General features: G+C 43.1%; 2 protein-coding genes and 1 long non-coding RNA gene across 3 annotated transcripts; 2 read left to right on the forward strand and 1 right to left on the reverse strand.

Annotated features, from left to right (window-relative positions):
* Positions 1 to 11,948: 11,948 nt before the first annotated feature.
* On the forward strand, positions 11,949 to 13,651 carry RRS1 (ribosome biogenesis regulator 1 homolog). The gene has a single exon (XM_043484020.1). It carries the CDS (start codon positions 12,051 to 12,053, stop codon positions 13,146 to 13,148), a length of 1,098 nt encoding a protein of 365 aa, XP_043339955.1. The 5' UTR covers positions 11,949 to 12,050; the 3' UTR covers positions 13,149 to 13,651.
* A 1,569-nt stretch (positions 13,652 to 15,220) lies between these two features.
* Positions 15,221 to 47,696, forward strand: ADHFE1 (alcohol dehydrogenase iron containing 1). Its single transcript, XM_043483989.1, has 14 exons — positions 15,221 to 15,321; positions 18,121 to 18,158; positions 20,127 to 20,173; positions 21,926 to 21,979; positions 22,233 to 22,387; positions 22,700 to 22,896; positions 24,947 to 25,024; positions 26,292 to 26,397; positions 30,261 to 30,413; positions 32,552 to 32,650; positions 35,652 to 35,730; positions 35,903 to 35,999; positions 38,429 to 38,586; positions 47,163 to 47,696. The coding sequence occupies exons 1-14, from the start codon at positions 15,266 to 15,268 to the stop codon at positions 47,244 to 47,246; spliced, it is 1,401 nt and encodes a 466-aa protein (XP_043339924.1). The 5' UTR covers positions 15,221 to 15,265; the 3' UTR covers positions 47,247 to 47,696.
* Positions 45,069 to 54,493, reverse strand: LOC122451282. Its single transcript, XR_006272360.1, has 3 exons — positions 54,321 to 54,493; positions 52,528 to 52,532; positions 45,069 to 45,079 (listed from the first exon to the last, which is right to left on the reverse strand). It is a non-coding gene; the product is annotated as an uncharacterized LOC122451282 (long non-coding RNA).
* Positions 54,494 to 60,050: the final 5,557 nt, after the last annotated feature.

Below are 60,050 nucleotides of genomic sequence, written 5' to 3' on the forward strand. Positions count from 1 at the left end.
GAAAATTAGAAACTTAAGTTGAACTAGGGGCATCCCTTGTGGCTCAGTTGGTACAGAATCTGCCTGCAATGAGGGAAACCTGGGTTCAATCCCTGGGTTGGGAAGATCCCTTGGAGAAGGGAAAGGCTACCCACTCCAGTATTCTCTACACATGGACATCACCAGATGGTCAATACTGAAATCAGATTGATTATATTCTTTGCAGCCAAAGATGGAGAAACTCTATACAGCCAGCAAAAACAAGACTGGGAGCTGACTGTGGCTCAGATCATGAACTCCTTGTTGCCAAATTCAGACTTAAACTGAAGAAAGTAGGGAAAACCACTAGACCCTTCAGATATGACCTAAATCAAATCCCTTACAACTATACACTGGAAGTGACAAATAGATTCAAGGGATTAGATCTGATAGACAGAGTGCCTGAAGAACTATGCATGGAGGTTCATGACATTGCACAGGAGGCAGTGATCAAGACCATCCCCAAGAAAGAGAAATGCAAAAAGGCAAAACGGTTGTCTGAGGAGGACTTAACAAACAGCTATGAAAAGAAGAGAAGCAAAAGGCAAAGGAGAAAAGGAAAGATATACCCATTTGAATGCAGAGTTCCAAAGAATAGCAAAGAAAGATAAGAAAGCTTTCCTCAGTGATCGATGCAAAGAAATAGAGGAAAACAATAGAATGGGAAAGACTAGAAAACTCTTCAAGATAATTAGAGATACCAAGGGAACATTTCATGCAAAGATGGGCATAATAAAGGACAGAAATGGTATAGACCTAACAGAAGCAGAAGATATTAAGAAGAGGTGGCAAGAATACACAGAAGAACTATACAAAAAAGATCTTCATGACCCAGATAATCATGATGGTGTGATCACTCACCTAGAGCCAGACATCCTGGAATGCAAAGTCAAGTGGGTCTTAGGAAGCATCATTACAAACAAAGCTAGTGGAGGTGATGGAATTCCAGTTGAGCTATTTCAAATCCTAAAAGATGATGCTGTTAAAGTGGGGCACTCAATATGCCAGCAAATTTGGAAAACTCAGCGGTGGCCACAGGACTGGAAAAGGTCAGTTTTCATTCCAATCCCAAAGAAAGGCAATGCCAAAGAATGCTCAAACTACCATACAATTGCACTCATCTCACACACTAGCAAAGTAATGTTCAAAATTCTCCAAGCCAGGCTTCAACAGTACATGAACTGTAAACTTCCAAATATTCAAGCTGGATTTAGAAAAGACAGAGGAACCAGAGATCAAATTGCCAACATCCACTGGATCACTGAAACAACAAGAGAGTTCCAAAAAAAATCTACTTCTGCTTTACTGATTATGCCAAAGCTTTTGAATGTGTGGATCACAACAAACTGTGGAAAATTCTTAAAGAGAGGGGAATACCAGACCACCTGACCTGCCTCTTGAGAAATCTGTATGCAGGTCAAGAAGCAACAGTTAGAACTGGATATGGAACAACAGACTGGTTCCAAATCAGGAAAGGAGTATGTCAAGGCTGTATATTGTTGCCCTGATTATTTAACTTATGTGCAGAGCACATCATGAGAAATGCTGGGCTGGATGAAGCACAAGCTAGAATCAAGACTGCTGGGAAAAATATCAATAACCTCAGATATGCAGATGATATCACTCTTATGGCAGAAAGCAAAGAAGCCTCTTGATGAAACTGAAAGAGGAGAGAGAAAAAGTTGACTTAAAACTCAACACCCAGAAAACTAAGATCATGGCATCTGGTGCCATCACTTCACTTCATGGCAAATTGATGGGGAAACAGTGGAAAGAGTGACAGACTTTATTTTTGGGGGCTCCAAAATCACTGCAGATGGTGACTGCAGACATGAAATTAAAAGACACTTGCTCCTTGGAAGAAAAGCTATGACCAACCTAGACAGCTTATTAAAAAGCAGAGACATTACTTTGCCAACAAAGGTCCATCTAGTCAAAGCTATAGTTTTTCCAGCAGTCATACATGGATGTGAGAGTTGGACTATATAGAAAGCAGAGTGCTGAAAAATTGATGCTTTTGAACTGTGGTGTTGGAGAAGACTCTTGAGAGTCCCTTGGACAGCAAGGAGATTCAACCAGTCCATCCTAAAGGAAATCAGTCCTGAATATTCATTGGAAGGGCTGATGCTGAAGCTGAAACTCCAATACTTTGGTGATCTGATGCGAAGAACTGACTCATCAGAAAAGATCCTGATGCTGGGAAAGATTGCAGGCGGGAAAGAAGGGGATGACAGAGAATGAGATGGTTGGATAGCATCACTGACTCAGTGGACATGAGCTTGAGTAGGCTCCAGGAGTTGGTGATGGACAGGGAGGCCTGGTGTGCTACAGTCCATGGGGTCACAAAGAGTCAGACATGACTGAGCAACTGAACTGAACCGAACTGAAGTTGAACTAAAGACATTTTCTTAAAAAAAGAATAGCACTATCTAAGTTGAAGAAAGATGAATAAAAGAGCAAAAATTAATAGGATGAAAGATAAAGATACACTGGAGAGTATCAATCAAGTCAAAAACTAGATGTGTGCAAAAACTAAATAGAAAATCCTTTGGTAAGACTGATTAAGAATAAAGAGAGAATACGACAAAAAATATTAGGAGTGAGGCAACAGACATAACTTTAGATAAAGAGAATATTTGAGAGGATCTTATGAAAATTTTATGCCAATAGATAGGAAAAACTAAAAGAAATAGACAAATTCCAGAAATATGTATCTTACCAAAAATGTTTTGAGAAGAAAAATGACTCCACTCATAGAAAAGAATCAGAACTTTAAAATCTCCTCACCGAGAAAACACCAAGCCTACATAATTTTATATGTGAATCCTACCAAGCTTTCAAGTAGGCAGATGTACCAGTCTTATACAAACTCTACTGGAGATGAGAAAAACAGCAATGCTCCCCAGTGTAGCCAATAATACCAATGAAACTAAAAATAGAAGTACCATATGACCCAGCCATTCCACTTCTGAATATCCAAAGGAAACAAAACCCTGACTTAGAAAGATTCTCTGTACCCCCATGTTCACTGCATCATTATTTACATTAAGCCATAATAAGGAAACAATCTAAGTGTCCATCAATGGATCAATGGATTTTTTAAATGTGCTATATATAGATACAATGGAATATTATTCAGCAAAAAAAAAAAAAAAGAATGAAATTTCACCATTTGCAACTACACAGATGGAGCTTTAAGGCATCATGCTAAGTAAAATAAGTCAGACATAGGAAGACAAATACCATATGACCCACATATTTTAAATCTAAAAAAAAATAAAATTAACAAAAAATCCAAAACTCATAGACACAGAGAACAAACTAGTAGTGAAGTGGTGAGGCAGGGGGCAGCATAAAATGAGTATACTAGTAATATCTACCTCCTAGGCCCACTGTGAAGACTTATAATCATTGCTTGAAACATTGTACTTGCTCTGTAAAATATTGGCTATGTGTCTTTACTCACATCACTACCATCTACTGGATGGTACTATCTTTCTCCTCCCATTTACTTAAGCTCTACCCTGGCTCAAAGGCCAACTCAAGTTATTCTTACATAAAAATTTTCACCAATTACTCCCTTCATTATCTCCCTCTTCTACAGTACATAGTTCTCAACCATGCAGGTGAGAGGTAGAGAGTCACAGAGGTTTTAGAGAATCTGATGGGGATAAAAAAAGTTTCTATTCATTGAGGTGCAGATACATACACACACGTGTTTGCACAAAACACCAAGGGATTCATGTCCCCCTGAAGTTCATTCAATTAAGAATCTCTGTCTTCAACTCTATGTTTCCCAGTCACCCACACTTCTCTCTTGAGGCCGTATTAACAAAAGCACAATGCTACACGAAGCTAGAATGGGCATGGAGAGAAGCTAGCGAAGCTCGAGTCATAGATAGAGAAACTGACAAAGAGAGGTGAAGTGACTTACCAAGCCACCCACAACTAAGAAGTAGGGAAATGGGGTCAGAACCTGTCTCCTGACACCTCACAAGGGTTCTTTGCAAAAGTGTGTTTGAATAACTTATCTCCCACTCACAGAACTCTAAAACCAAGAAATAATGTTAGCTCATTTTTCAGAAGGGATGATGAACCCTTGGGGAATTTGTCCCCAGGTAATCAGACCAGGAATCACCAAGACACATTCTTCGAATAATTACTAAACATACCAGAAATATTATTATATTTTATTCTACAGGGATACTTTATTTTATTGTGTTTTGCAGATAACACTGTTTGTTTGTTTTTTACCACTTGAAAGGTTTGTGGCAACGCTGAATTACCAGATGATGGTTAGCATTTTTTAGCAATAAATTATATTTAATTTAGGTATGCACATTTTTTTTTTTTTTTTGGCTCAGTGGTGAAGAATCTGCCTGCCAGTGCAAGAGATGCAGGAGACATGGGTTCTATCCCAGGTTCTGGAAGATCCCCTGGAGGAGGAAATGGCAACCCACTCCAGTATCTTGCCTGGAAAATCCCACAGATAAAGGAGCCTGGCAGGCTACAGTTCATGAGGTTGCAAAGAGTTGGACAAAACTTTGAGACTGAACACACACACACACTGTTTTTTTTTAAACATAATGCTACTGCACGCTTAACACTAAAGAATTATGTAAACATATTTTATATGCACTGGGAAACATAAAAAAATCAGATGATTTGCTTTATTGCAATATTCACTTTCTTTGCAGTGGGTTAGAAGGAAAACTACAGTCTCTCCGCATGGGGTATGCCTCTGCTTTCCCTTCCTTGTGTTGAAATTCTCTGACTAGCTTTCTCTGCAGCAACACAAAACACAAAACTGCCCCGACTTTATTATTTGAGGGAGTTAACTTTGAAGCTTTCTCTAAAACTTTTCTATAATTGTAATAATCAAAGAATAGCATCACTTCTAGATCTTGGGCCAGAAAAGATACAAATAAAGCCAATCTACCATAATCTTTCATTCCCAGACCTGATCTCAATATATAAATATCTTTAAAATATTTTAAAATATATCTTTTATCTTCTTCCCTATAAGACATTTTTCCAGAACAGAGAACAAATAGTAAAACAGTGTATACTCTGCTCATTCTCTACCCTGCCTTAGAGTTCTTAGAGAAGTTTAATGGTAAGCGAAAGGAAAAAAAAAAAAAGGCAAAGCATCATGAAAAACCTACAAAACACAATAACCAACCTCCACATTATTAAAAACTGATTAGCACTTGTATAGTCACAGTCTCCTTGTGCGCACAGGAAGCTGTTTCACTATGTGGAGTCATACAACCAGCCTAGGAAATGAAATAAATGACTCAGGAAGAGGGGGAGGTTGGTAAACGGATATCTCTGTCAAAAAATTCAATCAATAACCAGAAGAGAAAGTGCTTTATAAGAGAGTAATACTGGAGCATCGGAAGAGTATAGCTTTTCTTTTATAGTTGTTTTTTTTTTTTAACTTCTTCTCACTTTAATTTTTTTTAAGAATGGCTTTCTTTTGTTCTTTTTTTTTTTTTTTTTTTTTTTTTGGCCTAGCTACATAGTATCTTAGTTTCCTGAGCAGGGATTGAATTCAGCCTCCCTGCATTGACAGCGTGAAGTTTTAACCCCTGGACCACCAAGGAGGTCCCCCCAAACATAGCTTTTTAACAAAAGAAAAGGCTCATAGAGATGAATCGTAAAGGCCACCTGGTCAAAACCCTTCATTTTCCAGATGAATAAACTGAAGTCTGAGACTTAAAGCCTAATCCACAGGCTTTCTAGAGAACAAAACCCAGGACCCACCATAGGAAGGCGATTCCACAGCTGAAATCCACACTGTCTTGGATAATAAGGCAGTTGAAATGCCTGGAAAATGTCAGGAACATTATCTATACATTCTCAATAATGACTCCTAATTGGGCCTTTGGAAAAGTACACACAGCATAAGCAACTGGATCTTCTGTGTCACCAGGCACCCCGGGAGCTGACTGAGACTGCCATGCACTCTTGGGATGCTGACAAGGACACAATCATACACCTATTTGCCACTAAGAGATCCTTTGCTTTGCTGTCTTCCTCTGGGAAGTAAAAACACTTAGAGAAAGAAAAGTGCGGGCTATAGAACTTACCATATGTAGGGTCATAGTTTTAGTTTTCTTTTTGTTGTTTTCATTTTTCACAGACATGTTGTACAAATAATGTTTAGAAACAGTTTTTGGCTAAGAGGGCCAAGAATTAATGTTTGTTTGGTATAGGACTAACTTTCCTGTGCATTCTTGATATTGCTCTTGTGGGAAATTTAGAAGAAAATTTTGATGGGCAGATCAATATATGTTCACACATGGTCTATGACTGCAAAGACAAGTTGAAGACTGGGTGGCAATGCAGTTGCTTTTATTAGGGGGAAGGAATTCAGGACTTAGTTACCTGATGTGGAGTAAATCCACTCTCAAGTTATTTACAAAAATTATTCAGATTTCATTGAAAAAAAACAAAAAGATTTCTCACTCATTGCAATTTTACTTTTGTAAGTTAAAGTATAACAGAGAATGATAGTTTAATAAATGGATCTAAATTTTCCATTACTGAATTCTTAAAGTGCATATATCCGTAAAATTCTGGAACTTCAGTTTTCCTTTTTATCTCACTCTTTCATTCTATATTGAACTCTATATCTCAAACCAATTTTATTCCCTTGGGATTTAATGATGCAGTCGTGAATGAAAACTATCGGCCAGAGGTGCTTTCTTATCTTACAGGTCATAATAAGATTTTGGCAAATGCAGTTTTATGAAATGGAACCTTTGTGTATTTTACAGAGAACAAAACAACTTAAGTCAGTTCTAAAACACTACCATCATTTTTTACTATCCTGAAATCCACAGTTCCTTCTAGGCAATAGCATAATGTTCAGTCTGCTTCACACTAACCACACAAAACCTTAATTATATATCTTCTTCCCTTTTAAACAAGATGATAGATTTTTTTTGTGTCAGTTTCTGATTAAACCAAACTACATGAATACACAGATTTTTATGTATGATTAAGAAAATTTCAAAATTAAATTTTCCCTTCAAGTACTTCCAAATTAAATTATAAATCCGTTAAAAAAGAAAGAAAGAAAGAAAATGAACCTTGTGGAAATAATGTAAGTGTTTCAAGAGTCTTTTCCTGCTATTGTATCTAATTACTGGAACATTGAATTTCCTTGACAAAAGTACTCAAAATAACTGTGCTCACAGCAGGACTAGAGAATGGTTGGATCATTCCCCATGATTTCTGCTACCAAAAGGGGCAACTGAGAAATGTTTAGAAAGGAAATCTGAGTTAATCAAAAGAATTAAGAAATAGCTTACAAAAATGTTTTAATGACCATCTAGTTATGTTTTGAGTGAACAAGAAAGGTACTACTTTCCCATCTTTAATCCTCCTGTCCATGGCTGGGGGGAGGGGGATCTCCCTAATAGGTTCACTTTTGTTATTGTTTCTCAACATTGCTACAAAAATAAAATCACTGTTTTTTCTGTCCTGTCCCTCATCTTTGCCTTTCTTGAGAGAAGTAAGTAAGGCTCTAAAAAATAGCTAAGATGGAAACTAGGATGGGGAAGAAGTATCTGGAAAGCAAGTAAAAGGAGCAGTATCAGGCCATGTAAGTAAAAGGAGTAGTTTGGGGTCAGATCATTGACATCCAAGACCAAGAACAAGATAGAGGAGTTTTTAAGGAGAAGAGTGATTTGGCTAAATCTGTGAAAGATAAGTCCTCCAGATGAGCTCTAAGAGAGCACAGAGGCAGGAAACTGCTAGGATGCTCCGGGATGGGTCTCTGGGTACAGTCAAGGTCCTGGTAGGAAACAGGTAGCAGTTGGGCCAGGAAATTTCAGATTAACAAAGGGAATATTACAACAATGTGGACATGGCTTAAGGAAATTCACAAAGAATAGGACCACAATGGTAAAAGCCTTAACCACTCCTAGCCCTGCAAAGCAACTAAAGGAGCTGGGAGAGGTGGCTACATGTGGAGCGATGCCTGATTGGAGCTATGGCCTTTTAGTTAGTGATCAGCCGACCCACACCAGTCTGCAGAGGGCTAGAGACAAGCAGTGTAGCGTGGTTGACCGGCCTAAGGTACTGGGTTAAGGCTCCAGTATCTTTGGGGGCGTGGGTTCAAATCCCATTGCTGCCAGCTTGCCTGGGAAATTCCATGGACAGAGGAGCCTGGCGGGCTATATAGCCCATGGGGTCTCAAAGATTCGGACAAGACTGAACATGCAAGGGACAAACACAACTTCATCCTTCTATCTTCACTTTTGATCTGTCACTGCCTCCTGCTGGTTATGTTCGAAAGCCAGTGCAGAGAGCAAAGAGGAGAAAGTATCTGGAGAAACAGAATTCCAGTCTAGGGTAAGGTCATGATCGTGAGGATGAGAAAGGAATAATACAGAGACAAATTTTAATAGACTGACTGGATTTATTTATTTATTTATTTTTATTTTTTGGCTGTGGTGGGTCTTCATTGCTGTGCTTGGGCTTCTCCCACTGCAGAGTGAGGGCTGCTTTTCTTTGTGGTCCTCGAGTTTCTCATTAGAGTGGTTTCTCTTGTTGCAGAGATGGAAAGGTAGGTGGATGGATGATGGAAGCAAATTTTCAGGAAGATGCTGGGTTATGTAGTCTTAGACATACTGAATTTAGAGTATGGTGGAAGAGCCCAGCCGTGATCAGAGATTAGAGTCTAGAGCTCTGAGAAGGAAAGGGGAAAAGATGTGCCTCTAAGAATCATCTGCACAGCAGTAGCGGCTGAGACAATGAGTGGATGGAATGTCATTGAGGGTGGGTATATAGAGAAAAGAAGAGGGGTCTGATGACCGAACTTGGGATCTAGCTGCATTATGGGAGAAAGGAGCAAGGACAAAGGGGAAAACCAGTAAGAGGAAAAGACAGTATGTACAACCCTTTGCCATACTATTATAGCATATTCACATATATCTGCACACCCCTGGTAGGCTCTCTCTTTCTTAACACTGCACAGTCTTGCCCAACATAAACATGATCCAAATGCAAGCTGCCTCAATAAGATTAATATTTCTTAAAGCTCCAAATCCTGGTCTTACTATTATTGCTTACCTTGACTAGAACAGCCAACATTAATCCCTTTTTAATTTAGAAATTAGGCTTATTCTTTCAAACAAGTGTGCACTGAACACCTGTTATGTATCCAGTGCTAGGCTCAGCAAAGTGAAAGTAAAAATCAGTTTCCTGTCATCAAGGAAATTAAAATTGACTTGGATTATAAAGAAACATAAAACAATTCAAGTTCAATGAAGAGTTGACCTATCTGATTCGAACCAAACAGCATTTCTCCAGTGAGAATTCATACCATTCAATGTCTACACCTGCTCTTTTTTCCCCTAACTCAGAAGACTGACAAAAGAGCTCAATTCTACATAGCTGTACTTCCTATTAAAGGCTTAATCATGCCATATTGTAAATTTCTCTTAACCTTTCTTTCTTCTCCACTGTTCCATAAGGTCTCAGTAATCTTTGCATCTAGTGTCTCAAACATGGTAGTCATTCAAATGTTTGTTAAATGAATGAATGAATCTAAGCCAAGCCCAGAATAGTTATTTCAGTGTCCTCAACACTTTCCTATGGCAAACCCCAAGAGCTTTAGGGTCCAAGGAGGTTACCTAATACGACCTATGACCTGGCCTCAGCCCCATGGGATGATTGGTATTAAGGACTTGGTGTTGAATGATAAGGCAAACACTCAGAAAATCCCCAGCAAATCCTAAAATGCTTTTAGAAAAGAGGAAGAAACAATATTAAAGGCAAATTCCTGAGGCATAAATTGCAGTCACAAAATGTTTGCTGAGTGAATGAAGAGAGCAGAGCTGAGAAAAGTCAATTAGCTCACAAAGAGCCCAAACTTAGGGAGCAAGTGTGACAGGTGTGTGTCTAAAGCCCTCTTTAGCAGACACTCGAGTCTATTTCCTAATGGCTATAATGTCCATTTCTATGGGTTAATTCTTCAGCTAACCCCTTCTTCACTACTCTCAGTGAAGTGAAAGTCACTCAGTCCTGTCCAACTCTTTGCAACCCCATGGACTATACAGTCCATGGAATTTTTTAAGCCAGAATACTGGAGTGGGTAGCCTTTCCCTTCTCCAGGGGATCTGCCCAACCTAACCTACTCCCAACTTCCCATTAAAGGAAAACAAAGCCTGTCAACCACACAGTCAGCAGTGCCTCCCACAGCTGACTACACCTACGGCTTCCCTGGTGGCTCAGATGGTAAAGAAGGTGCCTGTAATACAGGGCACCTGGGTTCAATCCCTAGGTCGAGAAGTTCCCCTGGAGAAGGAAATGGCGACCCACTCCAGTATTCTTCCCTGGAGAATTCTATGAACAGAGAAGCCTGGCGGGCTACAGTCCATGGGGTCTCAAAGAACTGGTTTCAACAGAGTGACTAACACTTTCACTTTCATGGCTTCCTCGGAGGCTCAGATGGTAAAGAAGCTGCCTGCTGTGCGAACCCAGACCCTGGTTCGATCCCCGGGTTGGGAAGATCACCTGGAGAAGGGCATGGCAACCCACTCCAGTATTCTGGCCTGGAGAATCCCATGGACAGAGGTCCATGGAGTAGCAAAGAGGTGGAGACCACTGAGTAACTAACTCTTTTCATTTCCATTCATCACTAAGATATTTTGTTAAAATGAAGGTTCTGAGTCACAACATCTGGGCTAAAGCCAGAGATTCTGCATTTCTAACAAGCTCCCAGATGATGCTGTACTGCTGGTCAAGAGAACACACTTTTCGAGTATCAAGAGTCTGGAAGACATTGCAGAGAATATGTATGCAGTCTTAGAGCCAGAGTTTAGATCCCTCCTGCTCCCACACTTCCTGGCTGTATAACCTTAGACAAGTCATTTTACTTCTCTGGGCCTGCTTCGGTCATCAGTGGAATATAGTGAATAACAATAGCCAACACTTATTGAATGTTTACACTGTACCAGGAACTAATGCTTCATATTCATCAACTTATGAACAGGACTTAAGTTAAACAACCTGACCAATGTGGGTACAAGAAACCCAGATCTTATTTTAGGTAGCTTGATTCAAGAACCTAGTGTTTAATCACTGTATAAGACTGCCTTTTCAGCAGAGTTCCCAGAGCCATGATGAGGATTAAATAATAATTGGTCTTTAGCTCACATTTATTGAGCACTCATATGCTCAAAACCCCAGTGTAAGCTCCCTTGGGAGCATATTAACTCATTTATCTTCACAGCAGACCTGGGAGGTAATATTTGCAATCCCATCTTACAGGTTTAAAAACAGGCGCAAACAAGTTACACAGCCGAAGGTCAAACACAGAGCGGTCAAGGTCGGAACCCAGGCGGTCTCACAGCAGAGCCCCGCGCTCTTCTGCCATCAGCCAGGAGAGGAGGTGGCCCCTGGCTCCGGGGACCAGACTTGAGGTCGGCGGGATGGGGGCACAGCCACGCCACCTTCAGGGCAGTCTAACCGCCAGGCCCGCTCGCTCCCAAAATAAACCCAAGTCTCCGTTTCCACTTAGCTTTCTGTACATCCCCGGGTGAAGTGCCCACACCCGGGGGCACACCATGAACAGGTGTCAGGGCTCTGGTGAGAATGACTGGCTAAACATCTTGAGAACTGACTTTCTACACGCACTAAATAACACCGTCGCTCCGGGGCCCCCTTAGTCCGCGGCCCCCAAACTTGCCCCACTCGAACAGGACCACTCCCTCCGGCAGCTTCATCCTAGCCAAGGTCCCAATCAGGCCTCGGAATTCGCAGACTCGGCTCCGCCTACCTCCGGCTCCACCCCAAGGGCCGCCTCTAATCTCATCTGTTCTCCAACACTGCCCTCTGCCGGCCATTCCTCGGGTAGCCCACTCCATGAGCCCCTTCCGGGTGCCCCGGAAACGGAACTTTCTCTTCCGGGTCGAGCGTCCGGGAGGCCGCACGTGTCTGTGGTGCCGCGGTTTTAACTCCTGTGGAGTAGAAGTGACTGGAACCGTCTCCCAGAGGCAGCGAGCGGATTCGGAGCCATGGAGGGCCAGAGCGTGGAGGAGCTGCTGGCAAAGGCGGAGCGGGACGAGGCAGAGAAGCTGCAGCGCATCACGGTGCACAAGGAATTGGAGCTGGAGTTCGACCTGGGTAATTTGCTGGCCTCTGACCGGAACCCCCCGACCGGGCTGCGGCACGCGGGACCCACACGGGAGGCCGAGCTGAAGGCCCTGGCGCGGGACAACACGCAGCTGCTCATCAACCAGCTGTGGCAGCTGCCTACCGAGCGCGTGGAGGAGGCGCTGGTGGCACGGCTGCCGGAACCCAGCACTCGTCTGCCGCGCGAGAAGCCGGTGCCCCGGCCGCGGCCGCTTACTCGCTGGCAGCAGTTTGCGCGCCTCAAGGGTATCCGTCCCAAGAAGAAGACCAATTTGGCGTGGGACGAGGTGAGCGGCCAGTGGCGCCGCCGCTGGGGCTACCAGCGCGCCCGCGACGACACCAAGGAGTGGCTGATCGAGGTGCCGGGCAGTGCCGACCCCATGGAGGACCAGTTCGCCAAGCGGATTCAGGCTAAGAAGGAACGGGTGGCCAAGAACGAGCTGAACCGGCTGCGTAACCTGGCCCGCGCGCACAAAATGCAGCTGCCCAGCGCGGCCGGCATGCACCCTACCGGACACCAGAGTAAGGAGGAGCTGGGCCGCGCCATGCAGGTGGCCAAGGTCTCCACTGCCTCTGTGGGGCGCTTCCAGGAGCGCCTGCCCAAGGAGAAGGCGCCCAGGGGCTCCGGCAAGAAGAGGAAGTTTCAGCCTCTTTTCGGGGACTTTGCGGCCGAGAGAAAGAGCCAGTTGGAGATGCTGCGAGTGATGAACAGCAAAAAGCCTCAGTTGGACATTACGAGGGCCACCAATAAGCAGATGAGAGAGGAGGACCAGGAGGAGGCGGCTAAGCGGAGGAAAATGAGTCAGAAGGGCAAGAGAAAGGGGGGCCGACAGGGTCCTGGGGGTAAGGGGAAAGGGGGCACGCCCAGCCACGGAGGGAAGAGGAGAGGGGGTGTGGGAGGCAAGATGAATTCCGGGCCTCCCGGCCTGAGTGGCAAGAGAAAAGGGGGGCAACACCAAGGAGGAAAGAGGAGGAAGTAAATTTCATCCTTGGACCTTCTCCTAAACCAAGAACTGTACTTAATGCTAAGCTCTAGATACAGTACCCAGATGCACAAGATTTGGCCACTGCCTTCATTGAGCTTGAAGTTAAAGGGCCAGGTCTGCCCTCCTCTGAAGATGATATGTAAATATTGGACTGGACAAATTAATGTATTTCCCACAACCAAAACTCTGGCTGGAGATTAAAGGTTGTATTTAAGGATATCTGATTTAGGGAAAGAATCTGTGAAAACTAGGAATGAGTTTTAAACAGACTTTTTTTTCTTTCTAAACCTTGGATGGGGTTTAAGGGAGAGACTTAATAGCTGGTTTCTGCATTATTTTGATGACAAGTTTGTGTATTTATCAAAGCAGGTGGGAACAAAAAGGTTATATCTTCAAGACTGTTGTAAAGGTTTTATATTAAAAATGTGTCTGTGTCTAATGTTGCTTCTAACTTTTTGGCTATTGGTACAAATCTTAAGTAAAGCCAATAACCTGGATACCTGGTACAGATTATTTTCATTTGCTTTCTAGAAAACGTAGCAGCTAAATTATGATTTCAGCAAGGCCACTTTATTAGAAAAACTCATCCTGCTTTTGGTGTCAGATATAATACTGAAAGTATGTCTCTTTCACGAACAAAATTTGATGCTTTTCAACACTGAAAACATTAATTTGCTGTAAATGATAAATTTGGGCTTCACTAAATAATGGTAATAATCCTCAATTAATGTTTATTTATTTGGCTGTGCTGTGTCTTAGTTGCAGGATGTGGGATCTAGTTCCCAGACTAGGGATCGAACCCAGGCCCCCTGTATTGGGAGTGTGGAGTCCTGATCACTGGACCACCAGGGAAGTCCTAATCCTAATTTTATACTTAAATCTTTATCAGTATTTATATCGCAGATTTTTTTTTAAAGCTTCAGGTGGGATCTGTTTGGGGAAAAGAGAAAGAAACCTACAAAATCCTTACTTGCAATATTACTACTATCTTTTGACTGATTTGTCAAATTGACCTGAGCTGATCTAATTAGGAGGTGAAACATTTACAGTTATCCTGGGTGTCCTTCCCTAACAGATTTGAGTAACTCATCTTTGTAAAACTAAATACCTCCTGAAAAGGATTTACAGTATACAGATCTAGAATGGGGGGCTTTTCTGCTATTATAGCTCTGGTGAGCCACCCTACTCTTGCTTTTTGGTCTGACACCTGATAGGATAATTGAGAGTTTGTCTCATCTTTCCATTGTTGTCCACTTTTTATAAGTTACTTCTAGAAATTGCTATGAAGACGAGATTAATTCCGATTTCATAATAGGTTACTAAAAACACAGATTTTCAACTTACTGTCTCATACCTTCTGACAAAGTTGAACTGTGCCATCATTGATCATCGTTTCCACTGGGGCCTGGAGGACTTGGTGCTATAAGCTCTCCCTTCTCATGTAACCATGGCAAGTTTTAACCATTGATTACAAAAAGAAAACATAATGGTATCCTGAACAGCTTCTTCCAAAGCCAAACCGTTAATAGAGCATTTAACACCTTTTAAATTCTTCTCAACTGTCTGGGATTTTTTTGTTCTTTGTTTTGTTTGGGAATTTTTCTGGCTTTTGTTTTGTGACTTGATCTAGCAGTTGCACACAAAACTAGTCTTGTTCAAAAAAAAAAAAAAAACGGATTTTTTGCAAGGTTCTTATTTACCGTTAAATTTAAATGCAGTTGTGTTAGTTTATTCTGAAAATAAGAAGGCAAAATAGCAATTTAAAGGATTTGGGGCTTGGGAGGAGGGGGGGTGGTTGTCCTTGTTTCTCCGTCCCCCATGTCCTTGCCTTGTGAAATAGAGCGTTTTATCTAGAGACAGGAGAGCAGGCCAAAACCCTCCGGAGCAGTTACCTGTATGGCAGTTTCAAAGGTGGACGATGAGACTTTGCAGCTGGAGCAACCGCCGTAGCTTCAACTAGTGGGAAAATGTTCCGCCGCCAAGCGCTGTGGCTGGGGCGGGGGACCGCGCGGAGACGGTGAGCTGCGCGGCGGGGTGGGCGGAGGAGAAGCGGAGGCCGGGATTGGCCGGCGGCGGAGGGGGCGTCGCCGGGAGGAAGACTCGGCTCAGCCATGGCCGCCGCTCGTGCCCGGGTAGTGCACTTGCTGAGGCTTCTGCAACGCGCAGCGTGAGTGCGGGCCGGCCGGACGGGCGGGCAGGCAGGGGACCCGAGGGTGCGGCCGAGCCCACGCAGCCCCTGGGGAGCGACCCACCCGGGCCCGCGTGTTTTTCCTCCGATCACTTTCCGGGACGCGGTACCGCAGAGCACGGCGGCCTGGACTCCGCTGCCAGTGTGCTAAGTAGCCAAGCAGCCAAACGCAGCCGCTTGTACTTCGCCTGATCTACCGTTAAGGGAACTAAGGTCGAGAGAGGAGAGCTCCAGGTCGCAGTCGAGGCAGACAGCGGACAGCTTGGCACAGTGACCAAGACAAATGCCTGTATCCAATCAGCACATGTATACTGGGTGTATGGTAATGCACCAGAAACTATTCTAGATGCTGGGGATACAAGGACGAAAGGCTTTGGATCAGTTTAAAGTTAGCAGAGAATTGCATGAGGGGATAGCAGTGAAGTTAGGCGTTGGTTCAGTGGTAGCATTCTTGCCTGCCACGTGGGAGGTCTGGGTTCTGATTCCTGGCCAATGCAATGTCCTTATTTTGGGGCTTCCCAGGTGGCACAGTGGTAAAGAAACCTCTGCCAATGCTGACACAAGAGAGGCGGGTTTGATCCCTGGGTGGGGAAGATCCCCTGGAGAAGGAAATGGCAACCTGCTTCAGTGTTTTGGCTTGGAAAATCCCAGGGACCAGTCCATGGAGTCACGGTGACATGACTTAGCCACTGAGCACGTGCACAGGAGTGAAACGGGCCTGTGCAGGACGCAGAGGACAGAGGGTGCAGGAGAGAGGGAGGGATGTGAAGACCGAGGTGAACCGCAAAGGGACTCAGCCACACATATACACATTTACATTCTCCCCCAAGCTCCCCTTCCGTCCAGGTTGCCACATAGCATTGAGCAGAGTTCTATGTACTTGCTATACATTAGGTCCTTGTTGGTTATCCTTTTTAAATACAGCAGCGTGTACATGTCAATCCCAAACTGGGTTGCGGTGGGGGGAGGGGGAGGGGTGGCTGGGGATGAGGGGGTTGATGATGCAGGAGAGCAAAGGAAGAACTGTTGGTAGTGATGTTTTGAGAAGCTGAGCAGAGCTGAGATTTAGTGTGCAGGGGAGAGGTTGGCCTTTGCTAAGATGTGGCCAGTTTATCAGTGATACCAGGAAGGAAATCAGGATAATTGTGCCAATCCCAGAAGGTGTGTAGGTGAGAGCCTGGCTGTAACTTTGCAGAGTTCAGGAGGCCAAGGAAATGGAGTCAGTAGGATGTGGGTGAGTAAGAGAGAAACCAGAGGATGAGCAAGCCAGAGGGGAGAGGAGGGTGAGAGTTTTAAGCATGAAACTCTTAACTATGATGACAAGGATCAAATAAGGGGAAGGCTGGGACATAGGGGACAGGTGGAGGTCGAAAGAAGGCAAGAGGTGGTGGGATTCAGACCACAACTGAGGAGTAGAAATGATGAACTGAGGTAGCCTGAGAGCTTGGACGCAGAGTCGGACACGACTGAGCGACTGAACTGACTGATTGACTTACTGAGAGCTTGGAAGTTATATAACAAAAAGAGAAGCGGAGTGTCCTCCCACAGTGTCGAGCTTTCCTTGCCTTTGAGTCCCTTTTCTTGTCCTGGAGGGGCATAAAGCAGAGAAGGACCTAGAAGGTAATGCCAAGTGAAGGACAACGCTGGGACCGTGCATTATTCGGTTTTCCCCGCGGGAGCCTGCAGATGGCTCAGGCCCTCTGGGATGCTCCAGGAGAAACCCTTACACGTGGAGCTTTCCACCGCGCCCACCAGATGGCAACCTCGACTCACGCTGGCGACTCACACCCGCCCACGCCCGAGTTCATTTAATTCAGTTTTTGAGATCTTGACCATCATTGAGTTTCACGCTTTTCCTTCCTTCCCCTTTCCCTTCTCCCCTTTCCCTTCTCCCCTCTCCCCTCTCAGGTGTTTTCAGTCCAAGTTTGCAGGCGGGGGTTGGGGGTGGGGCTGGGGGCTGGGGGGTCTGCAGCGCGCTTACCTGCGGGACCCACCAGGACAGGGTCCCCTGGGCAATAGAAACACAAACCCTTTTGCGAGGCTCAATTGGATGGCGGTCAACAGAACAGGAAGCCAGAGAAGGGACTGACCAAGGACTAGGAGGCGACCAGGACGTGGAAGCTAAGGGAGGGAAGCTCTAGAAAGAGGAGGACGTGGGATATCTGTGGAGGAGCAGAATGAGGTGAAGGATTGGGGAGAAGAAGGTGACAGGTGTGATCTCAGTTTAGGGGGACACGGAGGGCGGGGCTGGGGAGGCAACTTGAAATCCCTGAGCCAGAAGGGCTGGAGGCCCCACGTGGAGACCAGAGGGGGCCTGCAGGCCACAAAGGGCTGCCAGAGGAAGCAGCCCAGAGCCTGTTTGAAGACGAACCAAACACCCTGAAGATAATAGGAATATACAAGGAAAGTTCTGGAGGAGAGAGTTGGGGTCTGAGGTGCGAGTAGTTAACACTGGGTCAATTTGGCCAAAGCTCCTAACCTAGTAAGAGGTGAGACCTCATCTTAAACTTTATTGTAGCCCAGGAGCACTCATCTCAGTTCCCCATGGGCATTAACTGCTGCTTGAATAATTCGTGGAAGAATGATCCTACAACGCTGGAAAGACTCCAAGTTGGCTTTATATCAATGGTGATTTCTGGCTTTCTATTGTGTAGTGTTTGTCAATAGCCGCTACTTTGAGAGCATCTTAAAACTAGAATGCAATGTGTGTTACTTTAAAACTTCCTAGGTTCAGATTTTCTGGTTTCACTTTATTTTTTTCTTTTTCTGATTCCCTAGATGCCAGTGCCCAAGTCATTCTCATACTTATTCCCAAGGTAATAACACATTTTGCGTTTAGCCACAATTTCAGTTTCCACATTTGGCAATGCATTTGGACAAAGTCAAAGCGTGTGAGAGGAAGATTGATGGAGATGCTTTGCACTTGAAAGTGGTAACATGTAGTTCTAATTATCTGGAGAAGGATCGGCAACCCACTCCAGTATTCTTGCCTGAAGAATCCCACAGACAGAGGAGCCTGGTGGGCAACAGTCCATGGGGTCACAAAAGAGCTGGACATGATTGAGCAACTAAACAACAACAGTTCTAACTATGTCAGCTGAATGTATGCTACTCATTATGTGTTTGGCTCAAATATACATTTAATGCTATTTATAGTGCCTTTCTTTTTGAAATAGAATTATTTGCCAAAGCTAAAAATGGTAACGCAAATAGGATTTTAGGATGGTCTGAATTCATCAAACAGAATTAATCAAGATGAAATCTTTGAAAGGTTCTCATACATTCCAAAAAAGAGTCTCAAGAACAGTATGGTTCCCAGAAGGAAAAAAGTTTGTATTGATGTTTAAAATAACACTCTATTTCTTAATAATTAAAAATGACAAAAGTTTTCTGTTCCTACAGACATCTTAATCCTTACCAAATCCGTTGTCCACAGTGAGCAGCAGGAGCTCACTGTAAGTTCAGCAGGTCCCGAGAATGTCACATCTGATCATCTAAATCATCTAAAACTGATTTCACCTCTTAGGAGAAAATATCACATCCTAACAGTGGTAAGGGATGAAAAGGAGGGGTCTGCACATACAGGAGCCTACGCAGAAACTCACCAAGAAGCTGGTTGGAAGTAGAACAGATAGAGTAACTAACCAAGGCCTATTTCTTGCCATGAGAGTGACTCATTCTTTAGGACCAGCCAAAGGACCACCCCAGTCTTTAACAGCCATCCACCACGCAGAAGCATGCCATGCCTTTTCAGTCCTCATGGACACATACAGGATTTTGTCTTCAGCTGCTTTTCTGCAATTGTTAACTTATTTTCAACAACAAATCACTAATGTTTTCTATTTGGGGGCAATAAAATTAGTAATTTAGAGAAAGATAATCTCAGTGTTTTCTAAGATCCAATTTATGTCTTTTCCTAAATTTTAGTTACCAGAGTAATAGACAATTTCTTTAAAGCCTGTCAGTATCAAAAGAAATTTGAAATATGATTAAGGATACCCTTGCCCTCTAACAAAGGTAGATTGTTATCCAGTTGTGGTCTCTTTTCTTTGTCTTGTAAAAAAAAATGGTAGTGAAAATTGTTATGTAGACTTTTTTTCAATCTTATGACTGGTCAAGACTGATAACAACAAGTAGATGAAAACAAAGATGAAATCCACTAAGTAGAGACTTCTTGTTGTCCCAATAAGACAAAAAAAAATTTTTTTCACCACAACTAAACCTGGCACCTTGCAAAGAAATATCCATTTATAAAAATTTTTATTAAATTTCCCAGAGAAAACTCAATAGTTCATAGGCATAAGCTTGAAAAATATCTTAGTGTGATAAGTACCCTGCATAGAGAGAAGTTTTATTTAAATAGTCGCAGTTATTAAAGAAGTGTAAGCAGGACTCTAATGAATGAATTTACTAATAGTTGTTCTCTAATAATAATCAAACTCCATTGAGTCCAGAGGATTTTTTCTAGCAGATTTTTACTCATTATGTTTTCAAAAGTATATTTTAATTTCAATGGAGAAATGATTTTAAATAACTTTATTTTCACAGTCTGCATCAAGTTAGCATTACATTCTCTTAAAATGCAGAGTTTAATTTGAATTGAATAGGCAACAATGAAACTGAGAAATGTATTTTAAGTAAGGCTTCAAAGGAAATATTTACATTCACTGCTGAAATCCCAACTTACTATCAAATAACAATAACTTACTATCCCAACTTACTATCAAATAACATCTTTGCTCTGTTTCTGAGGCCTACTCTGATGCTAACTTTTCTACTTCTAGCTCCTGGACTTTCACCTTCTGGGAAAACAACAGATTATGCCTTCGAGGTAGATTTAATTATTCATTCTTTTTTTTTTAATATTTATTTCTGTATGTATAATATTTGGCTGCCAGATCTTCATTGCACGTGCAGGATCTTTATTGCAGCAAGTGGGATCTATTTTTTAGTTGTAGCATGCAAACTCTTAGTTTTGACATATGGGATCTAGTTTCCTGACCAGGGATTGAACCCCGGCCCACTGCATTGGGAGAGCAGAGTCTTAGACACTGGACCACCAGGGAAGTCCCCATTCATTCATTCTTTTATGAATGACCTGAAAATGTACAACCAGAGTATCTCCCTAATGCATTACTACCTCATTTGAAGTCTGTTATTAATTGATGTTCCCTAACCTTACTGTTTGATCAGCACCTATTTAGGAAAGTTATTTTGTCAGGATAATGGAATATAAATCTTCTGGTAACATGACTAATGTGTAGAATGCTGTCTTCCATACAGCCATTAAAACAGGACAGATTCCCAGTTCTACAAACTCCATCTTATATGTTGTATGATAAATCTTCTTTAGTTTTATAATTATAACAACCCCAAAAGAGGTTCAAGTAATCTTTGAAGCAGGAATAAAGGAACAATTAATTGTGATGAATTTTTTATCACACTGATTACATAATTATATGTTAAATCTCTGTCTCCTTCTAGTTCAGGGATCATAAATTAAAATGTGACCAGAGGCCTGACAGTTAATCATTCCAGGCACAGACTGGGAGGATGGGGCTGAGTTGGCTGAGAGCACTGGCCCGTCTAAAGGGTCCAGTCTGCCCTTAGCCCCGCTGGAATGCAGCCGGTACTGCCTGATTGAGGTCTTCCCAGGTGGTGCTAGTGGTAAAGAACCCACTTGACGGTGCAGGCGACATAAAAGACGTAGGTTTGATCCCTGGGTTGGGAAGATCCTCTGGAGGCAGGCATGTCAACCCACTCCAGTATTCTCGCCTAGAGAATCCCATGGTCAGAGGAGCCTGGTGCAGTACAGTCTATGGGGTTGCAAAGAGTCGAACATGACTGAAGCGCCTTAGCGTGCATACACGCTGCCTGATTATTCAAGAGAGATAGGAATCCAGATGGTCACATTGTTTTGTTTTGGTTTTTTCCTTTAATTGGATAATAAGAGTTACTATCCAAACCAAAAAGAAATAAAAGAAATCTAAACATAACATGGATCAAACAAAACATGACTTCACGCCAAAAGTAACCCATCCTCCATCAGTATAAAAGCTCTTCTCTCGGCTGTAAACTATGAAGCCATGTTTGTCTTCACGGTTGTACTACCAGAGCCTAGCACATGCCTGGAACATAGCAGACACTCAGCAGTGTTGGTTGGATGAAAGGATGGATGGATGGAGGGATGGATACATGCATGCAATGGGGGTTGGATAGATGAATGGTTGGATGAGTGAACGAAGGCATGAAAACTACACAAAGACAACAACATTAACACTGGAAACTAAAATACTGAAGAACTCATTTAGGTGTGGAGGCAAGAAGAGGCAGGCATGTCAAGCTGAGGAAACAAATGAGGATTATGAAGTGTTTGGGAAAATATACATAATTCTAGTGTGACTGGAAGGAATGTTTGCTTAAAGAAGTGTGATGTGTGTAAGGCCAGTTGGGGTGACTTAGAAGGCCATGCTGGGGCGTATATACTTTATTATCTAGACAATGAAGAACGGCTTCAGGGTTTTAGAAGTGAAATAACCAACTCTCCAAACACCTGTCACCTAAATCTTTTATTTTTCCTCAGATGGCTGTTTCAACTATTAGATACGGAGCAGGAGTTACAAAGGAAGTGGGCATGGCAAGTATTTAAGATTTCTACAGTCTTCTACTATAAATGTTATATATATAATATATATTATAGCAAGCACATATTAACAACTGTTGATACTTTGTTTTAATCTCATCTGATCTCAGAAGCTAAGCAGGGTCAGGCCTGGTTAGTCCTTGGATGGGAGTCCTTTATTTTGGACTCAATGTTAATTTTGTCAGAAGTGTCTATTACATTTTTTGTGCAATCAAACTTAACTTATAAGTTATTTTTGTTATTGTAGGACCTACAAAACATGGGTGCTAAAAATGTTTGTTTGATGACAGACAAGAACCTCTCCCAACTCCCTCCTGTACAGACAGCGATGGATTCCCTTGTGAAGAATGGCATAAACTTTAAGGTTTATGATCATGTGAGAGTGGAACCAACTGATACAAGGTATTCTTTTATTGTTGTTAAATTTACTTTAAGCAGAAGCCAATACACATCAGTGCTGATTGAAACTTGCCCCAGACCTGACTGTATAGCCCTGCAGGCTCCTCTGTCCATGGAATTCTCCAGGCAAGAATACTGGAGTGGTTTGCTATTTCCTTCCCCAGGGGATCTTCCCGACCCAGGGATCGAATCCGTGTCTCCTGCATTGCAGGTGCATTCTCTACTGTCTGAGCCATCAGAGAAGCCCTATTTAATGGCATGGCAATTTATTTCTGGAAGTCCTGACATAATGGCATTCATTTTCCCTTCTCCAAGCTTCATGGAAGCCATTGAATTTGCCAAAAAGGGAGCTTTCGATGCCTTCCTGGCCGTGGGTGGCGGTTCCACCATAGACACCTGTAAAGCCGCTAATCTGTATTCGTCCAGCCCTGACTCTGACTTCCTAGACTATGTCAATGCCCCCATTGGGAAGGGAAAGCCTGTGACTGTGCCGCTGAAACCTCTGATCGCAGGTAAACACTGTCTGTTTTATTTTGCAATTGACAAAAGGCCTTAGGAAAGACGTTGGTCATGGTGTTTAGTTGCTAAATTGTGTCCGACTCTTTTGCGACCCCATGTACCATACTCTGCCAGACACCTCTGTCCATGGGATTCTCCCAGGCAAGAATACTGGAGTGGGTTGTCATTTCCTTCTCCAGGGGATCTTCCCAATCCAGGGATCGAACTCACGTCTCGTGCATTGGCAGGCAGATTTCTTTACCATTGAGCCACCTGGGAAGCCCTGTTAGGAAAGATACAAGTCAGTGATTTGGGGGTGTATGTTTCCAAAGTTTTCTGATTTCTTCATTTTAATACAATACCTTGTTTGGAGATCAAAATAGATTCAAAATTCATTCATGTTTAAAATTCTGGTCTTCGTTACCGCACAGACAGAGGCAGTTGGGTCAGTGGTAGGGGTCTGCAGGGCTCAGTTATGAAGTCACTATGTGGAGGAGAAGGAAGGTCAGTGTTTGTAGATGCTCAGACCCTTCTCTGGGCAGGTCTGTCTTCTGAGCCCTTCTGTTTTGTCCTGCTTTGGCAGCCACTGGGGAGTTGAAGGGGAATGTTTGCTGTCATTCTTCTGGTGTTGACTCAACCCTTTCTTCCACATGATGGCTCCTCAGCTGACCTGGGGCTTTGTTTCTGCCCCAGGACATGTGGCCAGCATAGCATTGTCATGCTGGCCGACATCTGCTCGGTGGCTACACAGGACACAGACATGCAAACCCAAATCAGGCTCGCTCGTCTGGTCCATGCAGACCTGGGTATCTTTTGGTCTTTTCTTTCCTCCATTTTATGGCTGTCGGCACATCACTGTTTAAAGCCTTACAGCTCAAATGCCCTAGCTGGAAAATATCAGCTTAATGTCTTGTCCTCTATCTTCCCCACTCCTCCCCCACCCCCACTGTGACCGAGCCTTGTGTTGGGACAGGAGTGGGTTGACGGCAGATGAACGGCTTTGACGTGAATGAGGGATCAGTGGGGCGCAGCATAATTGATGTCTGGAGATTGGAACCCTGTGGTGAAACTGTGTCAGCATCACACAGAGGGGTGATTAGTAAAGTTTAGAAACTTGACTGAACTACAAAACCACGGAGCCCACCAAAGGCAGGGTGTCACTGTGCTTGCTGCCAAGGGGGAATAAAGATGTCTTTTAGAGATGGCAAATATGAGCTTTCTTCCCAGAGATGGCAAGAGGCCTGCTTTTGAATTCCAAGCTGCAGCTGCTTAAACTCTGGCCCTGGGGGAGCCCGGGACTCCCAGAGTGCTTCCCTGTTAATACACAAACAGATATCACATAACACGTTAAACACACATGTGCGTAATACAAATGTGGATGTGGTACATACATGCTGGGCATACATACATGTTAGCACCATACGGACATCAGACATGCATGCTGACACAGATACAAGCATCATGCATACATATCAAGTACACATGCATTAGGTTTACATGCATGTTAATGTAGGTGTGTACCTCATATATACTGAGTATTAATGCATGAGTAATTAATGCCAGCACACACACACGTTAAACACAGATGCCAGAAAGTTAATGCCAGCACAGGGATCAGACCTGTTCCTCACATGTTATTGCAGACACAGTCATACACATCAAGCATGTGTGTGCTAAGTTGCTTCAGTGGTGTCTGACTCTGTGACCCTATGGACCATAGCCCACTAGGCTCCTCTGTCCCTGGGAATCTCCAGGCAAGAATACTTGGGTTGCCATGGGTTGGGAATGGGTTGCCGTGTCTTCCTCCAGGGGATCTTCCCAACCCAGGGATCAAACCCAGGTCTCCTGCATTGGCAGGTGGATTCTTTACCACTAGCGCCACCTGGGAAGCCATCCACATTAAGCATGCATACATGTTAACACAGATACACACATCGAGCGAATAAACAAGAGCAACAAAGCTTTCCTCTCTGACTTTGCTCCTTATCTCCTGAGGCTGAATTAAGTATCGCCACTGACCTTTATTTAGGTGCTCTATTAAAATTAACTTTTTTGTTGTTCAAGTTCCAACTACCTCAGGCACTGGGAGCGAAACTACCGGAGTTGCCATTTTTGACTACGAACACTTGAAAGTAAAAACTGGTAAGAACATCCTCTATAAATGTTTTTTAGTTCTCTTAGCTTTCAACTCCACTCCCTTTTCTTTAATCCTAATATTTAAAAGTCAAAGAGTTACAGAATTAAGGAAAGAGTACACACATAGACACATGTTCTTTCTTTTCCCAGATACATATAAGAGTAGAAGTAGTCTAATAATCTCGTTTTTGAGAATTACCAACAAAAGCAGATTGAAATGCCATGAACCAGGGCCATTTTTCTGCCCAATTTTGTGACTGTATATCAATGACAAATGGTTATTCCCTTCCCTAGCTTTTTTACATTCTAACTCATTTTCTTTGAGATGTGATTTTTTAATAATAAAATGTATAATTTTAAGAATCTGGTTTGATGAGTTTTGACAAATATATACACATATGTACCCCCCACCCTAATAAAAATATAGATATTCCCACTGCTCCAGGAAGTTCCCTCATGCTTCTTCCCAGTTAATGTCTCCAGCCCCATTCCCAAGTACCGACTCTTCTGCCTTCTACCTTCTTTGTCATCTGTATCCTATCATCTTTTCCAACTCTCAGCTAATCTGGGAGCAATGTCCCTCTCCTTGAGATGGCTCAGCATCCTTCTTCCAGGGCTTTGTAGCAGAACACATTGGCAATGAACTGCACATTTATGGTAACTTCTCTTTTTAAATTAAATTATATTATCCTGTGACATTGTTAAAGACACTAATAATAGTAAGCAACACTTATATTCTCCCTTACATTTTTTTAAAAGACTTCCCTATTATGTTATCTAATGTGGTCCTTACGACATCTCTGGGAGGGATGGAGGCCCTGTGTCACCAGAGTCTGATCTTACAGAGAACTCAGAGAGCTCTCAGAGAGAGAACTCAGAGAGGCACAGACATGTACCAGTGTCACACAGTAAGTCACAGAGCCAGGACCCAAACCAGCAGTGTGCTGGTAAACCAGTTCTCTGGAGTTTTACGAATACATAAGCCCTGAGTTGTAGTGTTTGCATGATGTAAATACTCCACTATAGTTACAGCCTGGAACTGGGACCAGATGGGATAGTGGCTTTTGTAAACTGCAGGGAGCTTCAGCTGCCCTGAAATTCCCAGGTTTCGGACTCCAGATCTCTTTCTGCTGCTCCTTGCTGCCTCCCTAAATGAGAATGAATCTTATCTCATATTTTGATTTTTTTAGGATAATTTGTTACCCTAAAGTTATTTGATTTTTAAAAAAATTGTGTCCATACCTATGGCCTGTGTTGCAAATCCCTGTCTTAGGCATTGCTTCGCGAGCCATCAAACCCACACTGGGCCTGATTGATCCTCTGCACACTCTGCACATGCCTGGGCGGGTGGTCGCCAACAGTGGCTTCGATGTGCTCTGGTAGGTACCCAGGCCCCCTGCAGGGACTTTTGGGGACTCGGGTCAATGCACAGCACTTGACTGCTGAAAGCACTTGCTAAGCTCTCACTGATCGTGCTCCACAACCACAGCTTTGGCTGTCGTTATCCTCTTGCCTGGATGACAAAGCTGAAGCTGTAAAAAGGAGGCGAGGTCCTGGGTGAGTCACAAAGCCGCTGCACCAGCCCAGCCACAGCTGCAGCCACAGGATCAGAGAGACGGGTATGCAGCACCTCAGGCCCACAGCACTGCCTCTGCTGTACCAGCTCAGGGACCCCGGGCTGCCGCCAGAGGAAGAGAGCAGGGACAGGAGTGTCCACTTCCTGAGCTGGACAGGCTCACTGTCGGCACTTACACCTCACCACTTCCCCACAGCTCTGTGCCAGGCGGAAAAGAAAACTGGACTGGAGACGTTTAGCAACTCGCCCAGAGCCACAGCCCGTATTCTCCTGGCTTTAGCTGCCATGTGCTGGTGGCTCCCACATCCATGTTTCTGCTCAAGTTCTGGGCACTTTGTTCCAGTGGCATCACAGGCACCCACGGGCACTTCACTTTCAGCTGGCCCCAGCTGTACCATCCATTTGCGCATGTACATTTTTTCTCCATTTTAACATCTCTGAAATCAGGGCATATCTGTATATCTGTGGCATGCTGTATGGTTTTCTTCCTCAGTGGTACTTTTTTAAAATGGTGCATCTTATAATGGATGGCATCTTCGAGTTGATGAAATCTGACCATTCTCTCACCACCACCCCCTCACCCCTCACAGCTCCTCCTCCTGGGTTCCTTACCCTAGTGAGCAGCAGGACATAGTATGAGTTTATCCCTTGTCTTGTGCCTACACCTAGCCACAGAGCTCACTCTCATCTGCTTGAATCTCTCCCATCTGCTTGCTGCTCTCAAGCCTCATGGTCCCACCTCAGCTCAAGCCTGGATCGAGTGCAGCAGCCTCCTCATCAGTTTTCCTGCTCACATCCCATATTCCTTCCATCTGGCCTCAAGAAGCTTCCTGAATGCAATATGACCACTGTGCACATACACACACATGCCCCTCCACCTTATCAGTCTCATTGCATTTCCACACCTCCTGTCTAAAGGCCAAGTTTCTTTGGCCCTGGACTGTCCCAGTGCTCAGCTCTTTATCTGCTTGGGGAAGTCATCCTTCGTTTCCACTGGGGCATCCTGCCCTTGATGGAGCCTTTGCGGACTGCTCCCCGCCTCCTCAAGAATTCCGTGCTTTGCTTCTCCCCACTGGGGGGCTGTGCCTTGCTTTGGAGATGCCCTTCTCTGCATGATGTCTCTCTCACTGCACTGTGAGCTTGGCGAGGACAGGACCATCTTACGGACTTCTGCATCCCTCTCCCTTAGCAAAGGGGCTGTCACATCATAGGTACTCAGTTAATACCTGCTGAGTGAAGTTCACACGAGCAGGCAGCAGCAAAGTTAGGGTTCATGTCCAGGTCTATCCCAGTCCATGGTCTGCTTTTCTCACTGCATTACGCTGCCTGCCAAGAAACGGGAGAAAACTGTGTCCAACTTCATCCTGGTTGATGTTGTCAGTACTTTGGAGAGTTGTCCTCTAATAACTTGGAAATAAGGGAAATGAGATTACCCTCCCTAGCTGGGAACTGCATAATAAATATATTAATATAACAGACCAAAGCAGTCACATGTAAATGAATGACCCACAGACCCAAAGACTTTGCTGTCAATCAGAGGGGAGGGGAGTGAGCTCAGAACAAAAGTCAGTGATGGCAGCGGCCCTTGCAAGGACTGACCACCGGAGAGCACACGTGGTCCAAGGAGAAGTCTGCCCCCGAGGCCCAGTGGCCTGTACTGAAGATGGATACACCCATATATTCAACCTTAGGAGCAGTGACCCTGGTTAGGGCTCCATGGGCCTTGTGATCATAAATTAGCATCCACAGCTTTGACAACAGGGAGAATAGATGCCATCTAGAAGATTCAGATGTCTGCCCCCCTCAGAGGTTCTATTTTCTTTTTTTTTCTTTCAAAATACATTTTATTAGTGGCATATGGAATTTAAAGTGAAGCAATTTCTTTCCAGAGAGAAAGTAAGCCCTGACAGGTTATTAAAAACTGAGCAGATATGTCATAGCAAAAATACTGTCTCCAGTGTAAAGAGGCTAATAGGAATACTCTCCACCAAGGAAATGACTTTCTTTACCATGCTGACCACAGTGGACACCCAGTTTAGCTGGGGGAACCTAAAGGACTGGACAGTCATGGAGAGAGGTTCTATTTCTTGTTGGAAATCAGTAATCAGACTTCCAAGTTTTACACACAGTTTCCCTGGTAGCTCAGGTGGTCAAGAGTCTGCCTGCAATGTGGGAGACCTGGGTTCGATCCCTGGGTGGGGAAGATCCCCTGGAGAAGGGAGTGGCAAACCACTCTAGTATTCATGTCTGGAAAATCCCATGGACAGAGAAGCCTAGCAGGCTACAGTCCATGGGGTCACAAAGAGTTGGATACAACTGAGCGACTAACACTTCTGTGAGCCCAGTTCAGTGAATCTACCCCTGAAAGACAGATCCAGTCTTGGGCCAGAATCCAGATACTCAATTCAACTCTGCACCTTGACAGGCTTGTTACCACCCCTCCGCCCCACATGGACACCTCCTTATTGCTTTGTCCACATTTCCTATTTAGAACCACAAACCCATAGCTTTTGTCTACCAACTAATGCTTTTTGAAGTTCTAATACTTTGTTTCAAAAGATGTTATCTGCCTCTCACATGTAGATGAGAGTAAATTCTCCAGTCTAAGACTGAGAGGTGTAACTCACACACATAGCAGTTCACGTTATACTGTGCTCCCAATGAGTTACTGATCGGCATGATTATGTTTATTCCCATCTTCTGCACCTGATTAGTTAGAATTCACAGCAGGCCAGTAGGTGAAGGAAACTCTGATACTTTGTTTTTAAAATAGCCAACCCTGAATTTAGGGCCTATAGGAAAAAGAAGTAGATGTTTTTTCAGGCCAAGCATTAATAATGGTGAATGATAAATTTTACAAAGTGCTGGTACAATATGCTAAGTAATTTTTTACCTGTGTCAATTTTCACATCAGCACCGTGAAGAAAGACATACTATGAGCTCTCCTCATCCTTAGAATCACAAGTAGGATGGTGACTCTCCCGGTCCCAGGGCCTCCCAGTTCCAGGCCCACAGTGGGAAAGCCTGGTGCCAGAATTCACACCTGGGAGCTGACCCACTGCACTGCACTCTTATAGGAGGCTAGTGTAACTATTATGACCCTCCTTGGGTGAGTAATATGGTATCTGATCAAGGCAGGGTATAAAATGGTAAATATACTTTAGAAGAAAGTCATTTTTCAGGTTAGTGCTTTTTTTAACACAACTTAAATGTTTAAAAATTCAACATTATAAAGATGTATTGGTACTAGAAAGGAACCATATGTAATCTTAACACATACTGGTCAAAAACACAGTAGTGCTGTTAATGCCAACTTCACTGCGTTGTTGTTCAGTCACTCAGTTGTGTCTGACTCTTTGTTACCCCATGGACTGCAGCATGCCAGACTTCCTGTCTTTCACCATCTCCTAGAGTTTGCTCAGACCCGTGTGCATTGAGCTGAGGATGCCATCCAACCATCTCCTCTGTCACTGTGTTAATTTCTATAATAAGTGATGACTGTCATGGACAAGAGACAGATTAGTGAGAGGCCTTGTGATTATCAGCCCTACAAAGCATGTCCACGGGGGAGTGAGAACCAAGCATTCTGAGGCAGTTTGTGATCTGAATGGAGGGAAGGAAAAAGAGGATGCTTTCAACTGGGTATTTTTGACTATTCCTTGCTAGCCACGCCCTGGAGTCCTACACTGCCCTCCCGTATCACATGCGGAGCCCCTGCCCTTCAAGCCCCATCACTCGGCCAGCCTACCAAGGCAGCAACCCCATCAGCGACATCTGGGCAGTCCACGCACTGCGGATCGTTGCCAAGTATCTGAAGAGGTACGTGGCCCAGAGGCGGCAGAAGCAGGGCAGAGAAACCAGTTTCCACCTTCATGAAATGTGGCTCACCAGATCCTGAAATGTCCTGAGCAAGCCTGTTCACCCAAAAAAGCAGTCACTGTGCATACAGAAGCACCAGAGACCAGCAACCTCTGGAGGGAGCCCCAAGGGGACAGATGACAATCAGATCCCTCGATCTAGAAAGGCAAAGCCCAGGATGGGGACAACAGGGGAGCCTGATTTATAAAGGATGCAGCTAGAAGGTTTTTTAGGAGGCTTCCCAGGTGGCGCTAGTGGTAAAGAACTTGCCTGCCAATGCAGGAGACAAGCGACACAGGTTTGATTCCTGGGTTGGGAAGGTCCCCTGGAGGAGGGCATGGCTCCCCACTCCAGTATTCTTGCCTAGAGAATCCCATGGACAGAGAAGCCTGGCGGGCTACAGTCCATGGTGTCACAGAGTTGGACACAACTAAAGGATCTTAGCACGCGCACACGCAGAAGGTTTGTTCATCAAAACCTCAAAACCAAAGCTGGGGGATGTCCTTTGAGATTTGCTCACCAAGGGCAGAAATGAGAACCATGAGATAGATGTTGGTCCTGCCCCGCCAGGCCTCGTCCAGAGGCACACAAGGTCAACCCATAGCAAAGGCACATGAACCTCAATTTAAGAAATAAATGTCGGGACTTCCCTGGTGGTCCAGTGGTTAAAACTCTGCCCTTTCTCTGCAGGGGGTGCAGGTTTGATCCCTGGTCAGGGGACTAAGATTCCACATGTTGTGTGGCACACCAAAAAGAAATGTGTACCGTTGTCTGTCCTGGGAGACAGAAAAGTCTGCCTGAAAAGATTCCCACAAGATTTTGAAAGATTTATGCATGAAACAGGCTCATGAGAGAGCAAAGATACACTAGGAGATGAAAAGTGATCCCTAAGATATTGAGACTTATGCAAAGTCAAACTCATCTTTGTATGTATACACTATGGAGGGAAAGAATAGGGCAGGTTTGGTCTAGATGTGACTACAGGGTCTCCTCTGGCTGGAGGGGTGGGGTCTAGGACCACATTTTGCAACAGAGCTGGGGGAGGATCACGAACTATCTTGTACTCGCAGGGGCATCAGGGAGCATCTGTCTGCGTAGAAGCGGATACAGATTATGGCCGGCCAGCGTGTGTGGCAGGGACACAGGCTCGGCAGAGCAGCAGTGGGAGGTGAAGGGGCAAAATGGACAGAGGAGAGGCCACAACTCCACCATCCACTACTTCATCTTGCTATTCGGGAATAAGGAACTGACCCTGGGTTTTGGAAAGAGATAGTTGCCTGACTATTCCAGATAAAAGAAGGGAAAAGGCTGTGGCATTTTTATTTTAGAGCAGGAACCCTTATTCCAGGCAGAATCACAGAAAAGCAAGTGGGAAGTGGTTCCTTTGGCTGTCCCAGGCATTCCCTCCTGGGGCAGGGCTTCCAAGTCCTGGAGCAGGAAGGCTCAACTATATCTGAAAGCGGCCTTTGAGAATTGGCCTTTCCTGTATGGCACTGGGGAGGGATGGAGTGAGCGAAGGCTCGTCCTACAATAACATGCCACTTCCACAATAAAAAGTATAAAAATAACATGCAGTTTGCAGATACCAAAAGAGGTCTCCAGTGCGTCCAATTTGGGCGGTGCCACAGAAAGCATGATGTCTGGGCAGCTTGTCTGGCCTGTAGGTACCCCCAGGCGACAGGGACTCACTTCATCTAACCAGCCTGGACCCATGCATCCTGAGCATGTGTTTAGGTCCACTTGCAACCACAGTCAAGGTCATTGACAAGTGAAGAAGAAGAATGAGTCTCCAGGCACTTTTCTAGAGCAGCTTTTGCAGTTTAAGGGTCAGTGCTTTCTTCCCCTGGTAATTTTATCACATGAGCAGCCTGACGGCATAATATATGCCTTTGCTGCAACCACTGACAAGAAAATACATTTCCCTTCAGTTTTCATCTAGAAGACAAGGTGTCATTTGAATAACTTGCCTAATTTTTCTTCCTATTGAGTAGTGTTTCTTTTTTTTTTTCTCCTCCAGATCTTTCCCTAAGGCAGCTCTTTATTTCAATAGGAAATGCCAATGTTGATATATTATTGTTATGTGTTTATATCATCCACAGGGCTGTCAGAAATCCTGATGATCTTGAAGCAAGGTCTAATATGCACTTAGCAAGTGCTTTTGCTGGCATTGGCTTTGGAAATGCTGGTGTTCATCTATGGTGAGCAAATCTGAGATTTTATTTCTTCACCTAAGCTATTGCCCTTAAATTTTATTTTAGTGTCTATCATTTAGGATGTGTTGTAAGATTTTAAACGTGCTACAGAAAAAAGAAATTTAACTTAGGGTCCCATAATATTTTCTTAGTTCAAATGCAGTTTATTGGGTCATAGATTTTTTTTTCTTTGTGGTAACAGACTTATTGACATATTATTCATACCCTATAAAATCTGCCCATTAAAAATTTATAATTCAGCGGGTTTTAGTATATTCACAAGTTGTGCTACCATTACAATAATCAATTTAGAACATTTTATCACCTTTGAAAGAAATCCCATATATCTTAACTGTCACCCACCAATCCTCCTATACCCCCAGTCTTAAACAACTACTAATCTACTTTGTCTCTATAGATTTGCCTTTTCCAGACATTTCATAGAATGGAAACAAATGATATGTGGTCTTTTGTGTCTGGCTTCTTAAATTTAGCATCATGTTTCCATGGTTCATTCCATACACGTTATTAGTACTTCTTTCCTTTTTCTTGCCAAGTAATGTTCCATTGCATGGATATACCTAACATTTTATTTACTCATCAGATGATGGACATTTGTGTTGTTTCCACTTTTTTGGCTATTATGAATAGTGCTGTTATGAATAATCATGTATAAGTTTTCCTGTGGACCAATGTTTTCACATCTATGGAGTATATACCTAGGAGTGAAATTGCTTGGTCACATGGTAACTCTGTGTTTAAATTCTGAGGTACTGCCAGGCTGTTTTCCAAAGAGGCTGTACTTTTTGCATTCCCATCAACAGTGGATGGGGATTCTGATTTCTCCACATCCTTGGCACCTGTCATGGATTTTTCAAACACCAAACACAGGATTTTCTTCTCCTGATCTCTCTCAAAAAGGAAGGGATTAGAATATTTGTTGATAGCCCAGAATTAATCTGTTTGATCAGAAATTTATTGGTATGTTGCCTTAAAATCAAAAACCAGTGAACATGGAAAATTAAGAATTGGCCCTTGTTCTGTATGGGAGGGGAGTTTGGAAGAGAATGGATACATGTATATATATTGCTGCATCCCTTCCATGTTCACATGAAACTATCACAACATTGTTCATTGGCAATATCCCAATACAAAATAAAAAGTTTTTTTAAAAGAATTGGCCTTTGCTAGTGGAAGTGCAATGAAATGGTCACCCTCAAACTCTGCTGTGAGGAGCACAGATAGGCACCAACTTTCTAAGAAGCAAATGAATAAAATCTACTCAGAGCTTGGAAAATGCCTCTACCCTTTGCCCCATGAATTCTACTTTTAGGAATGTAGCTGAAAGAAATACTCATGATATGATCAAAGACTTTCCTTATGAGGATATTCATCTAAAAAGTTATTTTTAATTGAAAATTTTAAGAATAACCTAAATTCCCAACAGTTTGGGAATGGTTACTAAATTTAAGTATTCAAAGAATAAACCATCAAAAATAATGTTTTAAAAGAGTAAAAATTATATGGGAAAGTATTTTTCAAGAATATTAGTAACCATGTGCATGCATGCTAAGTTGCTTCAGTCATGTTCGACTCTTTGTGACCCCATGGACTGTAGCCCGCCAGGCTCCTCTGTCCATGGGGATTCTCCAGGCAAGAATACTGGAGTGGATTGCCATGCCCTCCTCCAGGGGATCTTCTCAACCCAGAGATCGAACCTGTGTCTCTTATATCTCCTACATTGGCAGGCAGGTTCTTTACCTCCAGCACCACCTGGGAAGCCCTAAGTCAACAGCAGTGTTTAAAATTGAATACACAATACAATCATAAATTAAAGATATGTGTAAGAAGACTAGAAGGGAATAGTCTATAATGATTATCTTGAAGAAATAGGATTATGGATCATTTTTATTTTTTACAACAAATATATATAATGGTTAAAAGAAATCAAATATTGGATACTGTTAGAAAGGTACTTTGAAAGGTACACGAATCCTTTCATATAGTGGAAGAACACCAAGCTATAATTTTCTGAATACTATGGAGCCTGAAAACAGTTAAGCACGTTCCTATCCAACAACTCAGAGAGCTTATACCTTCTGATCTGCTTTATGAGTGATGACAGGCATGGGGCACCTTTTTTTTTGGATAACCACACAATTCACCAAAACACTTCATCTTTCTATGAAATATAAATTTTTTACTGACTAATAACAAAGTCATCCAATAAAACCCACATTAACAGATGCTTTTACTATTGTAAAGCATTTCATTTTCAAAATATTAATTGTAAATATATTAACTTCTCACAGTGTGTATCTTCTGAGTCATCTTATAAACTATTATATTGACCTATTTGTTCACTAAGAATTTGAGAGAGTATAGAGTTTTCCCATTAAAACTAACAGAAAAAATCCCCACAAATGAAAACCATGGTACCTTTTCTTGATAGCCTTTCAGACTGAAATAATTATGTATGACTCAGTTCCCATTAGTACGTAGCTTTTAAAAGAACGTATTAATCACTGGCAAGACGGATCACTGGTGGAACAAGTTTGCACGTCTAGCACAGTACATCTTGGTTCATAAAACTCCCACCAACATCTTCAGTTTGTGAAGGAGCACGTTGCCAAGGCTGTGCCGAGCAAGATAGAAAATGCATACCCTGAAGACTGTTTAAAAAACTTCAAAGTGAATTCTTGATTTCTTCAAGATCATAAGGTTAACTAATGTGCTTGAGGAGCAACTTCTGCGTCAATACTTTTTAATGGCATGTAGTTTTATCAGCATTTGATTTTGAACATTTCAGTAGTTTTGTCAATGAATATACCAAATATCAATTGCATAATAATATATCCTCATAGGAATCAAAGTAAACAAAATGTCTAACCTTGTGGGTTAATAATACTGTCAAGAGACTGTGAGGGGCTCTCCTATAAGAGTATCTTTGTATTGTTAACTTGAATTTTTGTTAGATGTCAATATAAGGACTTTATTTTTTTTCTAGCCATGGAATGTCTTACCCAATTTCGGGCTTAGTGAAGACGTATAAAGCAAAGGATTACAATGTGGATCATCCCCTGGTGGTAAAATCATAATAAATGCCTTAATTTAATCTTAGATTCCTGTCAATTGCCATCAGTGTTTTCTGTCAATTCTTGATTGTTTGGAATACAGGATAAAGCACTTTAATATCTAGAGTATTCAGGTTGAAGACCAGCCTTGCCGCAGCAGTCACCATATCTCCTTTCTCCCCAGCCTCATGGCCTTTCTGTGGTGCTCACCTCCCCCGCAGTGTTCACGTTTACATCACAGATGTTTCCTGAGCGGCACTTGGAAGTGGCAGAGATATTGGGTATGAACCATTCGTCATAACTCTGTGACCCACATCTGTGGAGCATTTCCTAAGATTGCTTCTGAAGATAAGCCATAAAGACTAATACCAAAAATACTGCTTTGAGATAATCTAATAATACAATGTCAGTGACCTTCCCAGATTCCTGTCTAGCACTAAAATCCTGTAATTTTGTGTTTCTAAGAATCTATTAGCAATGAAATGGAACCAGGTATTGCTTAGTCTAAGTTTATAGTAATAATATTTCCCCTGTTTTCATCTCCAAGGGAAGTTAAATTCTGTATACTATTCATGTTACTAATGATTCTTGTTTTAATAGGAAATAAAGTGAGTCTAAATCAGGAAGTAACAGTAAATTCCCAATTATAGAGAACCTAAACAACTAGAAACTTTATAGAAAGTTCCCCAAAGAAGAATCTGTTTGCTGTTCTGTTGATAAATCATGTCTATGATAAGATACCCACAGTACCTTTCGAATCTTACAAGAAATATGTTTATGGTCACTTTGTGTGCTGTGCTTAGTCGCTTAGTCATGTCTGACTCTTTGTGACCCCCTGGACTGTAGCCCACCAGGTTCCTCTGTCCATGGGATTTCCCAGGTAAGAATACTGGAGTGGGTTGCCATTTCCTCCTCTGGGGGATCTTCCCGACCCAGAGATCAAACCATCTTCTCTTGTATTGGCAGGCGGATTCTTTACCCTGAGCCACCTGGGAAATTAGCCATTATATATTTTGATTCCCTGTAATCAAAATCAATAATGTATCTTAGATCATTTTAACTTTATACCCGTCTGTTCTCTCTCCTACCTTCTCTTTTTTTCTAAAACACTTCTTAGGAAAACCTGGAGGTTTGGATGATGTGTTTTATGGCAGCAATCTTGAGGACATAAAAACCTCATAAACCCCGTATCGTGTGTCACCCTCTACTTCATCCACATCTGAGCTACCGCTATGTAATACAGACTGGTCTTGTCAGGCAAGCTTTACTTTCTGTCCAGCTGCTCTCCCAACTAGCTCTGTATCTCGTTCTATTTATACCTTTTCCTGGATTTCTTAAACAGTTCTCTCTGTCAGAGAACAGAGAGGCTAAACCTAATTTAATAATATACTTCTATATGGAGGCAAACCATACATACTAGTCTCTTTTTGACCAATACAGAGAAAGTGGACTTGGACTATAGCATGGGGCATTCTGGATAATAAATAATGCTGCAATCTGTTCACAGATTGCTTCACTACCTGGCAGTGAATGTGTCTAGCTAGAATAGATGGGGGACAAGGGTGCTAAGGGTTTGGGATTGGTTCTCTTCATCTGAGAACTGTCACTGCCACCCTGCCTGAGGGCAGAACCCCCTGGCCCTTCCAGACTAAAATTTCTGTGATTTTGTGCATTAATTAGTAATCATGTCCAAATTGTTGTTCAGTCACTCAGTCGTGTCCAACTCTTTGCGACCCCATGAACTGCAGCACGCCAGGTTTCCCTGTCCTTCACCGTCTCCCAGATTTTGCTCAGACTCATGACCATTGAGTCAATGATACCATCCAACCATCTTCTGCCCTTGCAAATCTCCAACCCTTGGCAGCCTTCTTCTTTATTCAGTGATATGATCGAAGTTCACTGCTCAGTCATGCCTGACCCTTGGCGACCCCATGGACTGTTGCCCACCTGCCTCCGCTGTCCATGGGATTTCCCAGGCAAGAACACTGGAGTGGGTTGCCATTTCCTACATAATAAATACTGCTTTCTAAAAGACTCCTTGTTCTTAAATTTGCCCGAAAGGTTCTGTAAAGGATATTTAAAGGAACCTGCCCTTTGGCAACAGAGCCCCCCAAAATTCTCTAGCTATAGACAGGAGATATATTCCTTCTCTGGCCATACTGAATCCATTTGTCATCTCATTTTCCTCCTTTTTGGCAGAGTTTTCTGAACTTCTGTCTTGTCTCACAAGACCCAGGGCTTGTCTTCTTTTCTTCAACTGTGACTGTGAGAAGGGACAGTGAAAGCATAGACCTCTAGATGTCAGCAGATTCCAAGCCCTGAAAGTTACATAAACTGTTTTCTCCCACAGACAGATTTTCTCAATCCTCCTCAGCCAAACGCCAGCCTTCTTTCTTGGTCTCCTTCCTGTGCCTCTTTTCTTGGCTCTGTTCCTCTTCTTCCCACCACACGGCGGGCCAGCTGCCCGTTGGAAATGTGAGAGCCAAGTGAGCCCCCACCCCGCACCCCGGCTCCTCTCTGGAGGGGCTCCCAGGCTGGCCCACCTTTGGCGGGGCTGAGCGCTGGGCCGGCCTCCGCTGGGAGGCACAGCGCGCCCTTGTCCTGGGGTGAGGGAGCCGGCGGCAGGTCGTGTATTCAGCTAGCCTGTGCCTGACTCACACCCAGGGCCGGCTTCCGCCTCCCGCTACAGTCAGTGCTCTGTGTCTTCCAGGCGCTGACACCCGCACTGCCAGGAGGCCAGATGCTGGGCCTGTCTTGGCAGACACGCTGCGGAAATTCTTATTCGATCTGGATGTGGATGACGGCCTGGCTGCCATTGGCTACTCCAAGGCCGACATCCCCGCGCTGGTGAAAGGAACGCTGCCCCAGGTAAGAGACGCAGCCATCCTCACTCCAGTCTGAGAAGCATCAGGCTCCAGGAGAGACGGGGTCCACCTGGGGCATCTTAGAGGGGGAGATGGAAACCCAGGTCTACCCACACCAGGCAACAGCTCTCCGTTTCCCCACTGAAAGGGGTCAAAGCTCCCTCACCCTTGTCTTCTTCCATTAAACTGTGGCTTGTGTGAAGCTTTGATGATGTAACGAAGGGATCCTTTATAAAAATTTAAGACAAAAAAACCAAGCTTATTTTGAGTATAGCAGAATTTTCCTTTTCTCCATTTCTGCTCTTTCAATAGTCCCCTATGAAACTATGTGAAGTTAAAAGGACCACTTTGCCAGTATAAAGAGTTACAAATTCTACTACCTTGTGAAGAACAGACATGGCCTTTAAATGAAGATGATTATGAAATCACTTTTTAACTTATTTTAGATCTTGTAGATGCTATACATATACATATGTATACATATCTGTGTCACTTTGGGTCTTATTTTTATGTTCCTGAAGAATTTAAACCAAGCAGCTGTCCTTTATGTGGTAGAACCATAACAGATGTAAAGTTTCCCCTCTCAAGGCTCTTATGAAGAGAGTTTATCCCCCTTTGGATGTTTCCATTTAAGATCAGATACCCAGGTGTTATAGCACCAGAACCTAATAGCCCAAGACCCTATTTGTTGTAATGCACCATAAAATAGAGAGCTCAGAGCCATGAGATGCCACCATGCTTACCAGGTCCAGAGCACTAAGTCCTCCTATCCAAGATGGGGAAGGCAAGCATCACTTAAACACTGTTAGGATACACAGAAAAGATAAAAACTCTAATTCAAAAAGATAAATGCACCCCAATGTTCATAGCAGCACTATTCACAATAGCAAGACACGGAAAAAACCCAAGTGCCCATCAACAGATGTATTGGTTTAAGAAGATGTGGTACATATATACAATGGAATATTACTCAGTTGTAAAAGAATGAAATATTGTCATTTGCAGCAACATGGATGGACCTAGAGAATATCATACTAAGTGAAGTAAGTCAGACAGAGAAAGACAAATATATGATATCATTTATATATGGAATCTAAAAAAAAAATACAAATGAATCTAAATACAAAACAGAAATAGACTCACAGACATAGAAAACAAAGTTATCGTTACCGAAGGGGAAAGGGAAAGAGAGAGGGATAAATTAGACGTATGGGGTTAACAGATACAAACTACTATATATAAAATAGATAAGCAATAAGGATTTATTGTTTAGAATGGGAAACTATATTCATTATCTTATAATAATCTACAATGGAAAATTATCTGTGTGTATATATGTGCATGCGTGCTAAGTTGCTTCAGTCATGTCTGACTCTCGGTGACCCCATGGACTGTAGCCCACCAGGCTCCTCTGTCCATGGAATTCTCCAGGCAAGACTACTGGAGTGGGTTGCCATGATCTCTTCCAGCGGATCTTTCCAACCCAGGGATTAAATCCATGTCTCCTGCATTGGCAGGCAGATTCTTTACCTCTGAGCCACCTGGGAAGCCCCATATGTGTACATATATATATTCAGTTATATATATATGTGTGTGTGTGCGCATACATACTTTGCTATACACCTGAGACTAACACAGTATTATAAATCAAATATACTCCTATTTAAAAAAACACTGTGAGGATAAGGCAGTTCTCCCCAAAGTCATGACATTCGTGTATCTATCCCTGACATTGTTGTTTAGTCACTAAGTCATGTCCGACTCCTGCGACCCCAGGGACTGTATAGCCTTCCAGGCTCCTCTGTCCATAGGATCTGTCCAGGCAAGAATACTGGAGCGGGTTGCCATTTCCTTCTCCGTCCCTGACATTGGAACAGAGTGGACAGCTAGACTCTCCACTCACACAGCACCCTGCTGACCGCAGTGCCAGTGCTTTTCCCTCAGCCCATTTCAGTTAAGCAAAGGCCTCAGACTGGCTTCTTCTCCACTTAGCAAGTACTGGGAATGTCGAAGACCTCCCGTAATATCATAATATCATATTTGTATGGATTGGTTTCACAGACTTACCTGTCCATAGGAGCCAGGTAAATAATAGCAATGAACAAAGTAATTTTTGCTCACTAGGGAATGGTGGGGACTGTGGTGAACTGGAAAGCACACAGTCCATCTCATTGGGTGAGCAGCTTTTCAGCTACAATTTATTACCCCCAAACATAAATGCAGGTCCCAGTGATGGTAGAAATTGCAAAGCAGTTGGGATGTTTGTGTTGAATTCCCTGATTTCCCAACATACAAACAAAACATGGCCCATGGGCACCAGTTTTCCTGATTTAGGGTCAGGCTCAGAGTAGGGTCAGTTGCATCCAAAAATGTAAATGAATGAGAAAAAGAGGAATCTCTAAGAGACCCTAGTTCTAACCCATTGTCCTAACCTCTAAGTCCAAGGAACTAAATTAAAAAAAAAAATCACAATTATTTTGTCCAAACCTACTAAAGTTCCATGAAGTTAGGACCCTGTTTTGTTCATTCATCTTCTACAGCACCTGACATGAGCTCATAAACATCTTAAAGGGGCAGCCCTCTCCTCCTAAACCTTTTGTCCATATGAGCTTAATGACTGAATGGTGGACACTTTTTGAGCAATGTCCTTAGACTTAATAGGACTCAGCCAATGACAAAGATCCATGAAAGCCCATTCAGTGACATCAGAGATCAAGTGGTCACTATGATTTTGATGACTGGCTCTTATAGTTCTTATAGCATGGTCACAACAACAGTATCCACTCTTCAGGGGGTCCTCTGAAAAGCTGTGTTTATTTATCCCAGGAAAGTGTTCAGGAATATGTGTTGTTCATTAGCCTCCAAGAATAGTATCCGTTGTTTTCAGATGAAACTGGATGATGTGCTATGCTGTGCTTAGTCACTCAGTCATGTCCGACTCTTTAACCCCATGGACTGTATCCTGCCAGGCTCCTCTGTCCATGGGGATTCTCCAGGCAAGAATACTGAAGTGGGTAGCCCATCCCTTCTCCAGGGGATCTCCCCTACCCAGGAATAGAACCAGGATCTCCTACATTGCAGGCGGATTCTTTACCAGCTGAGCTACCAGGGAAGCCTGAAACTGGGTGATAGTCTCAGCCATTTAATTGCTAATGACAGTACATCTTCTAGCCATCAGCACACACCAGCAGGTGTGGACAGTTTTAATTCTACTCTATCCAGGCTTCTCTTTGCAAAAGCTGTTCCAAATGGCAACAGGTCCAGACTAACACTCAAGACCATCCACTAAAATAGCAAGTTAATTCGGTATCATTCTGAATGCCTCAGTGCACATGCCATACCGGGAAATGACAGATAGCAGACTAATTTCTTAGTTTCACAAAGGATGCGAGATAAATTGAATCTGTGGAATACAAGTCATGTCTGTAAAGTAGGAAGCCAGGATTTCCTTCAGCTGTGTTCATAAAGCAGCCCCCCCAGCCGGATGCTGCCTTTTTTCCCTTTGATCATGTTTTCACAATTAGGAGAAACAGTTCATTTGAATTCACTGGCACTAGTTCAATTTTGAAGTCAACATGAGAGATTTATATGTGTATGTAAGGGGAAGGGGGAATAGTCATAGGACTTTAAAAGGAATCTTAGGAATAAGCTTGTCTATTTTGCAGTTGAATTACTATTGGATTTTTGTTTAGTTTTTGGATTTTGCAGGGGAGGTTTGCAGTGAACATTTTGCAGGAATGCTATGGCAGTTTCAGAATGGTACACAGGCAACAGACTCATCTTCACTTGTTAGTATTTACAGGACTTAAGGTGGTGAGAGGGATACACTGCTTGCTGCAGAGAACATCACCAGAAAGGATGTTTGTGTAGTCGACATTTGATAAAGCTTCTTTTATGTTCAGCAATGGGGGATCAGTTTTCACTGGAAGCAACAACCAGGCCAGTCATTCCTGACCAATACCATAGCCCCTACTGGTGGCAGCACACAGGAGCCCGCAGGACAGAGGTGTCCAATCGCTATAGCCTGGCTGCTCGGGGGCAGGCAAGAATACATGAATCTTCTGGGCTGGATTTCTGAAACCTCTGGAAAGAAACATTTACATCTCAAATCAAAACATCTCATTACTGAGAAGAGCTGTGGACCAAAGTGAGCACTTCCCCTCCCTGGCAGACAGGCTCGTTGAAATGTTGCTTTATGAATGAGCTAAAAGTGGTAGTCTGAATTTATTTCAGTGTCTGCATTCCTCAGTTGTCCTTCGGTCTTGTGTGTCTATAAATAATAGCATGATGCGGAGCACATCTGATTCCTCAGATATTAGCTTTTACAGGGCACGGGTGATCTGTGCAAGGAAATATCACAGACTTTAAGGAAATATCACAGACCTTACCCCTGTGGAACCAGTTGTTTGTTGTTGTTGTTTAGCAGTGAAGTCATATCTGTTTTGTGACCCCTTGGACCATAGCCTGCCAGGCTTCTCTGTCCATGGGATTTCTCAGGTAAGAACAGTGGAGTGGGCTGCCATTTCCTTCTCCAGAGGTTCTTCCCAACCCAGGGATCGAACCTGTGTCTCTTATGTCTCCTGCATTGGCAGGCAGGCTCTTTACCACTGAGCCACCAAGGAAGCCTGGAACCAATTGTTGGGAGTCAGAAATGTGAAAAAGAAGCTGAGCTCAGCTTGGCCTGAGCCGAGAGTCCTGAACTACATCACCCAAGATGAACAGGTTGTTTTAAGGGCCCTTGAAGCTTCCCCTGTGGCGCAGCCTGCAATGCAGGAGATTCGGGTTTGTCCCTGGGTCAAGAAGATTCCCTGGAGCAGGACATAGCAACCCACTCCAGTATTCTTGCCTGGAGAATTCCATGGATGGAGGAGCCTGGCAGGCTACAGTTCTTACGGTTGCAAAGAGTTGGACACAACTGAAGCGACTGAGCCCTCACGCACAAGGGCCCTTGAGCTCATCAGATAAGACTCTCTGCTGTTATGAACAGAATGTGGCCATCTTCAGCCATAGCAAATACCCAACTTCAGTCCCAGACCCGCCACAAACAAGCATGGACATAAGTCACTGTGAACAAGTCTCTGCCTTGCTGTGCATTTTCAAAATTCTTTAGCATCTGTACAACATGTGTTGGGATAAGAGCTTTACCTTGGCTTCACCCATGCTCTTCAGCAATGTCCCTCAGCCTTCTTCTATCTGTCCATCCATTCCTTTTTTTCAATTGTGGTAAAACATACCTGACATAAAATTTACTATTTTAATCATTTTTAAGTGTACAACTCAATGCCATTACTTAATACCACGTAAGTGGTATGCAATCATGAGCACTATCCATTTCCAGAGCTTTTATTTTATTTTTTCATTTTCAGAACATTTTTTTTGGCTGCGTTGGACTGTCCTTGCTGCATGCAGGTTTTCTCTAGTTTCAGCAAGCAGGGCTTACTCTCTAACTGCAGTGCGCGGGTGTCTCATTGCAGTGGCTTCCCTTGTCGTGGGGCACCAGCTCTAGGGTGCACTGGCTTCAGCAGTTGTAGCACATGGACTCAGTCATTGCATGCTCGTGGGCATGCCCCAGGGCATGTGGGATCTTCCCAGATCAGGGATCAAATTGGTGTCTGCTGAACTGCAAGGCAGATTCTTAACCACTGGACCAACAGGGAAGCCCCCAGAATTTTTAAATCAACCCAGATAGCAGCTCTTCTCTATCGCTGAATGGTAAACAGGAACCCCCCACACTCAGAGGAAGAGTCCCAGCCTGGGGCAGCCTCTCTTCTTTCTGTCACTCTGAATTTGCCTATTCTAGGTACTTCATGTAAGTGGAATCATACAATATTTGTCCTCTTGTGTCTGCATAATGTCTTCACTTAGCATAATGCCTTCAATGTGTCAGAATGCCATTCCTTCTTATGGCTGAGTAACATTTCGTCATGTGGACAGGCCACATTTTGTTTATCTGTTCTACTGCAGTTGGGCACTTGGGCTGTTTTCACTGCTTGGCTACCGTGAATAGTGCAGCTATGAACATCAGTGTACAAGTATCTGTTTCAGGCCTGGCTTTCAGTTCACTGGAGTGTATATCCAAGGAATAGACTTGTTGGATCACAGGGTAAAACTGTGTTTAACTTTTTGACAAGCTGCCATAGTGGCTGCACCATTTACATTCTGCACAAGGGTTCCAGTTTCTCTGCAGCTTCACCATTATTTTCCATTTTTTGGATAGCCATCCCAATAGGTACAAATGGTAACTCACGGTTTTCACTTGTATTTTCCTAATGGCATTGAGCATCATTTCATGTGCTTGTTAGCTATATATCTTCTTTGAAGAAACATCTATTCAAGTCCTTTGTCTATTTTTGAGTTGAGTTGTTTGGAGTTTTTAGCTATTTAGTTGTAGCAATTATGTATCTGTTTTGGATACTAACCCCTTACCAGATAGATACGATTTGAAAATATTTTCTCCCATTCTGTAAAGTTGTCTTTTCACTCTTGATATAGTGTCCCTTGAGGCATAAAAGTTTTAAATTTTGATGTAATCCAGTTTATCTCTTTTTTCTTTTGTTGCCTGTTTGCTGATGTCATGTCCAAGAAATCACTGCCAAACCCAAAGTCATTAACATTTTCCCATTTTCTTCGAAGAGTTTTAAGGTTTTAGCTCTTACATTTAGGTCTTTACATTTAGATGCATTTAAAGTTAATTTTTTTTTAATGAGTCCTTCCTTCTTTTCATTCTTACTTTTACCTGACAAATACTTATTGGCATCTTAATATATATCATGAATTGTATGGGATACAGCTAAGAAAATAAAGTCCCTTTCATCCCTCATAGATCTTACATTCTAGTGAGGAAGACAGACAACGGACATCTGATCAAATCTATAAATAAGATACGAATGAAATCACTTCACATAATGATAAGCGGTCAAGGAATCCTGGGTGATGAGATAATGATTTCACATGAGACAGTGTGGCGGGAACTCCAGCGGAAGTGATCAGAGAAGGCCTCTGTAGGCGGAGGCAGCCAGGTGAAGAGTTGAGAGAAGCATTTCAGGCAGAGGGGAAAGACCCTGAGATAGGGTGAAGATAGCATTTTCATGGGACTGAAAAGGGATGGTGGATCCACGTGACTTGAGTGAGTGTGAGAAGAATTAGAGCTGGGGTGAGAAGCAGGGCCAGGTCTGGCTGGGGTTAGGGGATATGGTTTTATTCTTCTAATTGCATTGGAGGGCATTAAGCAAGGAAATAGTGTGATCAAACTTGCAATGCGGGACCATCACTCTGGCTGCCATGGGGGAGAATGACCTGAAGAGGATGAAAGTGGAGCAAAAGTGGAAGCAGCTCTTAGAGGACTTTCAAGTAAGACAGGAGCATGCAGTGAGGAAGACAGGCTGTGATGGATGGAGAGGTGAGAAGTGGTCTGATTGGGGATTTATTTGGCAGGTAGATCTGACAGACATGCTGATGGACTGAACTTGCAGAGAACAGAAAGAGCAATCAAAGATGACTCCTAGGGACTTCGCTGGTGGCCCAGTGGCTAAGACTTCATGTTCCCAGTGCAGGGGATCTGGGTTTGATCCCTGGTCAGCGAACTAGATCCCACATGTTGCAACTAAATATCCTTCATGCTGGAGCAGCCAAATAATTTTTTTTTTTTAAAGGGATGACTCCTAGGTTTTTGCCTAAGGAAAAGTGGAAGGTGGAGTCAGGTCCTGTCTTGTACATGTGAACCTTGAGATGCCAGTGTCCCCTCCCACCATCTTTATTCATCCAGTAACTGTTGAGTACCTGTTTGCTGTGTGGGGTGCTGGCCGCAGCCCTGCCCCATGGACCTTCCCCCTTCTACCAGATGTGCCCCCACACCAGTGCTCATCACGGAAAACAGACCCAGAGACCCACAGAAACCCAACCAAACACTGGCATGTTTCTTAATTTCATTTAGGCCTGGAAATCTGGGGGCTAAGGAGCCACTGATGGGAGTGACCATAGCAGTAGGAGGTGCTGGTGTCTTTGCTGACTCGACTCAATGATCACTGAGGAATTAAGGGAATCATGGAATTTGTTTGGGGAGTTAGAGATAAAAATCTTAGTTAATATTTTTCTTTTTAAGTCACTTGTTGCCCACAGCCTGAAAGTTAATGTCCTGGTGAAAGTCCTTCCTAATATACCTTAAGTCCAAGTTGCAAAGTCTTTGAAGTCAAGGATGACCCTGTTCTATTTTCCTTGGCAGCACATGCAGGGCTTGGGGCCATGCCCTCCACACAGGGAGAGCCTGGCAGGGGTGCCTGATCCACATAGCTTGGTCACTGTAGGTGGTGTTTTTCCCCAAGCTGGTGAGCTTCTGTACATTTGGGTAGAAAGCCCTCAGGCAACAGTAATGACTTTTGAAAGCTTTGTGGGAAAGAGGTATCACTTGATAAATTCTGAGTTGGGAATCAGCGAGTACGAAGCCAACAAGAAATATGACTTTTAAAACTATGACTACTATCAAGTCACTGTTTCTCATGACTGAGTTAATTTACATACTGAGTAGCTTTTACAAACTGTCTTTGCAAAGCCCTGGGTAACTATTTTTGCTTACTGTTTCAGGAAAGAGTCACCAAGCTTGCACCACGCCCTCAGTCAGAAGAGGATCTATCTGCTCTGTTTGAAGCATCAATGAAACTGTATTAGTTTTCATTTTCACTGAAAGAACTACCCTTGGCCATCATAGTTCTGATAACAGAAGTTGACCTAGCAAGAATTTTGTCTTTTCACCTCCACATATAACTCCCTCGTTACCAGCTTGAATGTGATATAAATGTATCCTGTAGAAGATTCCCTGATGCTCCAAGTCCAGCTACTTCCATAGGACAGGCTGGACAAATGCCCACCATGCTGGACCCTCAGACAGACTTCAGGGATCCATGTTCCTACCACAAACCCTGCAGACTGCCCCTGCTCCATGGATCAAAAGGGCAAACACTCAGTATCTACCAGAAATGTTAATGCATGTACTCTTTGCCCAGTAATCAACCCCACATCTAGAAATTTATTCTATAAAATTCTAGCACAAGTGTGTAAAGAAATATGGCAAAAGTGCTTCTGGCAGCACATTTTCTAATAATAAAAAATTTGACAGAACTTAAGCATTCATTAATGGTATATAGATAAATAAGTCACGTGTGCTCAGTTGTTCCGTCGTGTCCAACTCTTTGCGACCCCATAGACTGTAGCCCACCCCTCTGTCCATGGGGTTTCCTGGGCAAGAATACTGGAGCTGGTTGCCATTTCCTCCTCCAGGAAGTCTTACCAACCCCAGGGACCAAAGCTGAATCTCTTTGCATCTCCTGCATTGGCAGGCAGGTTCTTTGCCACTATCGCCACCTGGGAAGCTCTAGGTTTGAGTGTACTTGCAGATTTATCTGTATTTTAAATTGGATTAAAGTTTTAATAAAGTAAAGTACATAATTACATCTGATTAAAAAAAAAAACAGATGAGAAGGGCATTACTGTGCCATTCAACCTGCCTGGGGCAGGTTTATCTCTTTAAACATCTTTGTTTACTTGGGATTTTAAAAATAACATTTAAATATTGTTTATTGGGCAGGCAGTCCTCTCTAATTGCACACTAAAACATGTTCAGTACCAAAACCTGGTAATACAAAGAAACACAGAAGAAAATATTTGTTCACAATGCGCCATCCAGAAGATAATCACCACTAAAAAATAACAAAATTTTAAAATATATGTTCTCCCCATAATTTTGTGCACATATATAGTTATAGATAATTATATGTATACATTTTTTTTTAACTTAGAATCACTGAGGTGTAGTTTTAGTTCCTATAGAATGAGCGTTCAAATTCTTTACGCCAAGTGCCTCAAAGGCAAGCACAAGACAGTTCCAATAGAATTTCAGCTCTACCTTGCAGACTATATCTAGCTAAAATTCCTTCCAGCCTTTTAGGGGAATCGTGGATTCTGAGAGCAGAAGTTTTGTGAATAAGGTAGAGAACAGTGAAACTCTCTGTCAATCTGAGATCTTTTGCTGCTGCTGCTGCTGCTGCTAAGTCGCTTCAGTCGTGTCTGACTCTGTGCGACCCCCACCAGGCTCCCCCGTCCCTGGGATTCTCCAGGCAAGAATACTGGAGTGGGTTGCCATTTCCTTCTCCAATGCATGAAAGTGAAAGTGAAGTCGCTCAGTCTTGTCTGACTCTTCGCCACCCCATGGACTGCAACCTACCAGGCTCTTCTGTCCAAGGGATCCAGGCAAGAGTACTGGAGTGAGATCCTTTAGGAAACTTTAATAAACAAATAAATGTTTAATAAATATTTCAAAATACATTTGTCAGGGAGGAAGGTGGGAGGGTGGTTCAAAAGGGAGGGGACAAAGGTGGGCTGATTCATGTTGATATTTGGCAGAAACCAACACAATTCTGTAAAGCAATTATCCTTCAATTTAAAAAAAAAATTTAAAATTAAAAAAAGAAAACAAACTACATTTGGCATAGCAAAAATATATATGGCCCCCACCAAGAAAGTCCAGGTAAATTTGGTACCTCTTGTAATGTATTTTGTAAGATGATTTGGTGTCATTAGAATCCGCATAAGACCAGGACTCCGGTGCCCTGGATTCCATTTCCAGCCCCTTGCTCTGTCTGAGTCTTCAACCAAGTCCTCTGCAAGCTTGAAAATACCCTCACTGGATTTCAGGTACTACCCTGTCCTTAACGTGAGATTTTGAGTTTGGGAACTTTAAAATCATTTGAGATATGAAAATGCATTCGTTATCTCTCTGAAATGTTCCATGCCATTTCCACCAGTAAACAGATGTCTCACTGTGACTCACCAGGAGGGGTGCTTGGTATTCATGCTGAGATGACTCTTAGAGGAAGGATTTAAAGGTCAAGTATGAAGAAACAGATTTAGGAAGCCTCGTGTTTTTAATCCTAATACCCATCATTTCAGTCCTCACAATTTGAGAATACAGAAGAGATGCATTTTTTTTTTTTTTTTTTAATTTAATTTAGCATTTCTTGACTTAAGAGTATGAGGCAAGAGATCATGTCAATTTCTGTAAACCAAACATTTTTGTGTATCTGAAACAATTATATAAATTTTTTCAAGTTGAATCCTACTTATCTATTGATTTCCTTAAATGATCAAACTGTTCTTGGGGGTCACGGCTCCATTTACATGGATTAATCTAGTTGTTAAGGAAAGGAAAATTAAAGGAATCGTATTCAAGAGTTTATATAATATTACTTTCATAAAATTATCACATATGGTGGCATTTTCACTTAAACTACATCATCCCTAATTTATTTCTTGATATAAAATCACCAATTTGTTTCAAGCAGTTCCTGTTTCTTTGATTTTTGCCACAAGCCACAATAAATAGCTGGTGTGTTGCATTTCTGTCCCTTTCCCATGCGCAGAGGAGAGCTGTGCTGGGATTGTCCTTGTGCGTGTGTCTGTGGACACAGCTGGGGGGTGTTTTCCAGTGGTCAATGAGGTAAGTCTGCTCTTGTAAAACAGAGACAAGTACAGTATCAAAATAGAGAGCAAAAACTGCTTTTCTGGCCTTTTAACCCTGAGAAAGATTAATGGTTGTTTAGATTAGAAACTGTACTCTGATGAGGGACTGTGGCCTCTGGGGAGTGGGTATGAGAAAGGGGGTTGTTCACCTCCAGGTCAGCATTGCACAGCCTGCAGGGTCTCTGCTGACCAGCAACCCCTCGCGGAGACAGCTGCCCAGGCTCCCCCATTGAACGCTGGGCCCTCTGGGAGTTGGTGAGGCGGCCAGGCCACAGCCTGCTCCATCACCATCACAATGGCCTACGGGAGGTGGTCTCCAGGGACAAACCACACTTTGAATGGGCAGAAATTGGTTCTTAAAGCCCTAGGTTGAATTACCGGCAGCTGGGGGTGGGAGGGTCTAGTTTCTCATGCTATTATTCTTTCCAGCCACCCCAACAACTCTCAGAATCAATGCATAGCCCCCCCCCACCACAAATTGCTCTAACTGTAATTTTGTCCCATGTGAAATCCCTCATGAAACTACGTGAGTGACAGCCAACTTTAAAGTAACTCCATCTCATTCTTTCTGGCTTTAAAATTGACTTTTTTCTTTGAGTGCTTTTAATTGGTTTACTAACTTATAAAATTGGAAACTGATTAAAATAATCATGAGCGGAAAGACAAAAAAAAAACAACTACCATCATATCATTACCCAAACACAGCTGTGATCATTGGCTATATTTTCTTTCCATCTTTTTAATTTGATGGTATCGTTTCTAGCTCTTTTCCCTTAAGCCATGACATTTAAGTATTTTCTGTGTTGCCATATAATCTTCAGGATCATTATTTTAGAAGGTATGTTAACAGTTTATTGAATAGGAATTTAATCATTTATTCATATTACAGGGCACCAAAAGTGCTTCCAAATTTTTACTCTTACCACTACTATCACAACGAATAAATGAGAAGGTACATGTGGCTTGTCTTATATTCCAAACGAACTTCTTAGATTAATGAATCCTCAAGTGGAATTTTTACATTAAGTATGGCCATTTTGAACTTCCCTGGTGGCTCAGTGGTAAAGAACCTGCCTGCCAATGCAGGACATGCAGGAGATGCAGGTTCCATCCCTGGGTCAGGAAGATCCCCTGGAGGAGGAAGTGTCAACCCACTCCAGTATTCTTGCGTGGGAAACCCATGGACAGAGGAGCCTGGCAGGTTACAGTCCATGAGATAGAAAAGAGTTGGACATGACTGAGCAACTAAAGAAACTTCACTTTACAGGGTTGTTACAAACGTCTGCAGGAAGTGCCTGACCTACAGTCTATACTCAGCACTTTGTGAGTTCTCTTCCCTTCCCGAACACCCCTACATGATGTCAGCTGAGTACCAAGGGCCTCTAAGCTTCCCCCAGGACAAGAATGACCTGAGGCGCTAATTTAGAAAGATAGAGATCACCAGGCCTTTCCTCCATCCCCCAGAAATTCAGATCTTGTCAGCCTGGGTTCAAACTCAGGGATCTGTTGTTGGGTAAGTTTCGTTTAGGAAAATAAGGCTGCTCCTGGACCTGTTTGGCAGCTTCTCTGCATAGGTGGTGAGAAAAACAAAGCAGCGGTCTCAACCTTCAGCGTGCACAGAAACTTCTGGAGAGTTTGGAAAAATATGGGTTTCTGGATCCCGGCCCCAGGGTTTCTAATTCAATAGGTGCATTTTGAACTAATTCCCAGGTGATGCTGCTAGTCTGAGACCACATGTTAAGAACCACTGAACCCATGGATTGCAATTTTCTCATATTTCAAATTCAGGAGATTCCAGCTGGAATTAGTCCTACCCAGCACAGAGCAGGACCATGAGTCCATGATGAGGGTCAGGACAGGAGCAGGACACTGACCACAGGACATCCTCTCCCACAGAGTGGGAGACCCCAGCCCCAGGCACCATCCTGCCTCTGCCCCACTGTGCCGGCCTCACCATGAAACCCCTGCCTCCCTCGTTTCCACCTGCTTTTCAGGCTGAAGCCTTTTCAGGGTGTGGAGAGGTTCTTCCATCAAGGCCCAGACAGAAAGGAGACACTCACTAGTGACTGCAGCATTGAGGAAGACCACGGTATTGGCTACAATCAGGATGTGACTATTAAAAACTGCAGTAAGTACCAGGGCAATGAGTTTCATTTCGGTAAAATCGGTATAAAGAATAAAAGATCTCCCAGCTATGGGGTTAACAGACTACTAAGATCACTCTGTCTTACCTCTGTTTATAAAAAAGAAAAATTCTCCTCTTTACGTGTATGCTAAGTCACTTCAGTTGTGTCCGACTCTTTGCTACCTCATAGACTATAGCCCACCAGGCTCCTGTGTCCATGGGATTCTCCAGGCAAGAATACTGGAGTGGGTTGCCATGCCCTCCTCCAGGGGATCTTCCTGACCCAGGGATTGAACCTGCATCTCTTACATCTCCTTCTGTACTGGCAAGCAAGTTCTTTACCACTAGAGACACCTGGGAAGCCCTCTCCTCCTTACCTTCCTGTTTAAAAAGTTACATTGGGAGAAGTTTCCATTTTAACTAGAAAGTGCATACAGAAAGAGTAAAGACATACAGAGTTGTAATTATTGGTAAAAAAAATATCAATGGATAAGAATTAGATTAAAATGAACTGTGCCTCAAGGGACAAAGAGAAGGACAGTCACTCACGTCCAGTTAGAAAAAGACGCCCAGGCGTGCTGTGCTCACCCCAAGTCACCACAGACTGCTCCGCTCTGGCTCGTCCTCCTGACCTGGAGCTTGAACCACCTCACACCCAAGAGCAAGGGTTTCTGATGCTTTCCTCGGAAATGAGCAGACATTGGAAGGGCTAGTCCTCTGTCATGCTACTGAACCACCGAAGTCTACAGATTTAAGAATTTTGACTTAAAAATTAAAACCAAGTAGAAAGAAAATGATATTCCCTAAGTTTGTATGGGAGGGGGTCACAGAGGAAGCAGTCCTCAAATTTTCCCTGAATGCCCGCTAAGCACCCCCCACCAGTCCCCACAATGTGATGAGAGCTGCTACATAAGATACCCCGCGCCCCCCCCTCAAGGGGCCAGAAAATCACCTGAGAGCAGAAACATCGTGAGTGGGTGAGCACTCTTAGCCTCTCCCCATCCTGGCCCCTGCAAGAAATGTTGGCTTTGCTGGCTTGGCCTCCAGCCTTCTTAGGGGGGAAATGGGATACCCAGTGTGATGGGCAGAACCGTGTTTCCCCAAACTCAAGCGCTGAAGCCCCACCTTCAGTACCTCACGTGTGACTGCATTTGGAGACAGGGCATGTAAAGAGGTATGAGGTTAACCAAATAGGTGGGCCCTAATCTAATCTGCCTGGTGTCCTTAGAAGAAGAGGAAATCTGGACACGAAAGAAAACACCAGAGATGCACACACAGGAAGGGCCATGAAAGGATGTAATAAGGCCATGCAAGAAGGCGCCACCTGCAGGCCAAGGAGAGACATGTCAGGACAAATCAAACCTGTCAATGACTTGATCTTCGACTTCCAGCCTCCAGAGCTCTAAAAAAATAAATTCCTGTTGTTTAAGTTCCCCCCCACCCCCAGTCTGTGGTGTTTTCATTATGGTAACCAACAATAAAGGTTTGCTGGCCAACCTAAATGTCCATCGACAGAGGAATGGATAAAGAAGATGTGGTACTTACATACAATAGAATATTAGGAGTTTCCCTAGTGGTTCAGACAGTAAAGAATCTGCCAGCAATGTAGGAGACCCAAGCTCGGTCCCTGGGTCAGGAAGGTCCCCTGGAGAAGGAAATGGCAACCCACTCCAGTATTCTTACCTGGAGAATTCCATGGACAGGGGAATCTGGCAGGCTACAGTCCATGATGTCGCAAAGAGTCAGGCATGACTGATGAACACTTTCACTTTCTTTCCCTAAATGTCCATAGACAGAGGAATGGATAAAGAAGATGTGGTACATCTATACAATGGAAAATCACTCAGCCATTAAAAAGAACGAAATAATGCCATTTGCAGCAACATGGAGGGACCTAGAGATTGTCATCCTGAGTGAAATAAGTCATATAGAGAAGAAGAAATATCACATGCCATCCCTTTTATGCAGAATCCAAAAAGAAATGATACAAATGAGCTTATTTACAAAACAGAAATAGACTCACAGACTGAGAGAATAAGCTTGCAGTTGGGGAAAGACTGGGGTAAACAGAGAGTTAGCGAGTTTGGGACTGACACGTACACACTGCTATATTTAAAATGGATAACCAACCAGGACCCACTGTTTAGCACACAGAACTCTGCCCAACATTATGTGGGAGCCTGGATGGGAGGGCGGGCTGGGGGAGAATGGATACATGTATATGTATGGCTGAGTCCCTTTGTTGTCCACCTGAAACTATCACAACATTGTTAGTTGGCTACACTCCAATATAAAATAAAAAATTTAAAAACAAACAAAAAAAACGGAAAGGGTTTGCTAGCAAATGAGGGGTAGACTTGAAGGATTTACATCAGAAAGGGCTAAAAGCCACTGGTAGGGAATTGCACCATTTTACATTCCCATTAGAAATGTGTGAGTTTCTCTGCATCCTCATCAACGCTTGGTGTTACTTTTTTTTTTTTTTTTAATTTTAGCCATTTGGTAGGTTTGTAGTGAGGTCTCATTGTGATTTTAATTTGCATTTTTCTAATGGCTAATGATGTTGAACATGTTTTCATGCACTGATTTGCCATCTGTGCAAGAGGATTTGATATCCTCTTTAGTGAAATGTCTGGTCATGTCTTTTGCCTGTTTTCAAATTGGATTACTTTTTTTACTGTTGAGTTTTGAAAAAATATTCATATAGTCTAGATATAAGTCCTTTGTCCGTTATGTGGTTGGCAAATATATTTCTCCCAGTCGATTGCTTGCCTTTTCATCTTCTTACAGGGTCTTTCACAGAGCAAAAGTTTTTCATATTTTTTAAATTGAAGTATAGGTGATATACAATATTATATACGCTATAGGTATATAATATAGTGAGTCACAATTTTTAGGTTATATTCTGTAGTTTTTATAAGATATTGCAGAAGTTTTTAATTTAGTGAGATTCAATTTATCACATTTTCCTTTTATGCATCATGCTTTTTGTGTGAAGTCTAAGAACTCTGACTAGCCCGAGATCGGTAAGATTTTATCCTAAACCTAACCCTGCAAACTTGCTGAATTCACTTATTAATTCTGTAAGATTTTCTGTGGATTACTTGAGATTTTCTATGTTGACAATTATGTCATCTGCAAACAGGGACAATTTTATTTCTTCATTTCCAACATGTGTGCCTTTTATCTCCTTGCCTGATTGCATTGCTAGAACTTCCAGTGCTATGTTAAATAAGAAAAGAGAGAACAGACATCCTTGTCTTGATCCTGATCCTATGGAGAGAGCATTCACTCTTCCATATTAACTGTGATGTTAGCTGTAGAGCTTTTGTAGATGCCTTTTATCAAGTTAAAGAATCTGTCATGTTTTTTTAAAACATTATAATAACATAGTAGCTTTTCTTACCTCCTGACGTTTATGCTCAGATAATCTATTGGAGATGGGTTATTTTTGTAATCAAAGAACAAAGCAATCTTCTCCATTTCCATTATGATCCTATTAAGGTATTATAATTTTATTATAATTACCCATGCAGATATTATAATTTTCATTTATCAAATAAATGTTTATATTATTTTTTTATTTATTTGTTTATTTTTGGTTGTACTGATCTTCATGCCTGCAAGCAGTCTTTCTCTAGTTGCAGGAAGAGGGGCTGCCCTCTAGCTGAGGTGCACTTGAGGTGCCTGGGCTTTTCATTACAATGGCTTCTCTTGTTGCAGAGCCCAGGCTCTAGGTGCACAGCTTCAGTAGTTGTGGCACACGGGCTTAGTTGCCCCGAGGCATGTGGAAGCTTCCTGGACCAGGGATCGACCCCGTGTTCCCTACATTACTAGGCGAATTCCCATCCACTGCGCCACCAGGGAAGTGAAAGTGAACGTTAGTCCTCAGTTGTGTCTCAGTCCTCTTTGCAAACTATATGGACTGCAGCCCTCCAGGCTCCTCTGTCTGTGGAATTCTCCAGGCAACAATACTTGAGTGGGTTGCCATTCCCTTCTCCAGGGGATCTTCCCAACCCAGGGATCGAACCTGGGTCTCCTGCACTGCAGGCAGATTCTTTACTGCCTGAGTCACCAGGGAAGTCCCACATAAGCTTTTTAAAAACAGACACTCCAAGAGGTAAATTGACTTGCCCAATTTACATGCAAATTAGTAGGGTCTGACTAGGTCCTAATAGCATTAGCTCAATAACATTTACTGTAAACCTAATATTGATAATACAGTTGAACCTTTATATGCCAGGCACTATGAGTGCTTTACATGCATTATGCCATTTAATGCTCAAAACAACGTGACAAGGGTTATTACTATCATTCCCGTTTTACAGATGATGACACCAAGCCTTGGAGAGGTTGGATAAGTGAACGAGTTCACACCACCCGCAAGTAGCAGCAAGTGATTTGGACACAGACACAGATCTTGCTCTTGAAAACCACCCACCGCCAACTCCTGTGCCAAGTTTTGGGGATATAAAGCTGGATGAGACTGTCCCTTCCCTTAAGGTGCTCTCAGTTGAGCAGGAGAAACAGATCAGCTTTGCAACTTGGATCCTAAAGAAGCCATGGCCCCAGTTAGTGAGATATCTCACCAGTGTTAGAGGAGTTCAATAACATTTGTTGATTGAGTGGTCAGAAAGGAGGGGAGGAAGGGAAGGAAGGAAGGAAAGAAGGAAGGAAGGCATTAATCTGTTTTTGGGGGGTCGATCTAGTGTGAATCGTATTTTATGTAGAAGGTAACTTGGTGGCACAGTGATAAAGAATTTGCCTGCCAATACAGGAGACACAAGAGATGCTAGTTTGATCCCTGGGTTAGGAAGATCCCCTGGAGTAGGAAAGGGCAACCCGCTCCCATATTCTTGCCTGGGAAATCCCATGGAGACAGGAGCCTGGAGGGCTCCGTCCAAAAGAGATGGATGCGACTGAGCACAACTCTTTCTAGTAGAAAATACTTTCTACTTTTTAGAAGTAGAAGGAATTCCTTAAACCAAAAAACTATCTGCCTCTACTCATCCTGGTCAGTTTGCATAATTGTACTGGGCAACACAATTTTGAAAACTATCAAATATAAAGAAAGGGACTGAAACATCATGGAAATAACAGAACCAAAAAGTAGTAGGAGCTGGTCATCTGGAAACAAAAGCAAATCCTTCCCACCCAGCTCTATGGAATAGCCAGGCTCAGCCACAACTGCAGCCCAGGGAAGGCATTGCTTTCCAAGTAACTTTGACCTGACTGTTTCAAAACTCCCGCCATCTCACAAGACCTCCAACACCAAGCCCACCTCTCCTTGTGCGCAGAGTCTCACCTACAGGTAAGGTTTCCTGCAGGGCAGAGACTCCAAGAGACATTGTGGGGGACGCTCTCCTCTCTGTACATTATCCTCTCTCCTCTCCCATCCCCTAGCTATCCCCTCTTTTACATACTCCTCTTCCTGTTTTCCCTCTGCGCTATTCTATGACCACTGGGAATCATTCATTCCCAAAGAGGAGAAACGGAAATCCAAGTTAACACTGGTTGAGCGTGGACCGGGCAACAACTTCTGTTCTAAGCGTTTTATTTTATAATGTTTACATTTCAACAACCTTATAAGTTGTTATTACATATTCCTCTTCACCCCAAACACACACACACACACACACACACACACACACACACACACACACACACACCTTGGTTCAAGCCACCATCTTTCACCTGGTTCTCTCTAGTCACCTTCTTCAATGGTTGCCCAGGCTCCAGTTCTTAACCACTTGAAATCCATTCTTCATCCTGCCCTCAGGATGGTTTTGATAAAACACGAATTGTCTGACCATGGCTTTCCCTTAATTAAAGTCTGTCGGTGGCATTCCCTGGCCTTTAAGGGGAGGCACACACCCCATGGCAGACACTGGGACTGTCATGATCTTGCCGCTGTCTCCCGACCCATGCCCCTGTCTCCCCACGAACTCTCCCTGCAATCACACCCTCTCCCTGGGGAGTCAAAGAGCCCTCATCCGCGGTCTCTGAACTCCCTAACGTCCTCTGTGTGCCCTGGCGGTAGTGGTGGTTTAGTCGATAAGTCATGTCTGACTCTTGTGACCCCATGGACTGCGGTCCACCAGGCTTCCCTGTCCACGGGATTTCCCAGGCAAGAATACTGGAGTGGGTTGCCACTTCCTTCCCTAGGAGATCTTCCCCAACCCAGGGATCGAACCCTGGTCTCCTGCATTGCAGGCAGATTCTTTACCGACTGAGCCACTAGGGAAGCTCTGTGTGCCTCTACTGTGTTGCAGAAACATTGTATTCAGTGCTCACTTATTTCCTAGTCCATCTCCCCCTCTAATTTGGTAACAGAGGGTAAAATCACGTCTTCATCATCTCTAGATCCTTATCACCTGGCAAAATAGTGTTCCTGTGTAGCAGTATGTTTCCAGTAAGTATTTGCACAATAGAATGGAAAGAAGAGAATGAAATAGTCATTGGCCAAATTCTCTAACTTTTCAAGTGAATTCATGCAAAGCCCATGAGCCCCAGATCCTTAGCTATAATCAATGAGTGTTGGAACCAACATCTTCTGTCCAATACATCCTGATAAAAACAACCTGGCAAAAAGTGTTCTAGGACCCACTTTTCAAAGTACTGGCCTTCTGGGAATGTTGGGAGAGCAACTTGGGGGGTCCACAGAACTTAGGAGCCTCCTCTTACAGATCAAAACACAGAGAAACCCCCAGCTGAGCCGATGAGGAACAACTTCATCAAGAACAGGCAAGGATTTAGCCCCACAAAAGAAAATCTTCCTACGGGTAGTAAAGCCATTAACATGTCAGCAGCTTTTCCATTATGAATCTGACATTTCTTTCTTCTTCAAAGCTCCATTTGAGTGCTTTTGTAAATGAAATAATAAAGCCATCAACACACAATAAAAGCTCTACAGTATTTATAATCAGGTGTCTCTAGAGTATCCTATATGTTGAAGAAAAGATTGAGTTACTAGGCCTTCCCTTTCAAATCCCTTAAAACCTCAGCTTTAGAATGAGTGACTCAAACTCTTCTCTAGGGTCTTAATTTTTATGTGGCTTCTTATTACTTTTTTTATCCCCTCTAAAACTCTTAAATCTCCTCAACACAGCTTTGGCTCCTTCCACGGCTGAACTGGCAGCCGGCTGATCTTTTTATTGGTGGGTAATGGATTTAGTTTGATTGCTGACACGGGAACAATGAGGGGATAAACAATTCCATTTGTGGCCATGAAACTCCCCATCTGTTGAGTGTGTTTAGGCCTGGAGAGTGGTGGGCAGAGACAGAGCCATGCCTGATGTTAATAACCTCTGTCACACAGGCCGAACATGTGGCTTCATAAATCAAGAGCTAACAGCAACTCTAGCTGCCCTTGTCATTAACTCTCTGGCCATTTAAATACCCAAGAATTTACCATCAGGTTGAGCCTAAAGACCTGATTCGCAATTCTGATCTCATCAAGAGACTGAAGGTAGCAAAGGAAGCCAGAAATCATTTTCTTAAGTTTAAAAAAAAAGTTTCAGATGCACATTCAAATATTTACTTATGAAATAGATGATACTGGAATGGGTTTCAAAATAAGATGGGTTAGGGGAGTGGGGCAAGGTATAAGTGAAAAAAGACTGGCCATGAGCTGATCATTGGTAAAGTTGAGTGATGGGAACCTGAGGGTTTGTTATACTATATTCCTCACTTTTATATTTGTTTAAGATTATTCATAATTTAAACTATTCAAAAGTTAAGGTTAGAAAAACACTTGAAGATAACAGAAATATGGAAGTTTTCATTGTTTAGCATAAGCATTTTGGCCTAATTCTATCTTTTCATAAAGAAAA

The sequence above is a fragment of the Cervus canadensis genome, chromosome 12 (assembly GCF_019320065.1).
Source record: "Cervus canadensis isolate Bull #8, Minnesota chromosome 12, ASM1932006v1, whole genome shotgun sequence".
NCBI classification, from domain to species: Eukaryota; Metazoa; Chordata; class Mammalia; order Artiodactyla; family Cervidae; genus Cervus; species Cervus canadensis.

What these genes read in the sequence shown, in the direction of transcription:
- RRS1 (XM_043484020.1), top strand. Translation starts at nt 12,051, where the DNA reads ATGGAGGGCCAGAGCGTGGAGGAGCTGCTGGCAAAGGCGGAGCGGGAC.
- ADHFE1 (XM_043483989.1), top strand. Translation starts at nt 15,266, where the DNA reads ATGGCCGCCGCTCGTGCCCGGGTAGTGCACTTGCTGAGGCTTCTGCAA. An exon ending in AGGCTTCTGCAACGCGCAGC is followed by an intron (nt 15,322 to 18,120) that starts GTGAGTGCGGGC and finishes CTGATTCCCTAG; the next exon opens with ATGCCAGTGCCCAAGTCATT. An exon ending in ACACTTGAAAGTAAAAACTG is followed by an intron (nt 25,025 to 26,291) that starts GTAAGAACATCC and finishes TCCCTGTCTTAG; the next exon opens with GCATTGCTTCGCGAGCCATC.